We start from the raw sequence: 72,089 nt of genomic DNA on the forward strand, positions 1-72,089 counted from the left end.
TTAAGAAGCACAAAGGAAAATCCTGCTCTATAAAAATATATTCTCTAATGTTTAGGTGTACTTGAATTTCAACAAATCAAGGAATCCAGCAAATAGGAATGGATAATTGTTTATTGCATTGAGAAATGAACCAACAGCTTCAGAAAGGAATAGAAAGAGGTGTGTTGCTGTTTACAAGGATGTGTTTCTAATAGTTTTGATGGATTAATAACCTCAGAGTCTAAGAGACCCACCTTATTCATCATCTCGAAAATTAGGTATGCCTATGTCTTGTTTAATTAGCATACCAGACTAATGCACTTTCATTTACAGTATGAATATATGCATGGTAACATCTACAATTTTAGAATAAGCCTAACTACCATGTATGCAGCATAGCTTTTTTACGTTTTTGTGCCCTCTCATTATGTCTTTAAACAGAATACAAACATAGCATTGAATAGGTGTTTTTGAGAGGCAATATGCTCTGTGTCACCTGCAAACATGTATGAGTTATATAGTCATACATACCATGGTAAATATTTTTCAGATTTTCTAAACCCCATAGCAGTCATGTGAAGTTTGGCAGCACACTAATAACAAAACATGATCTCAATCAATCAAAAAAATGCCAGGGGGAGGGTGGGGAGAGTAAGTCTTTATCTGGAGCCAGAAATATGTCATTTAAGGTGTCAGGCAGACCTTACTGGTGTGAACATTCCACAGATGGGGAGCCACAACTGAAAAGGCCCTCTCCTTTGTCACCACCCTCTGCGGCTTCCTAAGAGGAGGGACCCAGAGAAGTTCTAATGATGGGTAAAATAATAACAATACAGTAATAATAGTAAGCCTGAAGAACTGGGCACTGGGCACCAATTACATTTAACAGAAGAAACCTTGTCTTTTGACATGCAATAAAATGGAGGGCATAAGTCCTTACAAAATAGGGAAAGATACAAAAATAAGTGGGTTAAGGAAAGGAAAGGCTAGTATTAGAGGTCAAAGGCACAGGAGAATAAGAGATAAACTTTAAAAGCTGTTTGAACAGCAAGGAGGGAGAGGCTCAGATGCTGGGAGGCTGCGATTTCTAGAGAGAAGGGCTGAGCATGAAGGAGAATAAGTGACTCAAGGTTTAGCTATGAGGAAAGTTAGGGAAGAACAAAGACAGCAAGAAGACAAATAAGAGACATGAGCAAACAGGTAAAAAGAAGGCAAAGGGTGTTAAGAGGTTTTAAATCAACTAAAATCTAATAACTTAAACATTATAGAATAAAGAAACAGAAGTTAATGGCAGTTGGAGGATGGATGGCGGCAAACAGATTGAGGTTGAATCCTGACAAGACAGAAGTACTGTTTTGGGGGCACAGAGGGCGGGTGGGTATGGAGGACTCCCTGGTCCTGAATGGGGTAACTGTGCCCCTGAAGGACCAGGTGCGCAGCAAAGGAGTCATTTTGGACTCACAGGTGTCCATGGAGGCGCAGGTCAATTCTGTGTTCAGGGCAGCTGTCTACCAGCTCCAACAGGTACACAGGCTGAGGCCCTACCTGCCCTGCCGGATGGGCAGGTATAAGTTGTTGTTGTTGTTGTTAAACACCTTTTTTTGCTGCTGCTATTATTCTTTAAATGTACCACTTGGAGATTCAAGCCCTCCACCTGGACTTCAGGTCAGACCTGGAAGTGTGGCAACCCTATTTAAAAGGTATTTGCCTTTGGCACCGGCTTTCAGCAGCAGCTTTGAGAAACAACAGCCTTATGGAGTCCAGTAGGGCCTTGCCCTCTTAGGAGCTTGGCATTATGTACAATGTTGACACTATACACAGTTATTAGCTGTTAATGCTTTGGTTTTATTTTGTCATGGTGTTTTCAGCTTCTTTCCTTGTTCTGATAGACCCAGAATAACTGAGATTCATCCATCACTGTTGTCAGATTTTTATATGTATCAGAAAGGGCAGAAAGTGACATGTGACCAGGATATGTGCGAAGGGGTAAAACCTATAAAATCTGTGACTTGCATCCAAACATTTTTTTTACTGATGAAAAATGCAAATTACTTCAGTAGGAAACTATTTTTGTTCTTTGGTAGCTTTTGGAAGGAACAGCAGGACAATTCTGTTAGGCGAAATAATAACAATGATCAATCAAAATCAGCTTGCAAGCCAATATGTTAGGACAGCCAGAGTGAAATTCATAACCACAGGAAACTAATCAAAATCACCAAAATAGCTGGACTATAAATTGCTTTTGCCCTGAATAAGCCACCACTATCTCTCATTGAGTACAATTAAATGTAGGGATCAATTGTGATTTTAATTGTAAGTCTTGGCTCTTTGGTATGATTGTAATGTATAAACATGAACGGAAAAGTCTGGATCATGGGTACCAAAGCAGTGGAAGGAATTCTGGGATGTTTCAGGATGTGTAGGGAAGCCAAGGTAAGAGAGAAAAGGCATTTCCTGATACAAACTGGGTCTATACACAATTAGGCATATTGTTGCATGTTAGAAGAAAACAACAAGGCTTATATTAAGGGATTTATAATGTGCTCATTATAATTGATAGGAATTAGGCATATGCCTTGGTGTCTCCCTTACTGTTCCTGGATGTTAGGAAAGTTTAGATAATCTCTGACTTTATTATTCTGTGTTGTTTTATTTTTAAGTTATGTATTTAAAATCATTTATAAACTGCTTGATATTTTACAAACCTGTTAGCAGTATTCTATAGATCTATATTTTGAAAACAAAAATACAATGTAATACGAATAAAATCAGCAGTGTAAAAGCATATAATAGCAAATAAAACAAATGTTGAGGGATTCAAGCATAAGGGATTCAAATTATATAGATTTAATTATTATCCCTGTATGTAGCATTAGAACATCGAGGAACCACTGTAGACTGTAGAATTTGGGGGAAATGGTAGAATCCTTGAAGCAAAAACCTGTAACAATTGTAACAACTTGCAAGAGCAGGATTGTAAAATTGTTATTTAAGCAAAGTGGCATCAGAATAATGTTAACGGTACTATAGACCCACGGCATTAGTATTGCAACATCACTGCCTCATATAATTTTGCAGAAAACTCTTTTGCAGAACTAGTTCATAGCTCCAGAACGTTTCTCCTTTTTTCCTTTAATTGGCAGACTTAACCAGAGCATAACAAAGGCTCTTTGTGTTACTGCACAGGGGAGCCAAAAAGTTCCTGAAGCAAAGTTTGTTTACAAGAGGACCAAATACAGTACTTACATAAAAGGAGGAATCAGTCTGTGTAATGGAAGATACATTCCTTCAGACTGTAAGGAAGACAAAGCTATTGCATACTAATTGAAGGAAATGTAGGCCATTATAACTGCCTTGTCATTTCTGGGCTCATGTCAATCTAATACCACAATCCTATATTCAAGACTTGTGTTCAAAACCTGGAAAGGTGAATCTGCTGCGCAGATGGTAGCCAGACATGCTGGAATTGTTTCCAGATTGAAGCGCTTCCAGATGATTCCATGCAGCTGGCACCTGTAGCCCACGTGTGATCGTTGCTGGTCCACAGGGCCAGATATATGTGCAAACTAAGCAGGCTGCAGTTTAGGGTCTCAGATTAAGTAGGCTAAGTAGGTTGCAGTTTAGGGTCTCTAAATACAAAAAAATTATGTAATTGGTTAAGAAAACCAATAGACTTATTTATTGCAAGATACACATTTTTGTTAGCTTTTAGTTGCATCCTCAGCTATGTACCAGTTTATATGCAAATATGAAAGTTAATTATTTCTATTTTCATTGTCCTTTCTGTTAAAATAACAGTTTGTTGTTGTTAAGGCTATGGCATCTCTTAAACTTGACATAACTTAGAACTTGCCTTGATCCAGTCCTGCATGGTCTAAATTGACCAGCTGGTTCCATGTGGGTGATGCTGAAATGGCTTCACCTTGACTATATCTATAACAACCTTGGCTTTGAAATTCCATGCTATATTGCATACCTTCCTAGCATTATTTTCTACCCCAATTTGCTGTTGCTACCATTATTGAGAAAGTTTATTTGGAAGCATAGAGACTAGAATCCCAAGCCAGTTGAGAATGATGGCCAGTGCCACAATTCCGAATTGTAGACTGCACCTTTTGTAGGTGCCCTCTTCAGGTAGCAAGACAGAGAGAACATTGCCCAGCGCAGTGTCTTGTGTCCCCACTAGAACCTAATAGTCGCTTCTTCCTTTCATACATCCTGATCCACTCATTCTGTTTCTGATCTTTCAAATCTCATATTCCATTTTACTCACTTACCTTTGTCTTTTCTTTGCTCAGATTAATTCAAAGAATGGGAGACTCTTACACTTCAATATGATAAAATCAACTTTATTGTCACTTTCATATTCTCAGTTATTGTATTTAAACATAATATTGGTCCTGTATATGCTTTGCAGAATTTGGTGCATATGCTAAATTAAGCTTCTATTGTAGTGTTTGAAATAACTATCATGTTGCTTGAAGAGATTGGACCCACCACATAATATACATTTATGTTTCCTCTTAACTAGTCCTTTCAAAAGCACACACAAAAAAATTCCCATTCAATTTTAGTGTTAATATTGATTTGGGGGGAGATTTGCACATCTCAGGTAGGCTGAAGTTACTTTAATCAAGTCGTTTCGCTATGTTTATCCCTTCTACCCAATTCTGAGAACCAGGTGTTTAGACAAGAGCCTGCCTTCAGATCACTGATGTGAAGAATAATACCTATCATTATCTGGAATCAATAATACTTAATAGTGACCTGCCTTGATTCTTAACATTTATGCTGTTCAATACAAGGAGAGCTGAAGTCAGCCAATTTTGTTCCCTTGTTTACTTTTGCCCCAATTCTTTTTAATGTTTCAAAGCCATGATCACCAGATTGGTTAAGGGGCCTGGAATTTCTAGCAACTGTAACTGTGAGGTGACCCACACAACCATCAACTGTATATTTTGTTACCTGACACTTTACTTTATTTGGTTGCCTCTCACTGGATTTTAAGTACACAGTGTTAGCTTCTATTCTATAACCATTTTTAGAGCACGCTAGCTGTGTGTGTTTATTATCATGCCAGATGGATGAGTCATCCCAAACTGAACTCAGTACCTGTCAGCCTTCCTCCAGATGTTAGTTTAAAAGCCTCTCTGCAACCTAATTCATTTTAAGTACCAGCAGTAGAGTCACATTTTAGTTATAGCTTAAAATATTTATCTGTGCCTAACAAATGTAATCCCTCTTTCCTAATTCCATCTTGTCATACATGCACTGACAGTTTGAGACCATAAAGTTTTGCTTGTAAATAAAATAGGAAGCATTTCAGAAAATGGTACTTTGGAAACCTTAGAAGTTTACCTTCCACCTAAGTTTGGGATCTGGGGTCTCTCCTTTTTATTTCACATATCTCAGACTCTGATTAGCTTGCCTTCAGGAATGGATGCTGCAGCAGCAAATTTGGGCTCAAATAAGTGGGGCTCAGAAGACCCCCACCTGTACCGCCTTGTACTCAGTTTGTGGTTTTAGGCAAGCAATTTATTTTGTCCAGCATGCTGAGCAGCACAGTTAGGTAATTTTAGACCCTGGTTTTACACGTGCTCACCTTGTGATGAACATACACATGAAGAGTACACATCAACATCTATCTCCTGTTCCCACAGTCATTCAATGATTTACAACTGCTTCTACATTCAAGATATGTTGGCCAACACTGATAAAAAAGAATCAAAGAGTCTTGTGATATCTTAAATGCTAACAAATTTCCTATGAAATAAGTTTTCGTGGACTCAAGCACACTTCATCTGATGCCTTTGTTCTCTGTTTTACATTGTAGGTTGAGCCACAGCAGGATGTTCTGTGGTAAATGTGGCTTCCTCAGCCTAGTCCTAGTCCCCTTTAGCCACTAGATTTGAGGGCTGCTCCAATATGTATTCTTATGAGTTTGTGGGTGCTAGACCAGTTTGCTGGAGGCAGTGGCATAGCGTGGGTTGTCAGCACCCGGGGCAAGGCAAGTAATTTGCGCCCCCTAACCCGTGGATTTGCGCCCCCTAACCCGTGGATTTGCGCCCCTAACCCTAAGCCCCAGATGTTGCAGCCGGTGCGGCCCCCCTGCACCCCCCACGCTACGCCACTTGCTGGGGGTAGGGTGGAAGTAGGCTGAATGCAAGACCTCCTGATTCCTGGATCCAGCATGGATTCATTGGGTGAAATAGCCAATGCAGTCTGGGTTGATGGGCCATTCAGAGAAATGAGGAAAGGGGGCTCTGTGCCAGAAGGCAAATGATTGGAGCCCTTCTTTCAGTTTCCTTAGATAGTGAGAAAAACAAAAGTCTGGTTTGAATGCAGATCTTGCTGTGATGTGAGCTAGAGGGGAAAGCTGTGATCTGGTAAGGCAGAGAGAAAGCCATGGCTGGTTTCTGCTTGAATCCAAGGCTATGGAGAAACAAGACTTTTGGAGTGTTAATGCTGTGAACCTCTCCATTGTAGGCTCAGGCTGTATATTTGTGTAAATAAAACATATATAATAAAGACACCGCAATCTCCTCTGCTCCTCATTTCCAAAAGGAAACACAGAACCAGGGTAAAGAGCCTGCAAACCCTGAAATCTTGCACAACTCTGAAATTGAGGTTGTGTGCAACAGTATGTTTCTAATTTGGAGTAAAGAACATTTTCATTATGAGGACACATGGTCATTAATATTGCATAAATGCAGTGATCTTTGATCCAGTAAATACAAAATGTTGTTTCATTACACAAAGGAATATTAAATTTCCCCACATACTGTGTGTAAAGTTAAATAAACTTTTTAAAAAACCATTCTGATCAATGTATAGTACTGACATTGCTGACACATCCATTAAAACCAAGACAGTTTAGGATTTTCCATCTATCCATCCATCTTTACTGTATAGCTGTATGGACAAGCTAAAAAAGCTCATGAGACCGAGCTTTTTTACTTTCCTTAGCCAAAACAAGTGAAGATCCGCACATAGCTGATACCTTTTAAGTGTACCTGGCTGAAATTGCTAGATAGTTTTATAGAAGGAAGGAAGTAAGCTGATTATATTAATTTATTTGAGAGATGTAGCTATTAATTTGTTGCAGCAAATACAGTGTTTGAATTAATTAGTAAACTGTTATTAAAGAAATTCTGGAATAATTATAATTCAGAGAGATGGTAAATTGAAGCAATGCACTTCATAATTACAATTTGGGAAACAATAAAGGAAGCATCACTCAGTTGATTTTAAATTTCACCAGATATGCAATGTTTGATGAGAAAATGTGTAAAATTAACGAGAGAAGTTTCCATTTTTCATTTTCATTTTTATTTATGAGGATACAAAGGTTTTATTACAAATAAGAAATGAAAAACAATAATATCTACTAAAAGTGCCTGTATGTGCTCAAGTTACATTCCCCAAGAATGCTTCAAACAAATACCGTATTTTTCCTTCTATAACACGCAGATTTTTTCTTCTAAAAAGTAAGGGGAAATGTCTGTGCGTGTTATAGAGCGAATGTGTGGTCCCTGGAGCCGAAAAATCATGCAAAAATCAAATCGCGGCGCTGCACGCTGCACGGAGAAGCGAAACCTGAAAAGAGGAAGCGGCTGCTTTCCTGCATTCTGCCTCAGGGTCTTACTGCCCACCCTTCTCTGTTTCGTTGCTGTGTTTGCTGAAACGGAACAAAGAGCAGGGAAAGCCCCTCCCCTCCAGGCAAGCTCCGGTGCTGCTGGGGGAGAGGGAGAGAGAGGGGGGAAGGGAGAGAGAGGGGGGGGAGGGGGAGGGAGAGAGAGAGGGGGGAGGGAGGGAGAGAGAGAGAGAGAGATGGCTGGCTTGGGTGGGGGGAAACTTTTGCCTTTCTTTCCTCCCTCCCGTTAAATCCCTCTCCTGCATTCTTAGCCAGCTGCTTCTCTGCACACCCCTCTAATGTCCCTTCTTTGTTTTTCCTTCGCTCCCCACTTAAAATGTGGTTACAAAGCATGGATCCTCAGAATCTTTGCATTGGGTCACCCCAAATTCACCATCAGATCACATAGCATGTCCATGGCTATAGCCTGCACCAAAAAAATCACGCACCCACTGTTGCCTGGGGCTGCAATGGTGCAAAAATGTGGTTAAAAAGCATGGATCCACAGGGATTCTCAGGATCCTTGCATTGGGTCACCCCAAATTCACCATCAGATCACATAGCATGTCCATGGCTACAGCCTGCACCAAAAAAATCACGCACCCACTGTTGCCTGGGGCTGCAATGGTGCAAAAATGTGGTTACAAAGCATGGATCCACAGGGATTCTCAGGATCTTTGCATTGGGTCACCCCAAATTCACCATCAGATCACATAGCATGTCCATGGCTACAGCCTGCCCCCCCAAAATCACGCACCCACTGTTGCCTGGGGCTGCAATGGTGCAAAAATGTGGTTAAAAAGCATGGATCCACAGGGATTCTCAGGATTTTGGCATTGGGTCACCCCAAATTCACCATCAGATCACATAGCATGTCCATGGCTACAGCCTGCCCCCCCAAAATCACGCACCCACTGTTGCCTGGGGCTGCAATGGTGCAAAAATGTGGTTAAAAAGCATGGATCCACAGGAATTCTCAGGATTTTGGCATTGGGTCACCCCAAATTCACCATCAGATCACATAGCATGTCCATGGCTACAGCCTGCCCCCCCCAAATCACATACCCACTGTTGCCTGGGGCTGCAATGGTGCAAAAACATGGTTACAAACCATGGATCCACATGGATCCTCAGGATCTTTGCATTGGGTCAGCCCAAATTCACCATCAGAGCACATAGCATGTCCATGGCTACAGCCTGCCCCCCCAAAATCACGCACCCACTGTTGCCTGGGGCTGCAATGGTGCAAAAACGTGGTTACAAACCATGGATGCACAGGGATTCTCAGGATTTTTGCATTGGGTCAGCCCAAATTCACCATCAGATCACATGTCTGTGGCCACAGCATGAAGCACAAAAATGATACATCCACTGTTTCATTCAGAATGTTTTTTCCCTTGTTTTCCTCCTCTAAAAACGATGTGCGTGTTATGGTCAGGTGCGTGTTATAGAGCGAAAAATACGGTACTTCTGTTGACAAAGAGTTCCCTAAAGCCAAGCAATACTAAGTCACCAAACAGGAATGTATGACAACTGAGATATCATTTATATACTGCCTCATATGAAAAAGAATGCAAAAATTCTGACACACCTCTAGCAGCAAAGCGCTGGCAAAATAACTTGTCAAACCAGATAGAGATTGGGGGGAGAAAGGATAGCTTGGCTTTACTTCAGAGAAGTGCTATAAGGTGATAACTACGGTATTTTAGGATCTAAAAATGCCAAAATGGAACAACATTTAAATATCTACTTTCCTGACACATATGTCATAGCATATCTAATCTGTAATTCCTCAGTTATACCAAGGTAGGATGAATCGTTGGTCCTTTTGTTTCACTAAACACGGGCACAATGTTTTTATGAATATACAATATGCAAGCTTAAATAGGCCATCATTTATTCATAGTATATCATTAGCATATGCTCACCTGGAAACTAGGTTGAGAGGTGAGGTAAAAATTTATATTAAATAATATTGTTTGTTTTCTATGAATCAGTGTCTGCGTTAACAAGAAGGAAGTTTTGCCTTAATAACATACCAGCCTGCTGTTAATTAGACACCATATTTCAACATAGTTTTTACTTCTCATAGAATCATAGGGTTGGGAGAGATCCTGGAGGTCATGCAGCTCAACCTGCTACTCAGTGCAGGATCCAAAATGCAGGATGTAACTACAGCAGCCTTGACAGATGCTTGTCTAATCTAGCTTCTGTTTAAATACCGCTGGCAGAGTAAGTCCACCACCCCTTGAAGATGTCTGATCCATTGTTGAACTCCCCTTACCAAAGAAAGTTTCCCCTAATATTTAGCTGAAATACGCTTCTGTGCAGTTTGGACCCTTGGTTCTAGTCCTAGTTGTAAACAACAGAGAACAAATCTCTTCCATCTTCTTTAGCAAACCCATCGCCTCCCAAGTTGCAAGGGTTAGTGTTTTCCATTGTGACAGTGCTGGGAAGCAAAGTGACATGAAGATATCCATGTCAAAATCTGTAACCTCAATTATAAGAACTATTGTTGAAGAATGGGAGACTGGGAGATTCATCTAAAAAGCAGTGCTGAAACGCTAAAATGTTATTGTTATATGTTTGTATGGTGATAGTACTGCTGTTATGACCCACCTTGGATAAAGGTTAGGGATAAGACCCAAACCCATGACCAGATAGTGGGTCCCAACCAGTGCTAGAGTAATGTTTTCATAGTTAACCTTGGTCAATCCTTTCTTTTATGAATGAGTTACATTTCCATTTTAAAATAAATGTACCCAGCAGCTATTACATAATATATATTGTGTGGTTTGTGGCATTTCCCTCAGTTCCTGATTTACTGTTTGGAGGACCAGCTTCCAGTTGTGGTTACTTGCTAAATTACCTAATTCTGTTTTGTTTTTGGAATAAGTATTCTGTTCTAGTGAAATTATAGCATTAGTCCATAATCTAGAGTGTCCTGGTACAGTCTTTCCTATTTATTTTATAGGGCAAATATATGTGCACATAACTGGACATGATTGTTGGAATGGGATACTTCTATTCTTGTAGGAAAGGGAAGTAGAGATTCATTGGCTAGTGAGGTTCTCCATCATTTCATTAAAATATAACCTTGGTAAAAAGGTAATGGACCCCTGGACAGTTGAGTCCAGTCAAAGGCGACTATGGGGTGCGATGCTCATCTTGCTTCAGGCCGAGGGAAGCTTTTGTCCACAGACAATTTTCCGGGTCATGCTGGTATGCTTTTGAACTGCTAGGTTGGCAGAAGCTGGGACAAAGCAACAGGAGCTCACCCTTGCACGGATTCGAACCTCTGACCTTCTGATTGGCAAGCCCAAGAGGCTCAGTGGTTTAGGCCACAGCTCCACCCACGTCCCAGAATATAACCTGCTATTATATGATTCACAGTTGACAGGAGTCTCCTTATTAAGCAAACTCACTATGTTTCTCTTTACCAATGTAATTCTCAGGACTAATTCTCATTTTCCCTTTTATATTTGCATAAGTGAATCTGGGAACAACCCTCAAAACAGCCTTTGGGTGTTTTGAAAAATTATATTTCCAAAAACACTTGGAAAGCACACCATGGCAGGAGCCATCAGTACCTGCTATGGTGCCCATGAAATGTCAATATCCCCTCAAAATCCCCTTTTTTTGTCTTCCTGCTCATTTCCTGTTTGCACTGGCTCAGCTTCTCCCACATTGAACACCCCCCTCTGAAATATGCTTGTTGATGGAGTGGCATGCCAACATCATTTTGTGTTCTTGTCTCTTTTTCTGCTCTTTTAAATAGGGCAGCCATTACTCCTGTTCTCACAGCAGTCATTTTGTGTTATCCCACTGTAGCCATTTCCCCCCCAATGACATATCCCCACAAAAGCCATTTTGTAACTGGCACTCATGGCACTTTTTCAAAATTCCAGGTGTGTCCCTAGGTCCAGAAAGGTTGGCAACCCCTGCACTAGGGCATAACCCATTGCTGTGTAAACACAGGATTACAATTGACAGCTGCTTTAACTGGAGATGGTCTTATAATCTTCTGATGTTTCAAGGACCAGCAAGCTTTTATCTTGTCAGGCAGATGAGTCTTCATATGGTGAACACTGCTTAGGGCTTTTAAACTGCTGAGCGTGTTTTAATATCTGTTGAGCTGGTTTTTATATTGCTTGGTTTTATATGGTTGTTTTATTAGGGAAGTGGTAGTTTCATTGTTGTAAGATGCTCTGAATAATGCAAATACACGAGAAAGGAGAGATATAAATCAAGAAAGAAAGAAAGAAAGAAAGAAAGAAAGAAAGAAAGAAAGAAAGAAAGAAAGACTGTATGTGCTTCAGTTGCATAAGCTGCAGGGCGGTATCTGGGAGAGGTTTGTTATACTTGCAACTAATAACACTATGCATTAGAGCCTGGACTGCTAAGTAGCCAATGCATCTGCTTGGAACTCAGTATGCAGCCTGTTTTGGAGCACAGTGTTATACACATGGTGATGACACACAGCTCTGTTTTTCTCTAACATCTGAACCAGGAGGTGTTGAGCAAGTTCTGAACCACTGCCTGAACTCAGTAATGGGCTGGATAAAAGCCAATAAACTCAAGCTGAAGTTTAGCAAAATGGAGGCCCTGTGGGTGAGTGACTGCCAGGTCTGGGAAAATGGTCTGTTGCCTGCTTTGGATGGGGTTTCACTCCCTCTGAAAGAACAGATGCATAGCTTAGGGGAACTCCTTGGGGGGGGTACTACTCAGGTGTCTTCAATGTCTTTGAATGTCTTTTGTCAGCTTTGGCTGGTGTGCCAGCTACAATTGCTCCTGGACAGGGATTGCTTGGATACTGTGGTGCATGCATTAGAAACTAGATTAATTAATAGACTTGATTATTGTAATACACTTTATTTGGGGTTGCCCTTGAATTTGGTCTGGAAGCTGCAGCTTGTAGGAGCATAGCAGGGGCAGGGGCCCTGCGTGCAAAATTCTTGGGGTGCAAAATTTCAAAAAAAAAAGGAAAGAAAGAAGTCATAATAAATAATTATAATAATTAGTAATTATATCTTTTAGGAGACATCTGAAGGCAGCACTGTATAGGGAAGCTTTTAAGGTTTAATGTTTTACTATGTTTTTATATATGCTCAAAGCCACCCAGAGTGGCTGGGGCAACCCAGTCAGATGGGTAGGGCATAAATACCGTAATTTATCATCATCATCATCATCAATTAATTAATTAAATACAAATTAGTGTGCCTTCCCCCTTGCACAGAAAATCTCCCAATGTTTGCATGGGCAGACTGAAGAGTGAATTTGGGCAACAGCTGGTTGCTAGGGTGCCCTCTACATGGGCTTTAGAAATATACCTGCTCTCTGCCACGCTCGGTGCTCACTGGGCACTACGCCTGCCACTCATGTAGGTTGCCAAGCTATTGCCCGTTTGTTCCGTCTACTGGCAGGTGGTGGAGAGCATACTTGCCTTGCCCAGGCACTGGCAACCCATGCTACACCACTTGCAGCTTGTGCAGAAAACTGCTGTGTGATTGTTCTCCAGGGCAACCTACTAGCAACATGCAACACGTGTGTTGAAAATATTGTATCGGCTGCCAATTTGCTAATGGGCTAGATTCAAGGCATTAAAGATTTCTATTTCAATCCAAGCCTGCAGATATGGGAGAAACAAGACCATTTTGGGGTGTTCATGCTGTGAACTCCTCCACCGTAGGCTCACATTGTATACCTGTGTTAATAAACCATACACAGTGGTACCACTGGTTATGAACTTAATTCATTCTGGAGGTCCGTTCTTAACCTGAAACCGTTCTTAACCTGAGGTACCACTTTAGCTAATGAGGCGTCCTGCTGCTGCCGCAGCACCACTAACACGCGATTTTTGTTCTCATCCTGGGGCAAAGTTCTTAACCCGAGGTACCACTTCCGGGTTAGCAGAGTCTGTAACTCGAGGTGTTTGTAATCTGAGGTACCACTGTATAATAAAGACATCACAGTCTCTGCTGTACCTCATTCCAAAAAGCAGCACAAAGCTGGGTAAGCATCTGGAGCCCTGGAATCTTGCGCTGCTTGGAGATTGGTGTGGCTGCTACAATATATTCCAGGATCAGAGACAGGCATTTTTGTGCTGGAAGTACCAAACAGCTTCTACAGACTAAACCAGCTCAAAATTAAGTCCTCCTGATTTCCAGGGGAATCAGAGATGTGCTTTCTGACCACCTGACCAGTAGCACATGAATGCCCATTTGTGTTGTTGCACACATCCCCTTCCCAAAGCGTTTGGATATTAACAAAGACTCATTTGAAATGAATAGAGTTAATTTAGGAATATAGACATTTACAATGAATAAAATACCACCCCCCTCCGAATAACACACCCACCGTCAACATTCATACTAGCGAAATCTGGCGTGTCCTCGTGAGGCGCAAAGCGGTTGTGAAATGCAGCTGTCAGGAGAGCCTCCAGCAGCTGGGCTACCATATTTATTCGCACACACCAGGTCCACGATTCGCAATTGCTTTTCCATAGGCACAAGGGCTGTGGCGACGGGTATTGTTATTTTGGGAGGACGGTGAGGTTATTGTGCTTTTCGGGTACGGTGCAAGTCCCTCAGCGAGGGAGGAGCAGGAGGCTAAGCCTGACGTGCGCTGCCTGCGTGGCTTGAATAATAGGAACATTGTTTGAGGGAGAGGGATAATGAAGGCGCTTCTGGCAGGCGGGAGAGGGAGAAACTGGAGAAAGGAGGCAATCTGGTCGGGCCGGAGACAACAGGAAGGGGGAGGGAAGGACTGTGCAAACGGCTCCGGCAGCCCCCCCCCCCCCCGCTCCGTCGCCTCCCCATACCCAGGGCTGGCGTCGGAGAGGAGGAGTCGCCGTCTGCGCCGGGGCGCAGTGTATGTGTGTGTCGTGAGGGGGGGGAGAAGAGAGTCCTGGAGGCGGGGCAAGAGCTGAGCAGCCGGAACGCAGCTGCCGCCTCCTCCTCGTCGTCGTTGTCGTCGCCGCCGCAGCGGCTTGTAAACAGATCCGGGGCCTCCACGTGACCGCCTCAAGTACCTGTGTGAGGGGACTGTATTGACTTGCCTCTCGTATTGTCTCCGGCAGGCAAGCAGCAGCAGCAAGAAGAGCCGCCGCCACCGCCGCCGCCGGGCTCATGACAACAAAGCCGAGCGGGAGAGCGCGAGGGGAGCGCGCGCCGCGGCGGCAGCAGCAGCAGCAGCTGCAGTCGCTGACGACTCTCTGGCGCCTTCTTAGCCTATCCCCCTCGTCGTCCCTTCCCCTCGCATCCCACCCGGCCCCGCCAGTAGCGCATCCTTCCCTTCACGTTCCCTCCCTCCCTGCCCGCCGCCGCTAAAATGGCTGAGGCTGCTGGGCAGTGACTTGAGCGCCCTCCCGGTTTGGTGGTCGTGAGGAAGCAAGGGAGCCGGGCGGCGGCGGGCAGCGGCTGCCCCCCCGGCCACCATGAGCACCTTCGCCTTGGAGGAGACCCTGGAGGCGGACTGGGTGGCCGTGAGGCCTCACGCCTTCCACGAACGGGAGAAGCACAAGTTCGTCTTCATCGTGGCCTGGAATGAGATCGAGGGCAAGTTCGCCATCACCTGCCACAACCGGACGGCGCAGAGGCAGCGCAGCGGCTCCAGGGAGATCCGCCGCGGGGGGAGCCCCGGCCTCGAGCACCAGCGAGCCGCCGCCGCCGCCTCTTCCTCCAAGGTGCCCGGGAGCCCCACCGTCCGCAGGAGCAGCCCGGCCTGGAGCAGCGCCGAGCCTGGCCAAGCCAGGAGCTCGCCGGTTTCTCCCGCCCGGGCCGAGCCGTTGCCTAGGAGCCCCGGCAGCCGAGTGGCGGAGGCACCGCCGCCGCAGAGGAGCCCGGCCCGGGCGCGGAGCAGCCCTGCCCGGAGGCCTCAGCCTGCTGCGAAGGCGCCGCTCAGCCCCGCGGCCTGCGCGGCCGAGGACATCGAGGTGCTGGAGCTGGGGAAAGACGAGCCTGCGGGAGGCGCCGCTTTCCTGCTGCCGTCCCCGCTCGCCGGGCCTGCGGTCGCCCCGCAGCCGCCTTCCGCGGCCGCCTCGGAGACCGAGGCGCCGTTGGGCGAGGAGTGCAGCTGGGCCGGCCTCTTCTCTTTCCAGGACCTGCGGGCCGTGCACCAGCAGCTGTGCTCGGTGAGCTCCGAGCTGGAGCCCTGCTTGCCGGTCCTTCCCGAGGAGCCGTCGGGCATGTGGACGGTCCTCTTCGGAGCTCCGGAGATGTCGGAGGAGGAGATGGACGCTTTGTGCTGCCGGCTGCAGGTCTACCTGGGCCACTGCCTGGACACCTGCGGGTGGAAGATCCTCTCCCAGGTGCTCTTCACCGAAACGGACGACCCGGAGGAGTATTACGAGAGCCTGAGCGAGCTGCGGCAAAAGGGTTACGAGGAAGTGCTGCAGCGGGCCCGCAAGCGCATCCAGGAGGTGAGGAAGGTCCCCAGTGCTGATAAAATAGAAACCCCTTCAGCCCGATCCTGAGCATGCTTAGTTCCCCTGAGTCCCATGCAACTTACTCTCAGTATAAGCTTTCCTTCGATTTCTGCCTCCAACTCTGCTGCTGACCTGACTATATTTTCATGTAAAGTCTTTATTGGGGGAAATAAGACTTCGGAGAAGGGCAGAAAGATGCTAAAGGCTGAATCCAGTGCATTATATATCTATCTATATCTATAGCCAGTCACATGTGCTTCCAAGTAAACTTCCAGAGGATCTGGCTTTCTGTATCTAAGGCCCTTTTTGTATCTTTCCAAAACTGGTGTATTCTTATACAGTACTTACTGGTATCTTGACTTTTTAAGGAGGAGTCATATGTTTTTATTTTAACTGGCTGGGTCAGTGGGGTGGGTGGGTACTGGACTTGTTTACTCTGGTACTTGGATATGTTTGCCAGTTATTCTGCTAGCTAGACACTATTCCTAATACAAGGAAATGGATTGTAATAAAATCAGTCAGAACTAAATTGTCCTGTCAGATTTACATCTAAGATCAGCATCAGTGTGAGTCAATATCTTCTATTCACCTTGTGCTTTCTTGATTTATAGTTGGTGGTCGATACATCAAACAATACTTAGTATTTTTTTTAATTGGGCAAAAATTACATGCATCATTTTGCAACAGATACTGATTTTTTTATATAATTCCATTTAGGATGAAATCATATTATTAGTGAACTTAATGAGGAAGATAATTAGTGAATGATGTTTCCAACATTGTCAATTTTGAACCAGAGGGCCAACATTTTGCCCACAGTATTTCGACTCTGAGTTTGATCTTTGTTATCCTATTGTGTGAATACCTCACGAGTCTGTCTAGTTGTGCTTTTCATGAAGATACATATTTACAGTATTTGGAATAAGAGGTTGGGTAAAGACCAAAAATAGTCTCACTCATTTCCCAAGTAACTAATTGCTCTTGTTTGCCGAACATGCTTGTCAAGTGAAACTTTGCAGCATGATGTGAAAGCCATGCTTGGCTTGAATTAAGTGTGATTCTAGAGCCCATTGGCTTGGCTGCTTCAGAGTTCTCCTGATGCTTATATGCCTTTTATTGTATGGTGGCATTTGTAGGAAATGCTGGTTGTGGTTATTTTTAGGAAAGGTGCGATTTGATTCATTTAATTTTTGTTAATAATCTGCATTGATTGAAGGCTGCTAACTTTAGTGAAAATCTGTTGTATTGGTGATTTGGTGTTAATTGGTGTTCATTTTACATTTAGTTGACCTGGAAATGCTGCTGCCAGGGTATGAATAGTAATGAATAGTTACTAGCTTAGGTTAAAATTCAGTGCCTTTTGTGTTTCCTCTTTCTTTTTTGGTTTTTAGGGCCATATACAACTGTTCAGCTTCTCAAAACAGAGTTGCCACAGGTATATTCTTTTGGCATGAATACATGCAAAACTTCACTTCTGCCTTTTTTAAAAAAAAGGATGGTGGAAGACACCTGGTTGCCTAAGTGCCTAAAAACTTTGATACATACTGAAAGCTAGGTAAGAGTAATTGTTACCACCCATAGTAACAAGCAAACGACTTCAGTAAAATTTCAGTTCCTCTACTGTAGTTCTGTGGGACAAATACTTTATGGAGAAAGAGAAAATGTGAGGCAGATACATGAATAGGTGAGATGCTAAGAACCAAAGGCAAATGTGTGGAACCTTCCAAAATAATGTGAATTAACCTGTAGTGTAAAAAAAGGTAAAGGACCCTGGGTCGGTTAAGTCCAGTCAAATGTGACTATGGGGTTGCATGCGGCGCTCATCTCGCTTTCAGGCTGAGAGAGCCGATGTTTGTCCACAGACAGCTTTCCAGGTCATGTGGTCAGCATGACTAAACCGCTTCTGGCACAACAGAACACTGTGACGGGAACCAGAGCGCACCAAAACGCTGTTTACCTTCCCGCTGCATCAGTACCTGTTTATCTACCTGCACGGCGTGCTTTCGAACTGATAGGTTGGCAAGAGCTGGGACAGAGCAGTGCGGGGATTTGAACCACCGACCTTCTGATCAGCAAGCCCAAGAGGCTCAGTGGTTTAGACCACAGTGCCACCCACCACAACCTGTAGTGTAGACATGATCCAACTGGGTAGGATATTGTGTTTAATTGCAGGGCAGCTCTCTTGTCTCTTGGTGACTCAATTAATTTAATCCAGTGAATATTAATCCATATCTGGTGTCAGTATCTCTGTTAGTGTATGTATGTGGTGTAAATTGACCCATCTTTAATTAAAATGTCCTTCATATTTAAGAAAGAAGATCATTTAGGTAGCTCTCTGTCCTTTGGCTCTCAGGTTTCTACTGTCTGTTACACGCTTGATAGTGGCTTTCTTTGAAACAAGAAGCTTATATCTCATTTGGCTAAGTTATTCCATGATAATGGAACAATAGATGACAGCCATTTAATATTAATGTGTAATTCTGATGCAGTGCGTTTCCATACTTCAGGATGAGACTCTGTTCTCTTCCTGAAATATGAACCTAACCAAGCTCACATATATTTTCTTCCATGTTACTTTTGCCACCTGCACTTTGAAAGTACGGTAGCTTTCAAAAGACTAGAGATGCAGATAGAGATACTGGATTCTGGCATTTGTGTGATTAAAAAGCTAGGAGAACTTTCAGGAAAATGTGGCCTTGGTTTCAAAGGGAAACTATAAAAGTTGACATTGTTCATAAAATGATATATTGTGAACTGCCCTGTGATCTTTTGATGAAGGTCATTGTACAAATTTAATAAATAATAATGAAGATAATATTTTATTAGCATAAAACAATGAAGAACATTACAGAAAACAAAGATTCAAAAATGTGTTATTAGACTTATGCTAAAACTCTTTCTAACCGACAGATTCTACTGTATGTATGACTCAACTTGTTTGAACAAAATTCTTATTGTTTTAGAGTGCTAACACTGCCAGTCTTTTGTTCAGTTGGTTAATATATCATTTAGTTTAACTCTGCAACATTTAAAACTTGCTCTGATCAGTACTGTACTAGATTTATTTGCTAAATTCTAAATCTTTCTAAATTACCGTATGCAATGCTTTTTAATGAGGCAGTGCATTAGAATCCAGGTTGGAAAGCTCAAAATTATAAACAAATAAAATATGAGAACTTCACCGTAAATGTTCTTCAAGGCATGAAAATAAAAGAATGGCTATGATTTGTGCTAAAAGGAAGTATAGTAATTTTAAAAAAGGCCAATCACACAAAGGGAGCGGAATTCTGGTCTCTCTTCCCACACAGGAGATTTATGTTTAAAAAGAAAACATAATTTGCTTAAATTCTTCACTATGAAGTCAAACCACTGGAAAATCACAGTGCCCTCTGTGGCTGCAGAGACTGGTAACTCATAACTGCTGCCTCCCACATGGTTTTCACTGTGTTCACAGTGGCCTCTTTGGGGCACAAGCCTGGGCAGTGTGTCTGGAGAGGTCTTTGGCTGCCTGGATGACAAGTCCTCCTTCTTGGCCTTGCTGATGTGGTCCAAAGGAAAGCACAGCAATACATTTGCCACCAGCTTTACTGCTGGAGTTGCTGGAAGGAGGAATACAAGACGCCATCCAACTGTATTCTACTCCAGATTTGTGTAGGGTTTATTCCTTAGTCTTTTTTTTTTCTCTCCCAAAAATGTCGCACAAGGATCAGTTACAGATTTTTCATTGGGGTTTACTCCCAAAGCCTTTGTCATGAATGCGCAAGGCAGCAGAGGTTAAGGATCAGAGTTTTCCTTCCCCTACCTTCCCAGGTTGACGAGCCCCATCTTCCCCTACTATACATGCCCAAGGGATCAAGATGGACAGCTCAGTAGCCAAGTGATTTCCTCTACCTGTGATTTTTACAGTTCAAGCCCATACATGTCTACTCAGCAGTAAGTCCCATTGTTCTCAATAGGTATAAATTTGTATACTATTGTAGATCAAGGTGCTTTTAAAAAAACCTAGTAAATGTAACTCCGGGCTTTTCACCCTTATCTATCCTTCTGCAGCTTTAATCACAATGTAATAAGTAAGTGAGGAGCAGTCATTTTATTTTATATAACAACTGTAATGCTTTATCTTTATTAAAATACTTTATTAGAGGATCAATAATTTGAATGGGCATTAATGACTGCATTTGTACTTTAGAAGAGATAAAACTTCTGCTCAATTAAGCCCAGAGTAATCTAGAATCCGAATTGGTAAAGACTGTGGCATGTGTTGTGTGTGGGCGGTAGGCCTTAAAATGCTTTGCTTACTTCTTATCTTCATCTGAAATGTTTTAAACTGAGCTTAGGTTGTAATAGTCTACCACTCCAACGTATCTGTCATAAATTCTCACTTCTGTGTAAGTTAAAAGAGTAGTTTTTTTCAGAAGCAATGAAACTTCCATGTGCATCATGTGGGGTGCTACTGCCATGTGATTCTCCATGCTCTCATATCATGTTACTGGTGGCTTTTAGTACAGATGTGGAGACTCTCAGTGCTATGGTGGCATTCCACATATTGAGTACTTCAAAATGTTATCCAGAACTCACTAATGGGGTTGGCATTTTTGGTGGCATCTTCATAGTTGTCATAACGTATGCACTATGGCTTAGATATCTTTCAAAATTAATGAAGGTTACCTCTTACCATTTGTTTTGACATCTATATGGAATCACAGTATTCAAAAGGAGCAAACTGCTAATTACCACATAGAGAAAAATAATAGGGGATGCTTATTCTTATTGTACTTTGCATGTGAGCTTCCCAGACACATAAGAATAGCTTCTGTTAGAAGATGTGTTAGGCTATGGGTGCCTAGATCTGATAAAGCAAGCCTGTTCTCACAAAACATCTGTGTTGGGTTTAGAACGGTATACTTCTAAGAAGATGAAGAGATTTATTAATAGTTGATGTAATAATAATAATTATTATTATAAATAAGGCGCACGGGTGGCGCTGTGGGTTAAACCACTGAGCCTAGGACTTGCGGATCAGAAGGTCAGTGGTTCAAATCCTTGCGACGGGGTGAGCTCCCGTTGTTCAGTCCCTGCTCCTGCCAACCTAGCAGTTCGAAAGCACGTCAAAGTGCAAGTAGATAAATAGGTACCGCTCTGGCGGGAAGGTAAACGGCGTTTCCGTGCACTGCTCTGGTTCTCCAGAAGCGGCTTAGTCATGCTGGCCACATGACCCGGAAGCTGTACGCCGGCTCCCTCGGCCAATAAAGCAAGATGAGCACCACAACCCTAGAGTCGTTCGCAACTGGACCTAATGGTCAGGGGTCCTTTTATCTTTACAACAACAACAACAACAACAACAACAACAACAACAACAACAACAACTAAATAAATAAATAAAAATTTGTTATTTATACCCCGCCCATCTGGCTGGGTTTCTATAGTTCTTGCACTTTGTGTCCTTTTAATCTAAATAATTGTCTTGCTATAAAGTGTTACTGCTTGAACCCTTTTCTGGGATAAACATAGATTCTCTTTTAATAGCATTCCATAATTTTTCATTCCAATGATTATTGAGTTTTTCCAATATGTCGTCAGCCGCTGCTGACACAAGAGCCTAGATTTAGGCTCTGGCTTGTTACAGCTGCTCCCATGACATGGAGAGTCATCCTTCATGTGTGCACGTGTCAGTGGTTATGGGCCTAGTGGCAGGTCCGTGCAGAGGAGCAGGGCAGCTGGATACACTTGCCTTGGTCCTCAGATGGCTAAGCTGGTCAGGGAACACTGCCAGGGACTGGCTGCTTTTTTGTTTGAGTTTATAGCTTTATTCTAACTAGACTCCCGTCCTGGGCCTCAGACAAGTGCTGCACAGGCCTGCCTAGTGGTGGTAGTGAGGGTAGTGACTTTGGCCAGAAAATAGTATTGTAGGCTAGGGATTAATGTTGCTCACCCAGTTTTACTCTAAAATTTCTTTATTACAGTATGTATGGCCTTCCATTTCTAACAGCTACATGTCTTCTTGTAGATAAGTGACTTTATTTCTTTAAAGAAATAATGAACTGTCATTCAAACAAAACAAAATGCCCCAATATTATGTACAATTTCAGCCTTGGGCATCCTGACCCTATTAGCTGCATTTTTTCCTTTTATTGTTGACAACGTTGGCTTAGTAAAATACTAAGGTTTCTGACTGCAGCTTTTTCTTAATTGAGCATCCATAACACTAACTATGAAAGTAAACTCCTCACAGAGGAGTGGCATTTTTAAAAATACAGTAAAAGAGTAATTCTTTGAGCTAGTAATCTTTTTTGGGATTTTCTTTTGCAAGCAGGGCTGTTGAAATCCATTTGTAAGTTTGGAATTGTAAACAGTAAGTTTTTGGATATGTGTTTTTGTGGGAAAATGTTTAAGAATGCCACCTAATATTTGTTACAAGATAAAAATTTGTGCAAAGTCAATGCCTTTTTATCCAGGATGAAATGTACTCTGAAGAGACGCATGTCTATCAGTCACCCTTGCAAGTTTTCTGTGCCTTGGACAGTGGCTGATCAGATAGCAGCATGTTAGGTTCAGTGTCACTCATGGCACCAGCACCAGCTCTATGCTTAGAATCGTACCGTTGGAAGGGACCACAAGGGTCATCTAATCCAACCCCATGCAATGCAGGAATCTTTTGCAACATGGAGCTTGAATCCACGACCCTGAGATTAAGCATGCTACTAGGCTCTACCACCTGAGCTATCTCAGGAACGCCATTGGTAGGAACAACTTTGCATGTTGCATGACGGTTGCTCATTGAGCTTGCTAAGATATAGGAGGAATAACTGGAGGAGGAATAACTGGAACATCCTGGTCACTGTTGTTGGTCATGGTGTAGATCTCCTTTGGGACCTGCATAGAACAGGGTGTAAAATTCATCCTGTAGCTGTGGGGGAGATTGTGAAGAACAAAGGGAGAGACAGGGAGAATGAGCAATAGACTTCAGCCGGCGCTCATCGTTCCTGAATCTAGATACTCAGTGGCTGTACGTGGGTGGGAGCAGAGGGAGTGGTGCCACCTGTATGTTTAGACAGCACTTATGCCTCAGGCTCCCCTCTCTCATGTGGGAAGGAGAGGAATGCAGTGACTGTGTGTGTGTGTGTGTGTGTGTGTGTGTGTGTGTTTATCTATATATCTCTGTATCTACAGTGTGTCCATCCCTTGGGGGTTGCAGTGGAATCCAGAACATGCATGCAGTTGTTCCTCTAAAGCCAAACTGCTGATGAGTATTTGGCCAGCAGTGGTGATGGTTGGGGACAGAGTGCCTGGCCTTTGCCAACTGGGAGCTTAACTGTATGGGAATAAGTGCTTCTCCTCTGCTTGAAAGACACTGCTTCCTGCTGTTGATAGTAGGGAGCAGCATTAGAGCAGTACATTTCAGACAAGATTTGATATTCATATACAGCGGTACCTCGGGTTACATACGCTTCAGGTTACAGACTCCGCTAACCTAGAAATATTACCTCGGGTTAAGAACTTTGCTTCAGGATGAGAACAGAAATCGTGTAGTGGCGGTGCAGCGGCAGCAGGAGGCCCCATTAACTAAAGTGGTGCTTCAGGTTAAGAACAGACCTCCAGAACGAATTAAGTTCTTAACCCGAGGTACCACTGTATTGCAAAAGGGGTAGGTAGGAGACAAGGGAGAGAATACTGAAGTTATACTTCTGCTTAGCCTGGCAGTTCTAGTTGTGGAGTGGGGTGTTGGCTGTTTGTGTTGAGAGTCCTGAGGCAGGAGTACTTCTCAGGGTTCTAGGTAGAGAAGTGTTAATAATGTCCCAGAATATTCTGAGGACAGTTTTATGCAAAGTTCTCCTTTGCAGCTCTAAATAGTGTAACACAGGGACAGAGAGTTGTACTCCGTGTCATATGTCTTATTTGAATTATGGTCTTCCTGTTGGGGGTTTGGTGTGCTGTGATTTGGTGCTAACATTATATCCCATGTTTGGTGGTCCTCAATATAGTGGGGATTTTTAATACCCCCCTCATTGGAAATCAAAGGGAGGGAAATTTCTTTCATCATATCCAGCTGTGCTGTCAGAAGTGGGATAGCTCTGATCTGGAGGGTTATGGGGTATGGTTTAAGTGTGTACATCCCTTGCTTTATTTAGTTTATGGTCTCACAGTTTTAGTTACCATATACAGTAGTACCTTGGTTTACAAACTTAATCTTTTCCGGAAGTCTGTTCTTAAACCAAAGCGTTTTTAAACCAAGGTTTGCTTTCCCATAGCAGCAGGGGGCTCAATTTATAAATGGAACACACCCAACAGCAAGCAGAACATGTTCTGCTTCTAAGGCAAAGTTCACAAACCAAAACACCTACTTCCAGGTTTGCAGCGTTTTTAATCTAAGTTGTTCATAAACTAAGCTGTTCTTCAACCAAGGTACCACTGTATGTCTACTTTTTGCTACTGGTGAAAAATAATTGATATTTACAAATAGTAATATAATAGAGTATTTGAGAGCATAGTATAATCTACATTCTGTCTCCCTAGGCAAGGTAGTCAAATCAAGTAGCAAATATGTTAACAGTGGGTAATAGTAGGGTTGGAACGTGTAAAATCCAGGTTAAAATAGTGTGGCCTCTGACATGTCTCTGTTCCTCTGCCTTGATTTTTGTGAGGGTAGAAAGCCACTCTTAAGTTCCATGGAGGGATGGATGGGATAAAAAGTAATGAATAATGTCTCAGGAGTGTTGCTGCCATGTGGGTCAGACAGATGTCATATTAAACAAAATGTGTGCTGGTCTGACAAATTTGCCTTGCATATTTTAGAGAAGTTCTTTATGCCTCGTCTTTCGTTTTAAAACTTGGCACTGCAGCATATAATAGCCTAGGGCCATAACTTGCTGGTGTAACAATTTACTTTATTCAGTGGGTACAACTGTGGAGGGTTTGGCTACACAGCACACTTTTGCCTAATTCCCACTCCCTTGTCCCAGTTTCCTTCTACCTTTACACCACATTGCAAGCTGTTTATAAACTCTACTTAATTTCACAAGTAGTATGTCATAAGATGCTGGGTACTTCTGCTTCGGGGAGGAGCTAAAATACAAAAGCGCTGCTGTGTGAGCAGAGCTAGCCAGGCAGTTTTATTGAGATTTCTTTGAAGAATATAAAATAAATATTGTGCAAATAATAAATGCAAGTATCTTCTTGCATCTTGTATCTTGGAATATATATTCTATTCCATCAGATGCTTATCTTGGCATCATTTAGCTTAATGACTGTCCGGAAAAGATTTCCACTGTAAGCATTTATGAAAGTTCTTTAAGTTCTGTATATTGATTACATATTGTAAAACCATTAAAAAGCAGCCAGGGGCATGGATATTGTTTTCCCCTTATACCTACACTTTACTTTTAAATAAGTAACATCAAGGCATAGCCTTATAGAGTTTTTATACTTCAATTGGTAGATAAAACAGCATGAGAAGTTGTATTCCAGTTTTGTCTTGATATGAACTATGCAGTTCTTAGAATGGGCAGTTAAACTCTCTGGTCAGCTGTTTCCTGTTCAGGGTTTTAGAATATGGTTTGCGCTATTCATTGTTGTTTGAGTCACTTGATTAAAAGATAAGAACAAGGATATGGAGGAACAAACATAAAGAGCTCTTGTCCTTTGACTGAGCAGGATTTTGGGCATACTTTGCATTCAAGGACCTAACACTTCAGGTTTTGGTACCATGAGATGGGGGTAAGCGGTACAGTATATACTTGCTTACATAGTGTTGGAGAATATCTGCTGTAGTACATCTCCTGATTCAGAGGCCTGGATGCAAAGTCTACTGAGCTGGGTAGACCTGGCCTCTGAAAAACAGGGGCTGCATACATACCATACATTTAAAGCCGCCTGCCCCTCCAAAAGAAATCCTGGTAGCTGTGATATACCACTAACAGTTCACAGAACTACAGTTCCTGGGATTCTTGGAAAGTTGGGAAATGTGCTTTCAATGTTCTTTCAATTTTCTTCCTGATTATAATCTAAAAGTATGATCCACCTCTTCATGAGCACAGCTGCAGGTGCACAAAAAGGCAACATGGGACTTAGTGGAACCCAGTTCCCTGCTTCTTCCCCTCCCCCACATTGCAATCTGCCAAGCCATGACTGGGAATGGGAGGCTTCTGTCCGCCTCCCACAGCTCCTTGCCTGATACAAATTACTCATGTTTAGTGTACTTCGTGTGGCAAATCTGTCCACACCCACAAGGTGATGGGAGTGCGAACAGCGCGCTCTGTTAAGATTTGTGGCAGCCCCCCTGTGCATGGGCAGCTGTACCTTCTTGGGAGTAGATTGTGCTATGTATTTTTATATTTTACTGCTTGTTTAGCAGTGAGATATTTCAACGTCTTAAATATTTACAGACAAATTATACATCTTCAAGCTCTGGACAGTTTAGAAAAACAAATTGGCTTTCTTAGTTTCTACTTCTCTATCAAACTAGGTTTCCTACTTTAGGAAGATTTCATCATAAAATTGTAGAGAACATGGAAATGATGCAGAACAGATATTATATACTTCTACATAAAATTAGTTTTCACAGGTTTCTAAAGCAGGATGGATTATTATTATTATAACAACAGAAAGAACAAAAAACATAGTGCAGTGTAGAAATGGTATAAATGGTATAAAAGGTAAAGGGACCCCTGACCTTTAGGTCCAGTCGCAAACGACTCTGGGGTTGCGGCGCTCATTTCGCTTTACTGGCCGAGGGAGCCGGCGTAGAGCTTCTGGGTCATGTGGTCAGCATGGCTAAGCTGTTTCTGGCAAACCAGAGCAGCGTACGGAAACACCGTTTACCTTCCCGCCGGAGTGGTATCTATTAATCTACTTGCACTTTGACGTGCTTTCGAACTGCTAGGTTGGCAGGAGCAGGGACTGAGCAACCCATGTCCCTAATGGTATGTCTTTTGCTAAATGACAAAAAAAAAACTTAAAGATAGAATTGTAAGTAATATATGGGTATAACATTCCAAAGGAAGCCAGTGTAATTTACACTGGGATAAATTATGCTGGTGTAACTTACCCCTATTTCAGAAACCATTTAGGAGTGAAGCTACTGCTGGCTGAGCCAGCCCAAGCCTGGCAGAGGGGAACAAAGCCTTTAAAGTAAAATATGACTTACTCTACCCTTTTTGCCATTGTAACTTCCACTGGGTTGCTGGGTCACGACTGAGTGGAAAGTGTTTGGAATAGGAGTAAGTCTCCCCTTGTGCCACCAGACCCCTTTTAGGGGGCTTATGCCAGCTTATTTTTTGACTTGGACAGGATGAGGTACTTCAGGCGCTGTAGCCCAGACTGAGCCCAGCCAGAGATTTGCTTGTTTCAGACTCCTCTTATTCTGTTAGACCATGATTTCGAATGCCTTCCTAATGCTGTGTACTTCCTACATGCTTGAAGTAAAAATTGGAGATCAAATATTTTAGATTGCAATCCTAACCACACTTATCTAGCCTCATTGAATTCAGTCTGGCTTACTTTTAAGTTAACCCTTTTTTAGTTTTATAAATTTATGCAAAAGAGAGAAAGTAGGATTAAGTGATGCTGGTGCTATTCACCAAGGTATCAGAATACAAAACTTTAAAACATTAGTCATTATATCTGGTTGCATTTTGATAGCAGGAAAATGTGTTTATGCTTTGATGTATTATTATTTCTCTTTACCTAGCTCCTAGAGAAACACAAGAATACAGAAAGCATGGTAGAGCTGCTTGAACTATATCAAATGGAAGATGAAGCATATAGCATTCTTGCTGAAGCAACTACAGAACTTTATCAGTACTTACTGCAGCCATTCCGAGATATGAGGGAGCTTGCAATGCTCAGAAGACAGCAGATAAAGGTACACATTAACATAAATCTTATAATTTAAATTCATTTATTTTGAAAAATAATGAAGAAGATAATGTGAATATAAATCTTAAAAGGTGTTACATGTGTTTATGCATAATCTGTTTTTGTCTTTTAGAAATTTTGGTCATTTTCAAATCACCTTGTGATGGTTCTGTTTGAAATTCTTGAAAGTTTGAGTTCCATATTTACTTGTATGTTCTGCCTGTCTTATCTATCTGATCTATAATTAGGGCATGGATTTGGAGAGTTTGGAATTTTTTTAATTTGGAATTCCATATTTTTATGGCTTTTATTGATTGATCTAAATTCTGTGCTGCTTTCCTGTTAAAATATCCAGAGTGACTTAGAATAAAAATGGGCCCAGTTAAAACAATAAAAACAGTACAGGTGGCAGCAGCCATATGCAGCAGAATAGAGATCTAATAAAAGTCAGGTGGACATCTGAAAATGGCAGAACCATAGGCCAGTGACTAGAAGTCTTGAAGAATAAAAAGCCACTGACATGCTATGTAAAAAAATAGTTGTGTTTGGGTGCCAAATCACAATGGGTCCAGATAGTTAATGGTGCTCATAAAAACTAAAATTGATCCTCTACCACAGAGGTTTCCAAACTTTTCATGTTGGTGACACACTTTTTAGACATGCATCATTTCGTGACACATTAATTCAGTTTTACTAGCAAACCAGAGGTTAAACTAACCCCTTTCCAGTCCCCGGAGTAGTGCGGGAAGCGTTCGCGTGACACACCTACACACTGCAGCCGACACACTAATGTGTTGCAACACAGTTTGGAAAGCTCTGCTCTACCACCTGTGGAATCCCCAAATATCCCCCAAAGGGAAAACTTGTGACTGGCTGATAGTTGTTGATATTTATAGTCGTTACAATAGTCTGCATCGAAGGAGAGCTTTTGATGTTAGAGTTGATGTAATGACTGCCTCTCACAAGATGGCAGGGACCACTCTTCTTATAATGAAGCATTAACCACCTGAGGTGTTACTGAAGTGCTTTGTCCTAATGTCATTCTGAGTGTACCCCTGAGCACCTTGACACAAGAAGCTTCATGCTGTAGGTTCTGTTTAGAGCAAAGACTTATGCAAGGCAGGGCAAGGGACTGAGCAGTGAAGTATCTCCCCCCCCCCTTCTCATTTGAGTTAGGTTTACCTTCATTGCCTCAGATATGAGAACTCTTGATATATGCAAATGTTTCACTCTGCACCTGACTGCTTTTGCATACAGCCACTACAGGCAAACGCCTCTAAGGACATAAGAACAGGATCAGGCCATTGGCCCATCTCATACAACATCCTGTTTTCACAGTGGTCAACTAGATGCCTATGGAAAGCCCACAAGCAGGGTCTGAGTGTCGATTCCACTTCAGCAGAGCCTGTTCTTCGTTCTTCAAAATGCTTGCCTATTTTATCTTTCAAAAAGTTTCCCTGGGACATATGGAACACACCTCTAGCTCTACCTTTCAACTATGGGTTTTGAGTCTTTAGCACAGGGATAGCCAAATGTTGGACTACAACTCCCATCATTCCTAATTGCTGGTCACGCTGACTGTGGCTAATGGGGGTAATAGTCCAACAACATCTGGAGGGTACTGTGCTTTAGTAGCTAATCACCTACATCAGAAGTTTTCAACCTTTTTGAGTCTACAGCTCCCTTGACCAACTGCATTCTCTCTGCGGCACCCCTGTGGGACTCAGGAACCCAGTTATTTCACCCCTTGCTTGCAGAGCTGGCAGCCTCTCACTCTTTTTTTGAACACCCTCCCATTTGGAGTGTTCCCTCAGCCTCCTCTCCTCTCCCCTCTCCTTGGGCGTCCTCTGAGCTGCTGCAGCTGCCACCCTGATCTTTGAGCCTCCCCCCCCGCCCCAAAGAGAGGTTCCTCCTCACATTGCCCCACAGGGGCCTGGGATGCACCCCCTGGCCAGCCCCAGAGGCACCATTTGCCTAGTGAGCTTGTAGCCAGGGCTGCTGCAATAAACAGTCGCGCAAGCCTTTGGGAGGCAGAGACGCTGGAGGGCATTAGAAGAGGGAGAGGAGGAAAGAGGGTCAGAGGCTGGTGCTGCCCATGGCACCCCTGACTATCATTCAGGGCACCCCAGGTTGCCATGGCACACTGGTTTAAAACCACTGGCCCTACATGTTTCAAAATATTTTCCTACAGTTGCCTCTCTCTTTGAACAAAGGCTGGAATCATGTAGGAGACACCAGAATCCATTTTAGAAGTTGGATTTAAATTTTAATAGTCATGCAAGCACATTTCATATAGAAAATCCTGAAGCAATACTAAGATCCTTGAAAAGACAGTTCCGTGGATGTACTTTGTGAACCAGCCAATCAAATTTTCCGTAGTGCGAATTCATTTACCAGTGTAATAAAACCTTTGTTAAAGCAAAGATAAGTTCATGTTTCATTTTGCTCTTGTCCTTTGTACAAGGAATAGTTAAAAATCTAGGCACTCTAACATTTTTATAGTGTTCTAAGGATAGGGAGTCCCAGCGCCTGCCAACCTAGCAGTTCGAAAGCACCTCCGGGTGCAAGTAGATAAATAGGGACCGCTTACCAGCGGGAAGGTAAACGGTGTTTCCGTGTGCAGCTCTGGCTCGCCAGATGCAGCTTTGTCACGCTGGCCACGTGACCCAGAAGTGTCTCTGGACAGCGCTGGCCCCTGGCCTCTTGAGTGAGATGGGCGCACAACCCCAGAGTCTGTCAAGACTGGCCCGTACGGGCAGGGGTACCTTTACCTTTACCTAAGGATAAGGGAACACAGGGTATAATTGTGTTTAATGAGTAAGATTGCTTTCCTAATACGCCTTTTTATAAATCTCTTCAAACCAAATCAGTTAGATCATTTAAGGGGTAGAGATTGGGAGATATGCCAAAATATGCTTTTAATATATGAATGGCATGTTATCCATAGTAACATGCTAATCATTTTCATTTGTGAGGAAAAACAGCCCAAGTTAAGCATGCTCTCCCCACAGAAAAGTGATATATTACAATTGCAGACCCATGCAAAAGCTTTTCATTAGAAGTAGGGTGAGATTTTTGTGCAACTGCTCATGTGATACTTGATTTGCAGAGTGCCTCTCAGTACAAATTATGTCTTGGAAATTTCTCCTTCCAGACAGTAGCATTCTGTGGGAGCTTTGATTGCTTGTGAATTCTCAGCAAGAAGCTGCATTGTTCACCTTTCCAAACCTTTATCTCAAGGATGGCTCTCATCCTATTACCTGAGTCCTTCCATTGGTAGACAACAGATGTCCGAATAAATGAGTGTTCTGTGACTGAGCTTGTCACTTCAAAAAGTCCCTTTCTCATATTTTGATCCAATGCAAATTTATGAAGATTTACCTATGCTGTAATGCTTACTCAGATTAGTAGCTAAGAGCAAATAATTTAGGAAACATTTGCTCGTGAGATTTATCTTCCTAAGTTATTTCTAAGCAGTTCCGGAAAGCACATGATCATTCATCTGTCCTTCCCAGTTAAATTATTTCATCTATATCATAATTGTTAAACAGTTTAACTTTTTGAAGTTTTCCATGCAGCCTTTAAGCTTTGATGGTGGATATAAGGGACTGATCTATTTTCAGATATCCATAGAGAATGATTACCTGGGACCTAGAAGAATTGAGAGTCTACAGAAAGAAGATGCAGACTGGCAGCGGAAGGCCCACATGGCTGTGCTTTCTATTCAAGACCTCACTGTTAAATATTTTGAAATAACAGCAAAAGCACAGAAAGGTAATGGAGTTTTACTACTTCATGTTTTCCAATAAAGGCCTTTTAAGAACTAGGAAGTCTTATTTACATGATCCAGGGTCTTATAGCTGCACCTTCTTCCTTTGTCTCAAATCACTGTCATTGCTTTTTTATGAATTGCTAGTAGAGATGGACAAATAAGACTTCATCTGGTTTGTGTCACTTTTCACGTGTATTCATCTGTAGATTAAATCTGCCCTTCCATGTAGATTATAAAAAGCGGTACAGGTTTAGCACATTCTTTTCATTAAGTACTTACAATATGAAGTCTAACATTACATCATTGTTGTTGTTGTTATTATTATTATTATTATTATTATTATTATTATTATTATTATTATATTAAACACACATACTAGTTGTCTGGGATGGCCAGAAAAAATGCATTAACATGGGTCCAGTGTTGCCCATGCTAGCAATGGAACATGATGATTTTGTTTAAGGAAGAAGGAGAGAGAATGAGAGAGATGGTATTGTACCCAGGGAGGCAGCCATATTTTTCCTTGCATTGTAACGGAGAATCTCCCAGGAACATTGTATGGAAAAAGATGGCGGGCTGCCTCCATGGAGACAGTCATGCTGCTTTTGTACAAAGTCCATTGTACAATATGGACAGCGTGGATTGATGCAATGGTTCTTGGCTCTTGAAGCTTAATCATTTTGGAAAAGTGAGAATCTTACAGAGTTTCCTTCCTTCCTCAAAGTCTTCAAAAACATTTACACGATGGTTCATAGTAGTAGGGAAAGGGGCTGGCATAGGCTTTAATAGAGTCATTTCCTTCCTCTTCACCTCTTCTTTCTCCCTTTCCCTCCTAGGATAGTATTTCTATGCATTATAGTGTACTGGCCACTTCTCAGAATGGAAGGCCCTGATATTCATTTATGCATCCTGTTCCAATTCTTTCTTGTGTTCATAGCCTCCCAATTACTCAACTCTTTCTCAGTCTTGAGGTATTGAGATTTCACACTAAATTTGGAGAGATCCCTTAGATTTTTAAAAAACATGCTTGGTTTGTGATTCGATTTGTAAACTGGGTATGTTCGGACTGAAAATTACATTGATGTTGAAAGATCTTTACATTACTGCTGCTATAGACTGCTAACAAAGTGAAGGGATTTTGTAAACTTCTAACATATACGTTAGTCTGTTCCTGTTAATTAATGTTCCTGTGAATTAATTTGTTAATTAATTGTTCTTGTGAATTAATTAACTTGTAGAATGATGCAGTATAAGAAGCAATGTAATAGTTCATTCACAAGTAAACCCTTGTGAAATGTATCCCTGTTCTCAGGATCTGTCAATAAACAGCAAAACAGGTTATCTGAAAATACTTATTCAAAATTTGCTGGATATGTAAAACATTGTGACGTTTCAGTCCTCCATTTTGATTCAAAATGGCATCCAAATGGTGACAAAGTTTGCTGCCCTCAGGACCCCTCGTGCTGTGTTTGGCAATGTTATGTTGAGATGCGTCTGAAACTATACCAAAAAAGTTCAACCAAATTCATGTTTTGGTTCACCATCTTGATTCAGAATGGCATCTGGCGTCCAAACATTGACAAAGAGTGCCACCCTCACCTCAGACACTCTTGTGCCAAGGTGTCCGAATGTATAGAGAACAAATGGACAGACATACAAACCATTTTCCAAAATATATAGTAGCTTTTGGATATACCATACCTTTTCTTTAGGGGGCAGTAAATTAATTTATGTCCATACCTGCCCAACCTTAGTCCCCGTAAAAGTTCTCTGTCTGATTCTGTGTAGGATTATGCCCTTGGCTAAGCAGTAAAGATTTTGTTTTATTTCTTTACACAAACATATGCTTAAGTCCAAGCTTTGTAATGAAATATGAAACATTTCCATATATGACAAATCTGCTTTTTTTTTTAAAAAAACCATTTTTTACAGCTGTATATGATAGAATGCGAGCAGACCAGAAAAAGTTTGGTAAGGCAGCTTGGGCAGCAGCAGTGGAACGAATGGAAAAGCTTCAGTATGCGGTGTCTAAGGAGACTTTGCAGCTTATGAGAGCAAAAGAAATCTGTTTGGAACAGAAGAAACATGCGTTAAAAGAAGAGGTAATTTTTTAGAGTAGTTAGATTTTTAAAATACAAAAATAAATTGGCTTGTTACCTCAAACTGCTTTGAAAACAATATAAAATCCGCTACTACATTGACTTATTGGAGAGACTGAATTTTTTTTTTTTACATAAATGTATTTATCTTTCAAGAATGCAGGAGCTAATTGTGATTTACTTTCTATGAAAATTTGAATGGCAAGATAGCATGAATATTTTCCCCCACTTGGAAGTTATCCTTGTATAGAAAAAAATCACTTCAAAATATGGAGTGCCCCATTTTTTTATTAGATTATTGTGACACTCACCACATTTTCTTTCTTCCTTTTCTTCCCACTGTCTCCATGTTGTCAAAATGCAGCTTATAAGCTCTTGAGTCAGGAGCAATCTTTTTGATTATAAAACTCTGTGAAGTGGCCATACACATTGATGGCATCGTTTAAAACTGTAGTCTCCATTTGCAGCCAGTATAGAAAAATATTGAGCATTTTCTGTTTTTTCCCAGAGCTCCATTTTAAAAGGAATAACATGAACTGATTTGTACAACTGACTCACTGCAAAATCTGACTTACGTCTCTCTCACTTAATTGATTCTGATTCTCTTGAACATTTTGAGGGACATTTATCAAAGAAAGTGCTTATTCATGTTGAAATTTATTACCAGACATAGTAATAAATACTACTTCAGTAATTCATTGGAAGTTTGAAGCACACAAGTTGTTTCAACATGCTTGTTGTTAATTAGTGCATTAGTTATTTTAAATAAATGTGCATGCTATTATATACATAGATTCTCTGGGTGACAAGCTTCAGTATAACCATGGATTAAGGCTGCTGTTAATAGACAGGTCAGATGATAGTAATGTAAAAACTGCTGTTTTAGTTTATATGCTTCAGTATAATCATGGATTAAGGCTGCTGTTAATAGACAGGTCAGATGATAGAAATGTAAAAACTGTTGTTTCAGCTCTATCCCCAGTTCTTTTCCCTGCCTCTGCTTTCCTTTTTACTTTTCCAATACTTGTTGCCTTTCCACCAATGGTTTTAACTGAGGACAGATTGCTGAGGCAGCAAATGTAGGTACGCCAGGCACTCTTCTTTAACTTACACCCATCCTTATTGTGTAATAGTATTTGCTGAAAATAAATTCTAGGGACTTCCAATTCAAAGCCCAACCCTTCAACGTTGCTTCACTGCCCAGAGTCTTCACAAAGATAATGATAGTAAAGGTGTTGCATCAAGTCTGCAAGGTATTCACATTTATTCCTATCTAGACAACCTGCTGGTCAGGTCCCCTTTGTTGCTTCAAGCGAGGGAGGTACTTGTTACAACACAGTTTGGGGATGGAATTGGATAGTAAACCTCGAGCAACAGCATTGCTATGTGTGTGTGTCAAAGTGATCAGGCCTGAAAAACAGATAACTCAGGATATTTCTTTGCACAGGGAATGCAGAGATAGCAGCCTGTGGTCTTCCTTTGCAAGGGAATACAAGGACAAACAACCAGACCAAAAATGAAGGCCCAAAGCTTTATTATTTAAAAATACTTACCCAGTGAGGTGTTCTCTCCCTTGTGAAGATTGACTCTGGAGGAAAAGGGAAATAGAAGTTGGAGTGAAGATACTACCCTACCCAGCACACTAACCCTAAACTCACACACAGAGGATGGAGTACACCCACACCCCAAGGATCTGAGCTAGAGATCCTGTAAGAAAAAAATAGGAAAAACATGAGGACTGTGGATACCTGCTGCCTCTTTGGATTTCTGCAGTTTTAAATCTTCTCTGAATTATAATCCTTTCTTCAAATTGTAATTCATTTCCCAATTGGCTTCTTCCAAGTGGCCTTCTCAGTTCTACTTGATCTTCTCCACCATTGGTTTCTCTGCTCCATATTTCCTTCTCTGGGTTGATATTAAGAGAGAACTGTTTTTATAGTCATGTGTTGTGGCATACAAAAGTTCCTTCCCATAGAATCTATAATTTCAATTGGCTTGTGAAAACATCATTCTTCTCTGCCAAGATCCAGGTTTGAATTGTTTCAATATTGTTCTCTTTGGTTGCATAGGAACATCCTCCATTTGTTCATAGCAAAGTCCACATTGCCGGCTCGCTCATCTGCTAGACTACATCTGTTTCTTTGCTTCTTAGCCCTCTTTAAGGGAAATCATTCTCATAAAAACACATATGTAACTCCTGGTTTCCATGAAGTCACTAAGGCTTGTATTATTTCTTATCAAAGTTGTTACATTCTGTTCTGCAAAGTTCACAAACAAATTTTCAGTCCAACTGGGTTGAAAATGCAACTTTAACTTTCAAAACAATATAATAGAATAAAGAGATAAGATGCATGTTCTTAAAAGCATTATAAGTAATGCTTGAACATAAATTTATCTAACAAACATGTACTTACAAGGTTGCCAAATACACAAGTTGGCCTCTAGTGCTTCTGCTTACTGCGGTTGCCAACTGACTAATACAATGTTTAAAGATACAAGATGCATTTTAATTGTGACAGTCTAGCCAACAAAATGTGCTTGGTCTCCTGATTTCCAGCATCAAAGTTGTGCTGTGGGCCAAGTTCCACTCTCGTCACATCCACTGGCTGCCCTGATTGTTTTAGATTCAATATTGCCCCTAGGGGCTCTGGAAAAGACCATCTAGTTTCCCCTCCAGTCATTTGGCAGCCTCTTTTGCCTTCACTCCATGTTAGCCTATGGACAATACATCAGATCAACTGAGGAAGGTGTAGGGGAGAATGAACTAGGCCTCCGCAGGGAGTCCAAGCTCCTGTCCCACAAGACTGAGCACATTATGGGAACTCAGAACAAACAGGAGGATTTTTTGAGGTCCTGTCCAATAGTTTTGGGTGGGTAGGATGTTTTGTTTTGTTTTTGCATTTTTCATTTGGATTCAGTATTTTCGCCAACTGAGCCTCCCTTCCTGCCTAAAGTGAACTCCTCATTTCACTGTTGGCAGGAAAAATTGCTCTCTTCCTTTTGCCTAAACTCTCTCATTAGAGTGGCCAGGGCATTAACCAGATGTTTGAAGGGCTCTCACAATATATCTCTAAATAACTTAGCTAATTCAGTAATCTGACTTTCTGTTCATCTTTCATTCCATATCTTTGGGTAAAAAGATGTCCTTCTCTACATGGTCTAGAATCTAGGTGGTTCAGTGCCTGAATCACTACAGCATATGAAGCTTAGTATCTCCCTTCACCCCTTAATGTTACTGCTCTTTTTACTAGGTCTGATAATGCCTCTTCATTGGAAATGTGCAAGGTCTATATGGGCTACTCCAACCACTTTTACCAAGCATAAAACCGACAATGGTTTAGCTGAGGCAATGTTTGGGGGAAAGGTACTTTAAAAGGTTATTCCTGCTTCCTGGTTTTCATGGGTAGATAAGTGTTTCCCGTCCTCAAGGGCTGAGCTTTGGCACGTCCCATGGTGGCACTGGAGAACTCCTAGACATTATCCAGAGAATGGATCATTGGATATTTGCTATGAATGCTCCTTCTAAAATAACTCCAGGCCCACCTTGGATCTGCCTCTGTTGGCAGCCTTTACTTGCCTCTTTATATCTGGTCCTGGATATTTTCTCTGGTTCTTGAGCCTCTGGTTTGTGTCATGCCCTATAGAGGGAACTGATGCTTCTCTGACATCTCTTCCTTCTCTGTGTTACACTTTGCAATCTTGCCATAGTGTCCTATATGCTGTCATTTTTTAAAAAAATGTTTTCCAGTGTGCTTTTCTTTTGCTAGATAATTCTGCTTTAACTATTTGTGCTTAAAATTTGGGTCCCTTCTTTGAAAATGGCATACTGAAATAATGTTGACTATTGTTGTAGTTCTATCACTCATAAAAGTTGTTAATAACATAATTAGGGATTTTTTTGTCCCTTGATTGCATTATTTAGCAGTCCCTGCTGGATTTTGGGTCCTAATTTGACAATGCGGATGAAGACTTTTGATGCAAGGAAAGAAAACAAGACTGAGTTTCTATTTTACTTGATACCAAATACATTTAAACTATTTTTTTTTTAACCCATGAACGCAGTTAGTTTCTTCCTTTAAGCACTTGTATATAAATACATGAGAATATGGGTAGTTATAGTGTGAAAGGAACAGTGAAGAGTTTTCTTGGAGGCATACCAGATCCTGTTTTGCAGTTCAGCTGCCAGGCCTTGTCTTTGTGATGACAGCTAGAAATGCCAAATCATCAAGTAGTCTTTGTAGTTCTCTAAATGTGTAAAACAGCATAGGTACCTAGAATAGAATATTAGGACATTGCATTAAGGGCTAAACTGCATGTTCACAGGAAAACATTTTCCACTTACTGTAAAAATAGGGCTTTTTTTGGTAACCCAAAAAATTCTTCAATAGATTTCTCCAAAGCTTAGCTTTCATGTAGTTAGTCAGGTTTGGTTGTGCGACAATATTAGCAAGGGGAAATGAAAATAATTGTGTGGCAGTGTCACTGTTTTACTTGGGAGATTTTCTTTTTGCCATAATTGGTACCAGAGCAGCAGCCTTTGGGGGCTGTGAAGAGCCTGTTCTGTGATGTCATTGCTGCCTGAAATTCAAGTGTCAAGGGAACATCATGTGCATCGGGGCACCTGAATGTGTGCCAGGGAGACTTCCCTCTATACAAATACTGTTGTTCCCATTTCTGCAGTCTGAAAAATTGCCAAAAGTGAGGGTGTATTTCATGGGGCAGAAGAAAAAAAGTGTCCTGTTTTTCTTCAGCCCTTGTTTTATTCCAATAAGCTTTTCGGTGTGAAAATAAATTTCTGTGTGGCTGTCTTTAGTTTTATAAAACAATAGTTACACTTAGCATTTTTACAGCTCACACCAAGGGTTCAGTGTGATTATGTACATTTCGGTCATTCCAAAAGGCTTGCAATATAGGTCAATATTATTAACCTCATATTGGAGATATAAGTCCCTTTGAATAAAGTGGGGAGAGTTAGATGATGCATATGAAGTATTAGTATACTTTTTCATTTAAAATGCCTTTAAATAGTTTTGTTTTATTTTATTGATGGATTGATTTGAATTTATATTCTGCCCTATAACCAGAGGTCTCAGGGTGGTTCGCAGCATAAAATCAAATTATAAAACCACAAAGACGTAATTAAAATAAAAACAACAAACCAATACCCCCCCACATAAAGCTCAATAGCTTCACAATACTTCTTGATAGGAGGTTTTGTAAACGTTTTGTGACAGAGTTAAGATTTAATAGGTCATCTTGTTGTAACTATTATATATTTCCTGTTCAGATGCAGAGTTTACAAGGTGGCACAGAAGCCATAGCCCATTTGGATCAACTTGAATCTGATTATTATGACCTGCAACTTCAGTTGTATGAAGTACAGTTTGAAATTTTGAAGTGTGAAGAACTGCTGCTGACAGCACAACTTGAAAGCATCAAAAGACTTATTTCAGGTGACACATTCATTTTACATGTATATTATTTATAACAATATGCCATAGGCAGCTGTAGTACAAGTTGGTTATTGAGATTATCCTGCGGCTGCAAATTTCCCACTCCAGTTCTTATGCATATTTACTCAGAAGTGAATCTAACTGTATTCAATAGGGCTCACTTTCAGGTAAGCCTGACAGAACTGTAGCCTTAACTGTTTGGCTTTTGATTTCTTTCTCCTTCTGAGGTATCAAAGATTGTCCCAGCTAGAGTCAAAATTTTGGATAAATTGAATTTATTATTGAGGGTGATGAGAGATGTAACTTCTGTGTTGAGTGGAGTTTGCCACCACAATCCTTATATCTGTTTGGGAGAAAATACCTCTGTAGCCTTGGTCTCAGTCACCTCTAATGTAATTTCCATTAGTTGCTCCTGTTTCCTGCTCTGGTCACACTATAGTTGGGATTTTGTGTGGTATTAGATCAGTGTTGGTTGTGTGACTATAACCCTCAAGCCCTTCTGGCTCTGACCCATTCCAATATCATTAAACAACTTATTTCTACATTATTCTGTTTATCACAACTGAAGGTTGATCTAGATTTTATTGCATTGTGTAGTTTGTGTGTGTGCATGTTTAAAATTATTAAAATTGTTAGTATTTTCTAACAGAGAAAAGAGATGAAGTAGTGTATTATGATACCTATGAAAGTATGGAAGCCATGCTCGAAAAAGAAGATATGGCAGCATCTATACACTTGCAAAGAGAAGAGCTACAGAAATTGCAACAGAAAGTCCGCCAGCTAGAAGCAAGGCGTGGGCGCATTTCAGCCAAGAAAGCCTACCTCAGAAATAAAAAGGTAAAACACTAATTCATTCACTACTCAGCAAAGAGTTCCTTGCCTATTTGGCACAGGAACATAGGGGGCTGCCTTAGATCAGACCAGACCATTGGTCGTGTGCGCTTTCTTCTTAGTTGATCAGTTCATATGGGGTGAGGTAGAGGGTTAATGCAGGTAAAAAGGTAATAGGTAAAGGACCCCTGGATGGTTAAGTCCAGTCAAAGGCAACTATGGGGTGTGGCGCTCATCTCAATTCAGGCCGAGGGAGCCGACGTTTGTTCACAGACAGCTTTCTGGGTCATTTGGCCAGCATGACTAAACTGCTTCTGATACAACTGAACACCATGATGGAAGCCAGAGTGCACAGAAACACTGTTTGCCTTCCCACTGCAGCTGTACCTATTTATCTGCTTGCAATGGTGTGCTTTCAAACTGCTAGGTTGGCAGAAGCTTGGAGACAGGGCAATGGGAGCTCACCACCATCAAATGGATTCGAACAGCCAACCTTTGGATCAGCAAATCCAAGAGGCTCAGTGGTTTAGACCACAGCACCACCCGTGTCCCTGCATTCTTGTCAGGGACTTTTAAACCTCTTAGCCCACCCCAGCACTGTAATGACAGTAATTTTTGTTTTGTTTTGGTAATAATGAAAAGTACATTGCACAAAGGGAAGAGTCTTGTCACTTCAGTCTACTGGTGATGTGTGTGTTGCATATTTTGTTGTTTTCCTTTGCTTTGTTGCATATATAAAGTTAGCATAGAGTATCAAGAACAAACTAGGCAAAACTCCTTGTCCCTAATGTGGAGGAACCTATTTCTTTTACATGCAGCAAAGTGTTGTAGGGAAAAAAGGTAATAAAGATTTGGGGGCAGCAGAAGTTAAATGGATAAAACATGAAATTTAGAATAGGAGGCGGATGGGAAAGAAAATACCTGGGAGTAGTAGAAGGGAAGGGAGGCCACTAGCAGCAGGATGTGGGTGTGAAAAATGGTATTTCCAAACGTAGTATTACTGGGAAGCATATTGATTCACAAAATGTTACTTTCAAACATTAGGGCTCAAATTGTGGGGCTGTGGGTGGGAGTGGGGAAAGCCCTTACCATGGTAAAGCCATTTCCTTCAGCATCTCTAGGGTGGCCATCACCTGCAGTTTAAAATAAATGTTTTATTTTAAAATATGTTGAGATGTACACAAAATAATCCTAGTTGTAAGTACTTGCTTTCTTGCCGTAAGCTGCATTATAGAAGTGATACTATTGTTCCCTGAATTGACTGTGAGTTTTAGCTAATATATTGCTGTTTTGATCAGCTGTAAGCAAAGTTATGGACATAATTTAACATCCTTATCTTCCAAAGAATCTAATCATTAGATTTTAAAGTTAAGGGAGTAAATTCTAGATTTTCACACATGAATTGCCTTTTTAATTTTTCACCCACTTTCCTCTGTAAGCTGTGTGCTGTGGACAGAGGAGGGATATTTTGTTCAGCTTTTTTTTTAGGGGGTGCACCATCAAAGTGGTGATTTGGTGTTACTATATACAGTGGGCATGTATCCTGTTCCTACATGCAGCGATCTCAGGTTCATAGGTGGTGTCTGTTTTGCTATGGTTAGAGCTTGTGTGTGTGTATTTATTTGGATGGTGTAGTTCTTTTCATAGTACCTTTATAACAGCTACTTATGTGTAATGTTACCTTCCTGACAATGTCTTGATAGGTTGATATGGGATCATTGTGGAAACAGTTTCCTATTATCCCGGTGCTACCACCTGCTGGCTAAGCACTGGTAGTCTTGGTTTATTGTATCAAGCAACTGTTGGTGTTAGGAAAGCTAGTTTTGAAATAAATTGCTAATAGGAGTTAAATGCTGAAATTGTACACACTGTTTGGCAGAATATTTTAGTACTGATTGAGGTTTTCCTGCAGTAAACTAAATCAGCACAGCAGCCAGTGGATATATGTGTTCTGAAATAAATGCTGTATGTGTCTTTGAATTCACAATAATGGATGTTGCAAACTTGTTAAACTATTAAGCAAACAGGCAGGCACACACACACACACACACACACACACACACACACACACTCTGGATTGTTTCTATAAACTCACTGACACCTTTAAGGCTGTCAAGCTGAGGCTACAGATTCCACAAACACAGACCCACTTTACAAAAAGATACAGAAAACTGCACAAGTTTCCAAAGCCACACAATTGCCCATTTGCTCCTAGTTGTGACTTTGCTGTGTTGAAATCTCCTTTGCAACAAACTCACTGAAATGCATAAACTTGGATAAGGTTTCACACTCTTTTCCAGGGCATGATTAATTGTTATTATGTATTCCCTTTACAAAATCCTTCACGAAGCATATCTAGTTTCTTTCCTATCCTGACTGTGGCTTTCTTTTAGTCTAGATGTTGACTTTTGTGTCCATCTACGCCTTACCAGTGACTGCTTTTCCGGGTTTTCAAAAAACAAACATACAGAAAATACTTAAAGCATATTTTTAAAACAAACCTCACATTTGTTGCTGTGTTTAGACTGAAATTATTTTGTGCTACTCATTTTATACCTTCTTAGCTTGATTACTATTGATCATTTCAATTGAACCAGACAGAGGGCCTTCTTGGTAGTGGCGCCCGCCCTGTGGAATGCCCTCCCTTCAGATGTGAAGGAAATAAGTAGCTATCTTATCTTTAAAAGACATCTGAAGGCAGCCCTGTTTAGGGAAGTTTTTAATATTTAATGCTGTATTGTTTTTAACACTTGATTGAAAGCTGCCCAGAGTGGTTGGGGAAACTCACCCAGATGGGCGGGGTATAAATATATTATTATTATTATTATTATTATTATTATTATTATTATTATTATTATTATTATCTTATACAGTATCTTGTGTATTGACAGGAGATCTGCATTGCAAAACATCATGAAAAATTCTTGCAGCACTTTCAGAGTGAAGAAGAGTCACAGCATACTGCACAGTTTGTGAGTTTTATCTTGGTTAATATTAAAATAAGCTTCCAGCTCAAGGTTTCCCCCCAACTTAAGCAAATTTAAATCCCCCCGCCTTGCTTTTGAATGTTACTGTATACTGAGCAATATACAGTAGGACAGTAATAGGACATTAACACTGCAATCCTATGCACATCTCCTCAGAAGTAGGTCACTTTGAATTCAGTGACACTTGGTCCAAGGTAAGTGGATAAAGAACTGTATCTTAAATGACCAAGAGCTGACAAGAATATTATTTTATTGGTTTCATTTTTCATGTTACTAACCACAATTCTGTTTTTTCAAAATTGCTATATTTTTTATAAAGCTGCGCAATAACATTGTACTCTGGAAGCTCACATATAAAATCATTGTAATAAGATACAATTAAAATACAGCATCAGAAAAATATCAGTTTGTAGCATAATTTATCACCATTGTCATCTTACGCTCTACATTAGTTTATCTGCACTAACTACTATCTACAGATTCCTAAGCAGCATCACTAACATAAATTAGAATCCCAATTTCTTCTAAAAGCATGAAGGAGTCTAAATATGCAGGTTATGCCTCTTTCTAAGTCATGATGCAGCTGAGGGACGTTCACCTATAATTTTGGTATCTGGTGGTATCCTAGTTTGCATCTATGACCGGTCTGGTCCTGCTCTTGTTCCAAAGCAATGAATGCTGTATTTGATAATTACTGCCATTTTAAAAATAAAAATGGCTGCAACCCTACAGCTAGCTAGAAGCTAACTGACAGATGTTATGAAGTATACAGTTTGCCTGTAAACTTGTCGTTTTCACATGCAACCTTGACAAGCCATTTCTGATCTTTTGACATGGAGACCGGAACATGTCCCATACCTGGCAGTTTATGGAGTCAAAGAATACCACAGGGTATCATTCAAACAATTTATTACAATAAAAGGGAATCAGCATGTTCATTAAAAAAGGGGTTGATTGGGATCAATTAATACAGACTGGGGCCAAGGGCCAGTTGCTTTAGAAGAGATGGGGAAATTGTCAAGAAGAAGGAGGCTGGTATATTGTTTTTGGAAGGCTTTGGGAAGGGGTTAGGGCAAGAAGAAAGCAATTGGATGACTTTGGGACATGGTTTGAAATAAGTTCCATTTTTGTAAAGGAGCAGAACTATTAAGGAAGAATAAAAGGGCTTGGCAAAGAGCAGATCACCTCAAGAAAGCAGAAATGCGGGTGGGGAGAAGGAGAAAGAAAGAGAGAGAGAGAGAGAGAGAGAGAGAGAGAGAGAGCAGTAGGATGTCTGGGGACATGAAAAAGGGGAGGGGAGGGATGGAAGGATGGAGGGGCAGGGGAAGAGGGAGAGGGGAAGAAGGTAGATGACTGGAGTCCTGTGGAGGGGGTGGGGAAGAACATGGTCAGCTTGCCAGGAGAGGGGAGAGAGATTTAGTACCTGTCCTTATTTTGCAAAGCTGGACTTCGATGGGTGGTTGGTGTGGAGATCTCTTCTGCACTGGAATGAGAAGAGGCAGAGGGCAGAAAAGAAAAGAAAAGAAAAAAGAAAAGAGAAAGCTGTCCACAAGAAGTGGTGTTGTGTGGAAGTAGTGACGTTTCTTCAGGGGGTTCCAAAGATTTATGGTTCCTAAGGCAAAAAGCAACTCTTTTTACACTTAATATCGAGCTCCTGGTGATTAAAATGAAAACAAAGATTAACAACCCCATTTTCCTGTCTCATCAAAGACAAGCTGTGTATGATGCCTGGATTAAGAGATTTTGGTTTAAAACCTCTAACGAAAGGAAGAAAAAAGTTAACGTTAACTGGGACTAAGCAGTAGTGGGTGAAAGTTATTCCATCCAAATTCGTCCTCCCAGCCTGGTGTTTCTAACCCCCGACTTTCATCTTTTTGTTTTCATTCTTAGAAGAGGGAGCAGTTGCAAGCTGAAGAAGAAAGAAAAAGCTCATGGGTTACTCAGGAACGACAGATAACACTGGACAGACTTCGAACATTTAAACAGGTAAATGGAAGAAGGGAGACATTCTACTGATGCTTCGTAAGTTACACACACATAGACATAGACATAGACATACATATACATATACATATACATATACATATACATATAATGTATATACATATACATATATGATTGTCCACCAATAATAGCGCCTTTGACACAAGTACTTGTTCCAGAGAGCATGCATTAGCTATGGCTTCGTGTTGTTTGTATATGTGATGGCAACCATAAATCATTGCTATATAATGTGTGAAACAAGCCTTCTTAATTATTAAACTATATTCATATTCACAAGAAAATAGAAAAGAACATTGGAATTACTCTTAGGAAAAATTGTGCTATACTTCTCTTCATATTAATTAATTCCCATGTTTATGTTTCTCAATTTACAAGTTAACCTGACAATTTTGAAAGGGTTGAATCATAATTATATGTGAGCAGTTGAGGTTAGCAGTAATAAGTCTCTTGGCCTGCAATCCTAACCCCACTCACCTGGGAGTAAGTTCCATTGAATTCAGTAGGACTTAATTCTGAGTTTACAGGGTTAAAATTGTGCTGTTAGTCACCATGCTTTTGATGCTTGCCTAATTTTTAACTCATTTCCCCCCCCCCTCCTAAGCGCTATCCTGGACAGGTAATACTCAAATCAACCAGACTTCGACTGGCCCATGCAAGAAGAAAAAGTACAGCCAGTTCAACTTCATGTGCTGATAATCGTCTGTCGCTACCTGTAACTACACAGACTGATGTGGTGGGGCAAGAAAAAAGAATACAACCTTTACAAATCCAGGAGTCTAGAAATTTAGGACCACTTGAAGATACTTCACCTCCCTGTGGCGTTATCTCTGAATTTTCTCAAATTCCTTCTCCTCCTGCTCTTCTCAGTAATGAACTTCAGCCCAATATAGTTAATGAGGCCCCATTGCCTCCTCCTCTTCCACCACCACCGCCGCCACCACCTCTGCCCACCAAGGAAGAGTCTACTCAGTGCTCTGAGAAGAGCAGTAGCCCTGTGAAACAACCCAGCACTGAGAAGCCAGCACTGCTGACCACCATAGCACCATCAGCTCATTTCTTTGATAGCAGCCAGTTGGTCAGTGCCAAGAAGAAACTAAAGAAAATGGGAGATATGGAAGGTTTGCAGAGGAGAAGAGGTAACTTCATTTCTCTTGAATGTGATTCAGGGAAAAGAAAAAGCAGTTTTTCTTACCTTGAGTAATAAAATTAAAGGATCCCTACCCCCCAAGAGAGCATGGTGTGTGATTTTTGAACATGACCTCCCCAAATCATGTTTGAAACTGGGGGGGGGGGTCTTTTAATATCATTTTGTGATGTTTCCCAGGGGAGGGGGTGTTGGTGGCAAAAAAGGGAAAAAAAAGTTTTTACACCTGAAGTAGATCTCTGGACTCCAGCTGGTGGAATTAATGAAAACTCTTGATAACTCTGTTGATGGTTTTTATCCAAATTTTGATTTCTGTTTTGCCAACATTGAACAATGGGAAAGGTGGTGTTGGTATATTTTAATTAATAAATGATGACATTTTCAATGCCCTGAGTACAGGGTGTTAGTCCACAGCTCAGAGTACTTATTTTGTACTAGTACCGAAAGTTTTTTTAAAAAAACAAGGTTCCACACCTCTGCCGGTAGGAAGTGGTGTATCTTAGCAGATCTGTGGTTTTTAAATGAAAAGAATAAACATGATACAGTGGATCTTAAAAATTAAAGGCACAGTCCAACCCATTCCCTAGGTGGACATGCATGTGTGGGCAGGTAGACCAGGAGGTGTCCAGGTTTGGTCGTTGCCCCTGTACACAAGGGCAGTTGGGTATGTAGAGGGATTGGGTTGGCTCTCTAAGGAATACCAGCCTCCCTCAATACCAGCTGCATTGTCCTAACATAGAAAGTTGAGCCAGATACTTGCCGGACATTTTGTGAGAACCAAAGACAACAGTGGGGGCTCATCTCTTGATGCAGTAGCTTCATTTCACCTTTTGAACTTCATAATCCTCCAATTGTTTTGATCTTCTTTCTTATGGGCTTGATTATTGTGATCTGAAAATACAGTGGTGCCCCGCAAGACGAACGCCTCGCAAGACGAAAAACCCGCTAGACGAAAGGGTTTTCTGTTTTGGAGGCGCTTCGCAAAACGAATTCCCCTATGGGGTTGCTTCACAAGACGAAAAAAATCTTGCATCCCCCCGCGGGTTTTTTTCGCTTTTTTCGCCCTTTTCTTAAGCCGCTAAGCCGCTTATCAGCTGTTCCGTTGATAAGCCGCTTAACAGCTGATCGCTGGAAGCCGCTTGACAGCTGTAGCGCTAATCCGCTAAGCTGTCAATGGGCTTGCTTCGCAAGACGAAAAAACCGCTATACGAAGAGCCTCACGGAACGGATTAATTTCGTCTTGCGAGGCACCACTGTAATGTATTTTTTTTTTCAGAATTGTAGAAACAGTGCATTAGAAATATATAGCAGGGTTTTTTTACCTTCCATGTAGGAGATGTGCTTTGTGGGCTGGGGAACCCAATGGAGTGGAGGTGGAGCCGCAAGGAGGAGGAGAGGAAAAGGAGATTTCAGACATCCTTGGCTTTTGTGAATGTCTTGTTGAAATTTCATACCATAAAATATGAAAAGTTGTCGTGCTTACTGAACTCTACTTTTCTGCAGTGAGTTCCCCAATGGATGAGGTGTTGGCTTCCTTGAAACGTGGTAGCTTCCACCTGAGGAAAGTTGAGCAGAGAAATCTCCCGCCTTTCCCTGATGAAGACGACAGCAATAACATCTTGGCACAGATAAGAAAAGGTGTGAAACTGAAGAAAGTGCAAAAGGACCTTATGAGAGAATCATTCACAATTCTACCTGATGATGACCCTTTGACACGCAGCATCCATGAAGCACTACGGCGAATTAAGGAAGCATCACCAGAGTCTGAAGATGAAGAGGAGAACCTGCCTTGCACAGACTGGGAAAATTAAGGAGTAATGTTTCCTCTTTTGGTATATATCTAGTTTCCTCAAATAGTAGCAGCACCTATAATAGTAGATGCTTGTTAGGAATGTGCCTAAGTTCTCCTACATTTACACAAGAGAAGTGCATGTGTGGCTTAAGATCCGCAGCCATTGTATAAGCTCAAAATAGGCAGATTAATGTATCTGGGTTTATTTCTGCTTTTAGACTAAAACACAAAAAGGCTTTATCCAAAATATTTATTAGCAATAAATCATTTTCAAGTTCAGGCACTTTTCGGTATATTAATATTTCAGTGCAGAGCACTGCTGTGCATAAATAGATTAATTTTATTTATTTTTATTTATTAAATTTCTGTACTACCCTTCACCTGAGCAACACAGGGCAGTTTACAATAAAAATAAATAAAATTAATCAATCAGTTTACAATATAAAAACACAAAAATACATATACCATAGTAACAAGAAAAAACAATATGCCCCACAGTTTAAAAGGCCAAATATTGTTTAAGTAGCCAAAGGCCTGGAAAAAGAGGAATGTTTTAGCCTGGCACCTAAAGATGAGCAGCGAGCCATAGTAGAAAAGGCCTGCTCTCGTGTTGCCACCCTCCTGAACTTTCACAGAGGAGACGAGGATGTTAGTACATTTAGGAAATCCCAGAACTATATTCATTAAGGTAGGATTGAGGCGGGGGGGAGCATATGGGAAAATAAAGTTGGAACTTCTCACAAGGTATTTCTCTGAAGGAAACTTTCTTTGTCAGAATGGGTATACAGTGGTACCTCTGGATACGAACGGGATCCGTTCCGGAGCCCCGTTCACATCCAGAAGCAAACGTAACTAGCGACGGCACATCTGCGCATGCGCGCATTGCTTTTCGCCGCTTCTGCGCATGCGCGTGACTTCCAGGTTGCCGCGGAGCGCAACTCAGACACGCTCAACATGAAGCATATTCAACCCAAGGCATGACTGTAGTTTCCTTACTTCTGACTGACAGATGCCTCTGCTGCTTCCATTTTTACCAAAGTGTGTCTTAGCTAGTACTCCTAAAGTTATATGACGTGGCCTCCTCTCTAGTCATTGATTTGGGAGGAGTTTTCCTAATTCAGAGATCTGTTGCCCATTTTTTTCTGGGTTGTTGAGCTGGCTGGCTAGGGGTGTTATATTCCATTGTTTTAATCGGAGAGGAGAGATGCACACTATATTCCTCCCTAACTCTTCTAAAACATCTAAATTACAGTTTGGTGATATGGAATTTTGGAATATATTGATGCTAGTGCTTATTTGAACAAAAGCTCTAGACATTTTTTTTTTTTTAGAAAAGCAAGATCTTTTCCCATTTATAGCATCTTTCTTAAATGGTGATACGTTTTCAGGATGTTGGAAATTTGGAAAGGCAGTATTTGCATGCAAACCTTGACTGTTTGAATCAACAGCATGAACAAAGTGGAAAAGATTGTGATCATGGAGAGGGTTAAGACAGTGAAAAATTGTGTGAAAACCTTAATCTGATTTCTGGGTTGCAGGTGGAAACATATGTTGCATTAGTGGAATGTAAGATTTGTCTCATCACGGTTGTTACCAATTTGACAGAGGTGACCCTACTGGATTAATGTGTGAATTGGCATGCCAATAACTAATTGCAATATATTTAATCAAAATTAAGGTCACTTCCAAAGTCTGCAAGGCAAGTTTTCCCATAAAGGGGAAATCAATTTAAAGGATGAAATTATTAATTTACTCTGTAAATCAATCTGCAGTGGAAAAATCTCTATAAAAAGTAAAGCATACATAAATTAAAGCAACAAATGTTCCACTCATCCACAGATCTTCATGTACAGTAGTTAGACCAGGCATAGGCAAACTCAGCCCTCCAGATGTTTTGGGACTACAACTCCATCATCCCTGAGCACTGGTCCTGTTAGCTAGGGATGATGGGAGTTGTAGTCCCAAAACATCTGGAGGGCCGAGTTTGCCTATGCCTGAGTTAAACGATGCTGCCTTACAGTGAGTCAGCTCATGAGTCCCTCTAGCCCAGTACAGGTGACTTAGACTGGCAGCAACTCTTCTCAGGTTCTCAGGAGATTCTCTGCCAGCCCTGGTATATAACTGGAGTATTGACATTGAGTTTTTACACTAGCACTCGTGTTGTGGGCAGAGGAGGAAAGGGTCCTCTTGATTCAGTATTCCAAGCAGGTGATGTGGGGAGGGAAAGACTAATCATATTAATGAGCTGTTGGGAGGGCTAAGACTCTCCTTGTCTTCTAATAATTTTGTTTCTGTCATATCTTCAGCTAGAGCAGCCTGTCGCAGAATGTGGCCTGCAGACTCAGATGCCAAGGAGGAATAGGTGCTTGAAAAGCACATTTTGATGCGGCCTCTAAAGGAATAGAATTTGATTTAAAAAACAACTTTACAGTTTGTCCTTCAGCTGTTTTTTGTTTGTTTAAACAGGTGGTGAGGATTCCACAGAATAATGATTTTCCTTTCACTTCTGAACATCCATAGTCAACAGTTTGATCACCACCTTCAGTCTGGGAAAGGCGTCATCTGACAAACAATTTGATATGTGCAGAAGAGCTTAAAATGCATTTTTTAAAATTATGGTACAAAATTCTGATGGGATCAAAAACTACCTTATTAGATGTGTATTTTGCAGAACACTGAGGAGAACGAACCATTCAAGATATTTCTGGTTCTTCACTCACTTTTTACAGTCGTGTGAAACACTAAATCAGCACCTATTGCAGCAGAGCTTTTCCCCAGCATAATTTACCAGGACAGGTATGCAATCTGACCTTTGGTTCACTGAAGACTTCACTGTTTAATCAACAAATTGCTACTTTCACATCAGCTTCTATTACAGCAACAGGAAGTCTCCTAAAGGTCTTTATTTCTCACTATATTTGTCATGTAGGAAGTGGATTTCAGAGATATAATGCATTTTAACTATTCATTGTACAAAATACAAGTTATTTTGAAAATGGGAACAAATGGCTCTACAGAATAACAGGAAGCCCCCTAAGAGTGGAATACATATACTTAAGAATGTATTGTTTACAGCCTAGTACATTTAAAATGGCATATAGCAAAACCCTTTAGAAGGCCATGTATACTGTGTACATCTTGTATTTTTAAATTAGAATTTCCCATGCTCGTATAAATAGAAACATTTTAATTGCAGGACTGAGTGATAGATAATAAAGTTACATAAAATTTTATTTATAGAAGCAATATTTTGTAATGAGAATACTTAAAATTATTTTTGTCTATTAGTTTGACTGTTCTTTGATTACTCTAAGGAACCTTTATTTAAAGAAAATTCAAAACTGAAATCCAGTTTTACTGTTAAGTTGTGGAAGTTATAATTTTTTTCCAGTTTTCATTCTTCCTATCATTGTTAAAATATTTGAATTATGTAACAGCCTGCTTATTTGAAAAACACTTCATTTTTAACCCTGGTTGTATAATGGTCTAAAGGAGGCACAGCCTTTGGTACAGTGAATATCTAAAGCAACGTAATCCCAAACAGCATGACTAATAGCTGCAGGCAGCTCATTTTTTAATAACAGAGTACTGTATGGAATAGTATTTCTGCACCAGGGCTAATCTTACCCTTATTAAAATGCTCTCTAGTGAAAATTTCTGCTTGTAGGAGAATCTTGTGCTTGACAAACTATGATCCCTTATGATAGGAAATATCCATTTTAAAATGATTTACTATATTCACTTCCCTGTTGTAAGTAGATGCATATTGGATGGAATGGATTTAGTAAGCCCACTCACCTTTCATAGTAAGAGGTTAAATGTCTTGCTCCTTTTCCTTTTAAAAATACTTGGGAGTACCCTGAATACTTGACAATACATGTAACAGTCCAGCTCAACTCTTGGAAATATTTGGGTGTGCAAAAGTGACTACCTAGGCCAGTAATAATGAGAAATATTTTATCGGGATACCTGCCATTCTTTCTTTTTCTTTTTTTTTTTAAAAAAAAGCTTATTGCCTTATATAGTCTGAAATGCTGTCCTTTCCCAAAGGTAAGCTTGAGAATAGCATGAGTTCAATTATTGTGAGAACGCCTTCTGTTGGGGAGACAAAGAACTGTATTAGGAACTGAACATTAATTTTCTGAAAAACAAGACAACCCATTTCCTTTCCAAGTTACTGCATATTAACCAAAATCGCATTATGCACTGTGTGGTTACAGTCACAGGTAATGCAAGATTTGGTGGTGGCAATAATTAAATAGCTGCAAAATATAACTGTTGACCTTTAGCATAAACCATAATATATGTAGTTGGTGTGCCTTTGCCATTTAGTCACCTCCATTTAGTCACACTCCAGATTTCCACTGTATAATATATTGTGTTTGAAATTTTAGTTGTAGCCCAAAACACGAACTTCTAAAAATTAGGATGAGATGGATCATGTAAAGCTTTACACAATCAGTTGCAGCAGGAGCTTTGAATGGCAAATTTTGCTAGGCAATTCACGTAATCAAGGAGACATAACTTATTGAAAATTGAGAGTAACACTCCTTACGCTAACACTCTTTTGCAACTATAAATTTTAAATTCATATGGAAAGTTTATAAAGCTCTCAAGATGATTGTGAAATGTTCAGGCTGTATATATGGAATCTTTACCTTGAAAGCTCCAGTTTGTTTTTGTTTTTTTTAAAAAAAAACTATTTCTGACAGTTTACTTAATGCAAAAAAATAAAACCGGCTTTTAGCGCTATAAAAATGGCTGTTTCAGAGGAACATATTTTATACATACTTGGCTGCTGTACAGTGGAACCTCGGGTTGCGAATGTGATCCGTGTGGGAGGCACATTTGCAACCCACAGCGCCGCGTCTGCACACGCGCAGATTGTGTTTCTGCGCATGCGCAAGCGCCGAAACCCAGAAGTAACCCGTTCTGGTACTTCTGGGTTCGGCGCGGTGCGTAACCCTAAAACGCATAACCTGAAGCGTCTGTAACCCGAGGTACCACTGTACTGTGGCTGATCTCCTATCCAGAGTTTTCCTTTAGACCGAGTATAGTTTTCCCCCATAATCTGTTAGGAAGAAGAGATGAATCTGGGTGCCAGTAGTGCCTGGATAGCATTTTACACAAATTTGTCAAGTTAAGGCCTTGTCCATCTTATCTATGTGCAATTCCTTATAATTATATTCTCACATGTTTTGCTTTTGCTTTTAATTAATAGTGATTCCTAATTTTATTTCTTGAAGCCATTGCATACCAGCTGAGAACTCAGAGTACTCTAGTCTAGTACATTTATTGCAGCAGACTTAGCAAATATATGGGCATTTAAGAAAAATTATTGATGAATGCTGCTTGAACTGGCATTCACACCTAAATCTATGCAGCTGACAAGTATGCATGAAAATATGCATTCCAGTATTTCGTATGCTGTAGACTGACTGCGGTACATGGTTGTACTGCAGCCGTTGTTCTCATTTTATTGTCCACAATGCATTCTGTCAAGAAATGTAGTGATCTACCTGGATGCCCCTGAACTGGTGGTAGACTAGCTCAAGGAACTATAAATGCCAGGAGGTGATGAGTCGTGTGTTTGGCAGTTTGGCAGCAAGGGGGCCAAGGTGTTTTATTTCCACTAGAAAAACAAATTATGCTGAACAGCAGCATGATCCCATAAGTCTTTAATTTTAGTTGCTTGGTTTATTTGTACACTGACTATATTCTTTAGTATAGATAGTTTTGCTTCTTATTTCAACCATTTTCTTGTAAAGCTTTTCAGAGTAGAGCAGCTTATATTATAAAATTGGTAACCACAAAAACAAATTAACATCACTAAATTATGTCTTGCTGGTGCATTCCAAGTTTTTGCTTTTGAGTTGTGTTTCATGTAGACACTGTCTTCAGAGAATCATGTGCATTTTTGTCACAGTCTAGTGAAAAGGGGGGAAACTTTCACTCAAAGTCAATGTTCTCTTTTTATTTGCACTGACTTTAAAGAGTGAACTGTAAAACTATTTGGATTTATGAGCATTCTTTTATTTTCGCTGTAATGCTTTTGTCATTTGGTGTTACTCATAACGAACCCAGAAGCATGAAACAAGGTATATTTAGTGTTGATGAACTGTTAACAAGCAAATAAGCTTATTGAAAAGGAGGCATAAGAGATGCTTGTTGCAAGAGATGTAAGCACCTTATTGAGAGGATGTGGAATTTTAAAATGCTACTAGAGTCAAGTGTCAATAGTTGTGTGCTATCAACATTGACCCTAATCTATTAGCAATCTATTCATGGAAGCAGATGGCAGCACCAACCACCATGAAAGGGGACATCCAGATTCAATATGGTGTCCTGCTCTTCTGACTGCTTCGATCATGCCTTAGGCAGGCTGATGCTCTGTGGTGAAGCAGCAGCCACTCAGCCTTTTGCTGCACTCTCATTTCCCTGGATCGGGGCCAAGTGTTCTTTAGTAGGGAAAAGCACATTGTTTTGTTACTGTGTGTGATGGTTTGAAAAAGAAAGCACTAGCGGTTTTATGCTATAACTCATTTGAAAGCTTCCAACAAAAAATAATGTATATTAATTGCTACATGAAATCTTACGTAATTAAAATCTAATTTGGGCCATGGTGAACGTTCTATTTTGCAAGGCTGTTTTCGAAGGTTTTGCACAACCTTTTCTGCTATTTAAGACCATTTCCTGGGAATTCCTAGCTTTGAGCATAAAAATTAACAGCAAGCAGATAAACATAAGAAGAGCCTGCTGGATCAGGCCAATGTCGCATCTATGCCAACATCCTGTTCTCACAGTGGCCAACCAGTTGCCCATGGCAGCAAGACCTGAGCACAGGCAGCATGGCAGCAAGACCTGAGCACAGCAGCAGTCTGGCCACTACTGGACGTGGAACATGGTCAGTGTGGCTAGCAGCCTGTTATACCTGGCCTTTATTGGCCTATGTACTCTCTAGACCTGGGCATCAGAATTTTATTTATTCTGTTTTCTAGTATGGGTGTTCACACTATCTGTGATTAAGAGTCCAATTCAGAAAATACTTTCTTTGTGGCTTTATTCCCAGGAGGAGCTGAAGAGTGGGCTGCAGATTAGAGTGGTCCCTCCCCACCATTAATTGTAGGTAAAACAGAACCTCTGGTCACTCGGCTTGAACATGTGAGGTCTAAAAGAGGGGGGGGCAGGGGTATACATGGTGGGCTCACCCCCTCCAATACCTTGCCAGGTTGAGTGGGGAGCTTCTAAGCCTGTTCAACATGCCAATAAGCATCCTCATGGTTGAGATTGGGCTCCTGGTTGCAGAGAGATTTTGGGGCACTTTGAGACTTCCTTCAGGACTTGATGCTAAACATGCAAATGGCTGAAGTGGAAGCAGGACTAGTATATTTGTCCCCAGCCTCCTACACATCTTTTGCCCTCATATGTTTGGGCTGAATATCTGAAAAGGGCTAACTAAGCCACAATCACTAGTGGCATTCATAAATAAATAAATTTTAGCCAACGGGAGAAAGCCTTTTGTATGCAGCACCATAAAAACAATGTTTCATTTTTTAAAAAAGCTGTCATTAACATCAAGGGCCGGTTTGAATGTAACACTAAGCCATAGCTTTATGTTACAGAGCTGCAAACCTTGGACTTACACTCCTATATATTCACTGTCTAGTTTAAACAAATCACTGTTTGTTGGTAGGTCTGAAGTAGTGGTTAGTTTTAAAGTATGGTTTGTTGAAACAAACCAGGATTAAACTCTTAAGCAGGCTTGTTCACGTGACACTGGCTAAACCGTGGTTTAGTATTATATCTGAGCCAGGCACAAAGTGCCTTCTTTCCAAATGTACCAGGCATTATCTTGAATTTGGAAATGGCAGCAGTGGCGTGAGTTGAAAGGGAAGCACCCTTCCCTGTAGGAAAAAGGATTGCAAGCCCAGCTAAGACGTTACTGATCAACAACAATCTCCTGCAGTGAAGGGGCATGTCAACCTGACTTCACATTGGATATAATCCTGGAAGTCGTCTCATTCCCTGAACAGCCCCAAGCTTGTATGATTTGGCATGCGGTGCTGCGAAGGGCGCTTAGCTGGTATGAGCATAGAATAGTTGGCTGCGTTGCACATAGTCGAGTGGTGGCTAACCTGTGGTCCTCTAGGTGTTGCTGGATTACATCTCCCATCAACTCCCGTGAACATGGACAATTGTTAGGTATGACAGGAGTTGTAGTCAAACTGTTTTCTCCACTCCATTGTCCTATTCCCCACTCCTCCTTTGGAAATGTGAGTTTATTACTTTCAGAGCTGATTCAGATATATAGACAGTTCTATGGCAGATTACAAGTGAGAATGTTTTCTGCAGATTGAAAGCTAGGAGATAGGGAGGCCCCTAGACTAATGTGTTTGTTCTTTATATGTGGGGAGTTTTTAAAAAAATCTTACAGGAAGCACTCATCCTCATGTACTCAGAAATCATACAGTCTAGGAATGACTATCACATGCGGTGTCTACACACTTGATGCAGAACTTCAACCTCAACAAGGCAGGACATTAGAACTAGGACCAGATCTTGCATGGCTCTTTTTAAAAGGTGAAAGCATCCACAAGGTTCCCATATAGGGGTTGGACTGTGATGCATTTTTTGTAACCCTTTCCCTGCTGCTCTATTTTGCTGGTTTGAATTGCCCCCTGAAACTGTATGTTTCCTCAGTGAAGTAAATGACAATTTCAAAGGAAGAGGAGATTTAAATAGGGGAAATAATAACTTAGGAATGAGATAAAAACAAAGCAGCATTATGGCCCAAATTAATTCTCTCCCTTACTGATTGCTTTTAAACCCCCCCCCCCCTTTTTGTTTTTTAAAAAAACAAACCTCAGGGGAGCCTGTCATGGAACTCCCACTACCACATCTTAACTTTGGGTCTTTAGTCTTACATTTGTTTGGCTACAGCCCACTTGTTGTTTGTCATTTTATGAGTTGCCAAGAGCAGAGCTGTGTTAACATATTTGCTGAAATGTAGAAGGCTGTTGATTATGTTGCATGGATAAAGCTTGTTGAACATTAATGGAACGCCTCATTTTTGAACAGCTAAAAAATTAAAAAGAAAACCAATTCACCATTCACTAACTTAGTGCAAAAAGAATGAAAATCGGTGTGCTGTGCTGCACTTCTTTAAAACAATTGTATTTAATGGACATTTGTAAATGGACATTGCATTTCTGAAATGCTCCAGCAAACTTGCAATATCTTTATAATGCTCAGTGTTCCAAAGTATTAAGCACGAAGTATAAACAAAAAGAGCATTGTTAGCAATATTTTGAAAACTAAAAGTTTTAACTGTTTGCCCTTTTGCTTTTTCCCCTTTAAGTGCAGCCTTCTTGCAACTTTATTGTACTGCTTTGTACTTCATGTTTTTTACTATCATGGCTTCGAAATTCAAACCTATACCCAAAGTCCTGAATGACTTGTCTCGTGTACATGAAATGTAACAACATACTTAAAAATTTTGGTGCTTAAAAGTTGTTCCTTTTTTTTCTTTAATAAAGGATATTTATTTGAATACAGTTTCCTTCACATTCATGTAAAGGACTTGTGGAGCTCTGAAGCAGACATGCTAGTATAATATTGTACAGTTATGTTAGGCATAAGCAATCCCTATCAACTTTCTGTACATTCTTATACTGATGTGTCAGAAGATAATTTTTTCATTGCAATCGAAGGATCACAGGTAGTTCTGACCCTCTCATTCCATCATGCAAGATTCCCTTAATGAGACGTAAAACTTTTAAAACAAAAGTTTTCATTTTGGATAAATTAAAAATGGTGGGCAACCACTACAGATAGGAACCACACTTGAGTCCCATTCACACTGCATGCAGAGTTGATGGGGAGAGCAGCAAATGTGTTGCAGCCACTCCTGTGCCATCAAGGAAAAATAATGTGGCTATAGGGGAGTAGCAGGGGTTGTGTGTGCTTGTTGAGGACTCATCAGGACACCATGGGACCCCTGAAGTCTGGTTCCAGTCCTGGATAGTCCCCTTTGGAGGCAGCTGGCTGACCAGGGATGCTGCAACCTTGTGTGTTGTGGGCCTCTTTGTTGGCAATGAGGCAAGTCTGAAGGTTGAGGAGAAAGTATGTCCCTGGAACCCTTCTCTTCATTGCAGCGGCAGAAAGCTCTGCTGCTCTCACTCCACTGATGGTACTCTGGCAGGGAATGAAAAGGACCACTCTGGGGGAAGTCTTGGATCTGCATGATTCCAATCCCTGCCCCCCAGTCCCCTGACATGCCTCAGACAAACTACGTCAATGGGAGAAATAATAAAAAGACCAAGTTCAAAAAGAAGAGGGGAAAGCGCATTCCAGCTTTTGTGGCTCATGTGAACCTGATCAGGCTTAAGAAGTGGTGGCTCCTCGGTCATACAATGTCCCTAGGATTACTCTTGGTAAGTCTGTTCTTTCCCCCCAAGTGTAAGTGTAAATTGGTACATCTGATTTAACACAAGAGAATACATTTGTTAGTCTGCACATTCAAGTGCACAGGTGCCACTTCACAGATTATTTTCCAGATTTGTAAGATACTGTTTACAACAAGAGCAAACATAAGTCAAGACACCAATATGTATTTTGATTTCTTTATTCCAAGGCTATGTCTTCAGAGCTTGAGAACACTGCTATGATCAGATGTACAGAACTAGTAGTCTCTCAGCAATGCTTCCTTTTTCCCTGGTAGCAAAACCAAATTTCAAGCTCTTTTTGTGCTGTTGAGACCAAACTTAAGAACCATTAACAAGCCCTGCAGATTGCTATGAGTTCCAGTGTGTAATTAATCAGATCCTGTGCAACAGGTTAGTTGACCACCCACCCACCCGGACTACTCATACGAAAGACCTGCTTGCTACAAAGTTGCTATGAAGTATTAAACTGGCAGTATTCTATGTGAGTCTCCCTAACCATTACCCCCTTCTCTCTGCCAGGATCAGAAAATCTATTGGAAATTGTCCAATAATACTGCCATTTTGGCCCAAAAATCTAAGAACCAGTACAGTATGGAAATGAATTTTTCTACTTACTTATGTTTTCCAAAAGGAACCTTGATTTTGTAGGGAGCTGGCTTGCAACAAAGGATGGGAAAAGCTAATTTGCTGTCTAGTTCCATACATGTTTTGTTGAATTAATTCTGAATTAATTGAAGCTGTTCAAGTGTAGGTGTCCTTCAAACCACATCCTTATTAACTTTAATGAATTATATTATTATCTATTCTCATGTAAGAATTTTAAAGAGTTATTTTGGCTTGGCTTCCTATGAGCAGAATTTTGTTCCCAGGTGGTTCTCATGGAAGGAGTGCATGGTGCCTCCAAAGCAGCCGCTTGTGTTCCAGGTGGGGGATGAACAGTGGCGGCTGCTGCCTTCTTTCTTCTTCTTGCTATTGGCTCTTGTGCCCAGGGCAGGGTTTGCCTTTTGCCACAAGGCAGGAAGTTGAAATGGAGCTCAAGGTGGAGGCCCTGCCTCCTGCAGATGATATGTAGGTGACTGCTTCTCAAGCCCAGACATTGAGTGTGCAGCCTTTTCCAAAGAAGCTGGCCTCTTGCACCAGAGGGGAGAATAATAATAATAATAATAATAATAATAATAATAATAATAATTTATTATTTGTACCCCGCCCATCTGACTGGGTTTCCCCTTTGTAGCTGGGAGAGTGAGGGCCTGGGCCAGTTGGAAAAGGCCTTGGAAGGGAGCAGGCCCTGCAGTCCTCACCACAACCAATGGAGAACAGGCTGGGAGGTGGCTTGGGGGGGGTGATGATGGTGGTGAGGAAAGGGGCATCCTGGCAATTCACTGGATTGCCATCCCTTCTATTTATCAAAGGGCAACTCTGGATCCAACCTTACATTTACAATCGGATCTCACAAAGCAGCAAGGAGGAAATTGGCCACGGTAAACTCCAGATTGCCTGTCAATTGGTTTCTTGGAGACCTGACCAATCAATCAATCAATCAATCAATCAATCAATCAATCAATCAATCGGACTTTCTGTTATGCTCCATCTTGCTTACTAAGGCTCCATATATGTGCAAGATTGTGCTGTAGTTGAGGTACTGTTGGGATGGAACCAGACTTGGTCATGATTACAGTAGACCCATAGAAACCAATTGGACTTAAGTTACTCATGACTAATAATTCCCATTGATTTCAAAGCATCTGACATCAGTCACATTTGTTTCAATTAATCTACTTGAATCCAGACTAGGTGTTGGGGGAATATTCTGGAATAGAGTTATGAGAAAGAGGCTCCAATAACCAACTTCCAGACGGGGATGTACTTATAAAACCTTTTTATGTCAAAGTCAGAATTTCACAACATGACACTCTAATTCAAAATCCAGTAGCACCTGAAGGATTAAGGTAAATGCTGCCATCCATTGAACAGTTTGTAATACTTAAAAAGAGCTGAAGAAGAAAAAATTGAGTAAAGTACATTCTCCAGAACAGCAATTGTATTTCAAAATAAAAACTGTATTTGTTGGGTTTTAAAAGAATGGTGGTTTTTTTTAAAACAAGTCTCCATAATTGTCATATGACAAGTACACAGGGTAATTGTTCTCCTATGTAATTTCTTATTTGTTTGTTTGTCCACAGTACCCAACATTTTCTGGCATATATATTCCCACAGTTTCTCTTAAGATAGATACAATATGTAATACCAGTCTCTGGGGAAAACATGACTTTGTCCATTATGCCAATTATTACCTTAATAATACAGAAGTGTAGTGGCTAAAGTAGGTATGATCACCTAATTAGGAATTTCAGAATACAATTTCTAGAATACAATTTCTAAACACCCACCTACCGTAAATGAACATTAAAATATTCTTAACAATAGGATTTTATTTATATGTGCACTTAATTCCACTTATCCCATATACATATTGGATGACTTTTGGGAGTTCAATGGTGCAGCCCTCATAGATTTTATTTTTACAAACAAAAGAACCCAAAGTCAAGCATCTTAATATACATGAGAAAAGAAATTCTCAAATATTGATTTCCAATTTTCAAATTTAATTTCAATAGGAAAATATTAAAAATGTGCACATTTAAATTTTTCCATGTACTGTATATACATGTGTGTGTATGTGTACATATACAAATAAATTTCTTGTACCACACATATACACAGCATTTCAGTGGAAATATTTTGTAAACTATTTTCCCACATGTAAATGTCATTGTATTAAAAATTTTGATCTCATTAAAAATAATGTTACATTTTTTGCCATCAAATTTCTGTTCTAACTTGTTATAATTAATAACACTCATGAACATACTTCATTCCTCCTACAATTACACCAATTTTATACTTTTCTGAAGGTGTTTCCAATTGACACTCATATAGCAAGAGAATCAGGTACAAACTTCTCCAGGTAAATTAAAATCAGGTAATCACTACTGTCCTGGACCTGATAAAGTTACACATCTTTAACATCTAGCTATAAAAAAAAAAAAACACCATAGAAAGCTTTTACCTATGATACCTATGAATGCAATGAACAAATATTTTCTCCAGTAATAAATAAAATAAGTGGCAGAATACTCTAAAATATGGATGAAACTCAAATGATGTGTATAGTACATACAGTATAATACATGATAATTTACTGTTAGCTAAACAGTAATCCTGACATTTCAGGAGACACCTGTTAAATTACAGATAAAGAAAATGGCATTTTATAAATTAACCCACCATGTATTTCTCCCACTTTGAATACAAATTAGAATGCGTGTATTATACAGTATATACATACAGTACACACATAAAAAACCCGACTTATATTATCTAGTTTTGAATAGCAGTCCTTAAGTGGAAAAAAAAATCTATTGTACAGAGTTTATATTCAAGCTGGATTTTGCATTTAACATTCAAATTAATTTGGGTGTAAAGAAAAGGTCAGTGCATCTTTGTGTTTGATTTTTCCCCCCATTCATTTTAAAAATCCTCTCCAATATTAGACAATTTACAGCAAGATTGTCCCATAATGCAACTCCCATTCAGTAAGCAGACATTTGACACTTGGCTTACCTTTCATTTTTTCCCCTTTAAAATAAAAAAATATATATAAAGAAATACATGTTTGGCAAAAGTCTTTGTAAATCACATCAAAACAACTTAAAAACATGTTCACTGAGGATAACTGAATTCAATTCCTGTTTTGAAATTCAGAATATTGCCTGGTGTGGTTCTGATAAACATGTGATGTGAAGGTTCAAAGAGGAGGGGAAAAGATCTCCAATTTCCTGTGGTTATACAGTTTCTTTGAATGAGCAAGGTAAACACCCTGGCAATTGCTGTATATCCACAATATATCTATAACAAGCTGCACTGATTACTCTGAAGAAGTTTTGGTTAAAAGAATTATTATAACATATGTTGGTAACAGTGAATATTAAACATATGTGGTATTAATAAATAAGACTAGATGGATACTTATCTGTATATAGCAAACTTGAAAATACTTTTCAGGGACTCACCTGTCTTCATAGATAGGCTTCAAAATGGAACACAGAACTTCTACATACATGAACTTAAATAGAGAAAAGTAAACCATACACTGGACAATATTAGTGAACACCAGAGTGAACATTGTAAATAAATACAGTATCTTCCAGTATAAAAAAGGGAAGAACTCTATACAAGCAGTTACTCACTAGGTATGAATTAAAGATGCAACTCTCTCTCACTCCTGGCAAGAATTAATTAGTAATGCACTATTTCTTAACAGTGCAAAATATCCTGAGAAATTATTAAGATTACAACAAAAGAGAGGGCTGTCATCGCAAAGTTCTTGCACAAAACACAGCAATTGAGTGTCTTAACCAACAAAATAAAAACAAAATAAGACAGATCATCTACAATGTGTCTAACACTAAAAGGGATGCCATATGGGGCACTTCTCATTATTTCACTGGCTAATAATAGAAAAGGATTGCATTCAATTACTGTTAATATCTTTCGAGTTATCTATGGCCAATTATATACAAGGAGGTAATTTGTAGTTCAAGTTATTATTTTTCCCCAACTAGCTACAAGCTGAATTCTAAAATTTTACACTGAAATATATTGTTGAAAATTTAAAACAGGCCCTCCTGGAGGAGCGTTTTCCTAATTTTGTGCAACTTTGATGCAGAGCCCAACAAAGTCCTATGAAGAGAGACAGTGCATCTTTAAGAAGGTTGGCACTGAAATCCCGTTTTCTTTAGCTGCATTCTATTAGCTTGGCCAGGTTATCTCGTAGTTCTGTTAGTTCAAAGATTTTGCCATCAAGAATTTCTAAAAGTGTTTTCAAGTTATTGCGAAAAGCTTCTTGTTCATTCTGACTTTTCTCCAGACGCTGCTCTAGGTCAGACAGTTGTCCTTCTAGGTCCTTGTTTCGAACTTCCACTTCCTTAAAAAAAGAAGAAGAAGCAATATATGTCATTTGTAAATGCAGTATTATCTTTATCAGTTTTCTATACAGTTAACATGGAGCTGGAATGATCATCAGGCTCAACAGGGTTATCTCTTACTCACAAATAGGGAGTGAGGCTCACATTCCTAAATGGAGGTATCTACGTAGGATAGCATCTTCATCAGGGCTGTCCAACTTTTCATACCAAGTGGGCTGCAACAGAACTTTGACCCAGAAGCTGTAGGCCCCACACTGCTTTGTTGGTTGGGGGGCAGAGGCGAGGCCAAAATTTGAAACACAGAGACCCTGGCAGGGTCCTAGAGCCCTCCCACCCCCTCCCCAAAGCTGGGAAAGAGCTAACTAGCCTTTGGGATGGAGGAAGGAGGAGTCTAGGACCCCATCAGAGTGCTCACAAAAATGGCCTTGAGGGCCGCATGCTATATACCATGATTAGCATGGACAGAAGTGTGCTTTCGCTGCTGCCTCACATACAATTAGGAAGGGAAAGGAGGATAGATAGAGATGCATGGACTAGCCTACACAATATGATTTAGCATCTTAGTAAATATATATTTTAGTCATTTAAGCATCATTTAATTACAAATGGATTTAAAAGGAAAACTTTGTTTTTGGCAGTGTCAGGAGCCAGGTCATTGTTAACAGGATTTTAAATTACAGATAGGTAGCCGTGTTGGTCTGCCATAGTCAAAACAAAAAAAAAAAATTTCCTTCCAGTAGCACCTTAAAGACCAACTAAGTTAGTTCTTGGTATGAGCTTTCGTGTGCATGCTATCTGAAGAAGTGTGCATGCACACGAAAGCTCATACCAAGAACTAACTTAGTTGGTCTTTAAGGTGCTACTGGAAGGAAAGGATTTTAAATGGTAGTTAAGAATTCCCCCCCCCCCACTTACAGATAACTCACATCTTTCACAAGCGTTCAGTTCTGTGAGTCCACGCATATATGCAAAAATGTGTAAAGCCAGAAGCCCCTGAAACCAGCCCCACCCAAGTTGTAAGGCTGCCTACCTGGCTGTGGGAGGGTGGAAGAGCTCTGCCAGTGTGCAAGAGCGCCTTCCTAAAGTTAGCGCTGGCCTGGCTTTGGGAAGGCAGTGCAAGGGCTCCGGGATGCTGCCAAAGTGCTCACACCGCCTTCCCAAAGCCATGTAAGTCCACAACCACAGCTTTGCATGGCGGGGTGTGGGTGTGGATTTCCTCTGCTCCTTATTTATTTATCCTTCCCCAGGCCCCACACAAAGCTGTGTTCACATAAATAAAATAAGCATAAGATACGAGTTACCTGTAGGAAAGAACATGTAACCACGTAAAATTGTTTTGCAAAGGATTCTTTTGTTGTACTCATTTAAGATTCTTTTTTAAGTTTGTCAAGGGCATAGATTCCACTGAATGGTCATACATGTCAAATGAAAATGCACTGTGCAGCATTTGGCTAATAACAGACCATGACATCATTTGAGTGTGTATATAATCTTGCTGCTATCTCCAAGTAACCTGACCAGTCAGTTTTGAGAACACAGAATCTACAGGCAATCAAGATCTAAAACATACGCTCATTTGAAGAGATAAAGACATCTAGGCCTGCAGCAATTTGTTAAGGAATGCCGCTTCAAAAGCTATGAACGCTAAAATTCCCAGCATAAGTTGCAACAGATATGTAAGAGGAAGTGTTTGTGTTCTAGCAGAAATTACTCCTACCTGCTTATCAAAGTTTGCTTGTTTGCCATTCAATAGAAATATAAAATGCAGTCCAAATTTCCAGATACTAATTTCAGCATTTTTACCTGCTCAGGAAAGCATCAGCATAAGGCTTTATTTTGGCCCTCCAGATGTTGATGGACTCCAACTCCCATTAGCTTCAGCCAGCATGGCTAATGGTCAGGGATGATGGCGGTCAGAGCGCAACTATGTTCAAATGCGCACATGTTCCCCAACCCTCCCTGTTCTAGACAGCCCTCTTCTGCTTCTTCCCAAGAAAATACACTGCCATGTTCCCGACCATCAAATATCCCCAAGTAACTCAAGGGGCAACATATTGCATCTGAGCATTCTGTTGACCTGTCTGCATGAGATGGGAGGATTATCTTCGAACAGCTTGTGCTCGTGGGCTTGCAATGCTTTGCTGATCTTGGAGTGATCTGGAAATTCAACTCTAAGGGCCTTTCTTTGGAAAAGAGGCATAAAGCTCTGACAGGATCCTAGAGCCCTCCCACCTCCTCCCCAAAGCTGGGAAAGTGCCAACTAGGAAGGAGGCAGGGGGACTCCAGAAGCCTGTCAGAGCCCTCACACCTCCTTCTCAAAGCCCAGCACCTTTGCTTACCCAGCTTTGGGAAGGCAAAGTGAGGGCTGTACAGGGACATCAAATGTTGCTGAAAGCCGCCAAAATAGGGCCACACATTGGACCACCCTGGAACTCTAGGAATACTTACCGGTATGTAACCTTTTATTAAGAAAAGGAAGTCTGAAAGGGAATTCACATACCCACACCAGAGCACACTTCTTTTATTTGTTTGCTCCCCCCTTGAAAGATGTACAGTCCTTCTCTTCAGCACTAGGACACTCATCCTCATGATCTGTTTGTTTGTTTAACGTGAACGGGCTTTCCCTGCACAGTGACAAAGCTTCCCTTCTTCCATCACACTTGTACAATGTTCACACAAACACTGCAGGAACGCAGTTAGCCCCATCAAAGAAGTAAGGAGGCGGGGGCTATTCTGCACCCCCAAACTGTCTGTCTGTACAAGTCTTCAAGATCCAAAATTATCCAACTTCTTTCCCCTTTTTTATTGTTACCTACAAGCAGATACAACCCTATTCGCCCTGTAACTTACTTGTAACTTCTGAGTTAAAGAGTCCCTCTGCGCCTGAAGCTCTCTGGCATTGTCAATTTCTTGTCTCAATTTTTCTATTTCCTAAAGGGGATAAAACAGCATATTATCCAAAGTCAACCTAACTTTCATCCTGGACAAATCCTCCTCATCCAATCAGGACATACAAGACAGGGTTGCCAATGCTGCAGAACCCATTGGTACTTCTCACAGGTACTTATGCAGTGAAACTAGAATTGGAGAGTGGGCCAAACTGTATCACCCTGAGAGCCATCTGGCCAGCCCTAGAGCTTTGAACTTCAGCATGCTTCTCAAAACATGCACAGTTCCCAGTAGGAAGCATCATTTGTGCTTCAGGTTCATAAGCATAGAAATCTGCTAATGATTATGCAGCAATAGCTGAAATTGAGTCATAAGAATCGGCTGCCAGAGAGCCAGTTTCTCAGGGCTAAAGACACCAGGGAGGGAACGCTGCAAAGAACAAAGTTGAAATTTCAGTTACAAGGGACTGTGAACAACTGTCTATTTTATAGCAAGAAGAAAGCCAGAGGAATTGTAATGAAATATATGCAACAATTCATGACGAAGTCTAAAACAACACTGGAATCATTTAGTCAGGCTAGATACTAATAACGTTGGCTTAGAGCCTAACTTGCCTTCTGTGAAGAGAATGATTTCAAGAATTAAAGTAGACATCTGTGGAAGTAGTGAACAACTCAACACTTCTTTGTGCAATAAAAGTCTACCAGTTAGGTGACTAGGAAGAAACTTCCCCGAAGGCATGCTATTTCGGAACTGCAGTGAGATATCTTGAACTGTCCTCTGAAACATCTGGCGCCAATTACTGACAGCGAAATAATAGCGTGCTTCTAGGACTAGAGAAGTGATATAAAAAGCAATCCCTACCTATTATTCACTCTTTGGGGAAGTGAGTGTGCTTTGCCAAAGGCAACAAAGACGCTTTTTGAACTTCCCACCAATGCATGGCCTCATACTGCAGGGGTCAGTCTGCCGATCATCATCACTAGAGGAAGTACTTTTAATTCTAATACACCTGACTCTTCAGGCACTTTGAACCAGTATATAAAAGCCATCTTTTAGAAATGAGTTATGGCCTGTTTGTCAGCCTGCTTTCCCACTTCTAGGAAGGACAGAGGAAAGCTACTGACTTTTGAAAGAAATGTGTGTTTTGGTGGGGAAGCAACCCATATTTATCTAAATGGTTTTCCCTGTGCAAAGAATTTTGCATCTCATTCTAGATGTTAGTCAACAGAATAAAAAAACAACAAATTAGACAACTTATTTTTGTAACCCGTATTTTGATACAAGCTAATGCAATACTATGAATGGTGTATGAGATAAATAATCAGGGCTATTAAAAAGTCAATTAACAAATGCAAGCAAGTACCTCTTCCTTTTTCTTCAACGTTGCCTCTAATTCTTGTATTGTCTGGTTTAATTCTGTTTTATGTGTGTGGACCGCACTTGCTTGACTACTAACACACTCCAGCTCAGTCACCTGTAAAAATAAATACAAATGATAAATATACAATTATAGGACCATATGGGACATTTCTGCTTTACTAAGCATCTGTATCACAGCATTAACACTTATTGAAATGGTTTCATTAGCTTTGCACAGTATTTTATGAAATGATGGTGGAGCACTGTTTAAGTTCTGTGCCTGATGCTAGTGCTTCTAAAAGTGGCAAAGTTTGAATCAAATAATGGGTTGGTTGGGAATTAAAGTGATAAATATAAACCTAAGAATGGCTTATTTAATTATGAAGACTGTTCTCCTTCAAACTGCACTCTTCTAGTTGACACTATATAGTAGAATGATGTGTAACTAGTTTGCTAAAATGATTCACACAAAGCTTTTAACCCCATACTACTTCTTCTTCTTCTTCTTCTTCTTCTTCTTCTTCTTCTTCTTCTTCTTCTTCTTCTTCTTCTTCTTCTTCTTCTTCTTCTTCTTCTTTAGATACCACCTGTAATGGTTCTAGGGGTTGCTCGTGCGTAAATCGACGCCACACCTGGCTGGGTTACCTGGGTGAACCCTTTCTGTCCGGACAGCCACTCACCCGTGGCTGTCTCAATCGCTGGCAGACTCCGTCAGTGGGCGTTTCTTGAACTTCTTCCAGCAAAGAAGCTCTTTGACGCCTAGTCTCCTCCTACTCTCCCTGCGTGGAAGCCTTCTGCGCAGGGAGGGTGTGGGCAGCGGAGGACCCGTGCTCTCCCCGCTGGTCTCCGGTGAGGAGTCATGGAGCCACCTTGCCAATTCCCCCATCTGCCCCCCTTCTCCACTGGTGCTACGCTGAATTCCTTCCCCAGAAGCTGGGCTGCTTCTCGCCCTCCCGGGACGTTCTCCTGAACCCCTCTGGAGCCCTCCCTCTCCCTCTGGCTCTGATGGCAGTTCCCTGACACCGCCCTATACTTTAGTAATTCATAAACCTTTACCACCCAAAGACTTACCCAAAATTCTAATTAACCTCTGTATTTTTCCACCAGCACTGTACAACAAAACCAATGGACGCTTAAAACAATGTGATTTAAACATCAATTCTACAGACCATGTGCATGTTGTCACTCAGGTGCTTGCAGAAAACATTAACAGAATTGAAGTATGCTTAACTTTCTCTAGATTGCGTCGGGCATTGTCGGCCAGAAAGTGTCAAAGAAGGACAGAAGTTTCTTTATGTATGCGACAACAGCAGCAAGAATACTTATTGCAAAGTATTGGAAGACACAAGACTTGCCCACACTGGAAGAGTGGCAGGCGCAATTGATGGACTATATGGAATCGGCTGAAATGACCGGCAGAATCCGAGACTTGGGAGAAGAAACAATGGAAGAGGACTGGAAGAAGTTTAAGGACTATTTACAAAAACAATATAAGTTGTATGAATGTTAAGTATTTGCACGATTTAGAAAACTTCAGTTCCAGCAAATAGATTTTGTAAAATAGAAAATTAAGTTATAAGTAAGAAAAGGTCGAAATTTAAAGCAACACTATGTTTAAATTTAAGGTATGAGTAATTGATAAAAATTATCTTAAATTTAGAAGTATAATATTTGGAAAACAAAAAAAATTCCTTCCAGTAGCACCTTAAAGACCAACTAAGTCAGTTCTTGGTATGAGCTTTCGTGTGCATGCACACTTCTTCTTCAGTGTATCTAAAGAAGTGTGCATGCACACGAAAGCTCATACCAAGAACTGACTTAGTTGGTCTTTAAGGTGCTACTGGAAGGAATTTTTTTCTGTTTTGACTATGGCAGACCAACACGGCTACCTATCTGTAACTGGAATATTTGGAAAGTATAAAATAAGGTATGAAACAAGGTAATAATTTGCTGATATTTTTATTATAAATAATGCAGGGTAAAGGAGATGTGAGGAAGTCCAGTTAGTTATATAAAAAAATTGTATTGAATGGTTGGTTTTATTCTTTTGTTTTTTCTTTTTTTATTATTTTTTACTTCTTTCTTTCTATATTGTTTTTTGGTGTATCTGTTCTGGCTTTTTTGTGTATGTATATTGTTTATTATGTATTTGAAAATTTAATAAAATATTTATATATAAAAAAAAATAGATTGCGCCATTCAGTGGGACCTAACTGTACAATTAAATACTAATGTAGCACTAAGTTCAACAACTCATAAGCATGCTTAACTTTCTCTGGATTATGCCCAATGCTAATTTTTATTTAACGGCAGCCAAATCCTCTGAATGTGACTTGAGGGCATTAAAACATAAGCACAAAGGAAAAACTCTGCTGGATAAGAGGGCTCATCTAATCCGGCACTGTTTTGACCAGCCAAAGGCCTGCAGAAAACCCACTAGCAGGCCATGAAAGAAACACACCTCCTCCATTGATTATTGCCAACATCTAGTATTCAGAGGCATACTGCTTTTAACTTCAAAGGTCTCATTTAACTATCATCATTCCACATAATAGCAAGCTCAGGTGTTTGAGCGCCTATCATTTTGGAAGCAAAATGGGGCCACTCAAATACAAGGCTGTAATTTCTGCATGCTTTGTGGACTCCCTAGGTACTCAGAAGTATAGAGGTTTGTAAAGAAAGAGAAAACGGAAATTAATAAAAACAGCTCAACCACAACATGTGAGCTCACAGAAGGCGGTGGGGAGTTGAACCTTTAAAAAAGAAGAGGGAAACTAGAAGTCAGGCAGACTGTATCCCTTTTCATAGAGAAGAAACTCTCTGTGATTAAAGCAAAGCAGGGTCATGCCACCAAATTGACCTCCCTGGGATGCAAGCCTGGGCAGGGTGTATGGAGATCCTGGGCTGCCCAGACGACAAGATCCTTCTCTTGGTCTCACTGAAGTGGAGCAAAGGAAAGCACAGCAATATGTTTGGTACCAGCTGGGCCTAAGGAGTTGTTGGAAGGAGGCGTACAAGGCACTATTCAACTACTTTCTTGACCATTGGACCCACTATTGGTCTCATCCACTCAACCCGCCAGAGCCTGTCTTTACATGCAGATGAAGTTTCTAATTCATTACGCAAATTATGAAATTTTCCCACAGCAGACAGCAAGGTGAATAACAGTATATGATGGAAAATGAACTGCAGCAGAATGGAAACAGTGCTGCATATGACAGATACGGGGCTTAAGAGAAAATGATGCCTATCTCACATTCCTATAGAAAAATTAGTTGGCTGGCATGTAATTCTGGCCTGAGATGTAGAAAGTGAGTTTTCCGTGACATAGCTACTATAAAAATCCTGTAACTAGCAACTCCAGGACTTTTTTTTTAGGGTAGAAGCAATAATTGTTCAACCCGGACAAAGAGGTCCAGCGCTGAGGGCCTTCTGGCGGTTTCCTTGCTGCAAGAAGTGAGGCTACAGGGAACCAGGCAGAGGGCCTTCTCGGTAGTGGTGCCTGCCCTATGGAACGCCCTCCCAGCAGATGTCAAGGCAATAAGAAACGAACTTACTTTTTAAAGACACCTGAAGGCAGCCCTGTTTAGGGAAGTTTTTAATGTTTGATGCTGTATTGTGTTTTTAATATTTTGTTGGAAGCCACCCAGAGTGGCTGGGGAAACCCAGCCAGATGGGGGTAATAATAATAATAATAATAATAATAATAATAATAATAATAATTTCACCTTCCCACCTTCAACCCAGACCAGCTCAAATAAGCCATGATGGGCAGGGGTTGCCGGGGGGCGGGGGACATATTATAGGCTAAAGAGCTGCAAGCACCTTGTCCATATTTTCAGGCCTCATCCGCTGAAACCAATCCCACAGGATTGGGCAATATGTTTTGGTGGACAGCTCCCTGGCTCTATAATAATGGTGGCACTAAACTTAGCATGAAAACAAGTACTTTTATCCTCAAAGGCCTGTCAAACTCATCACAGCAGGCCTTCCATGGTTCCAACACTATTCCCTGGGACAGATGTCAACATTCCTCTCACCACATGGAACAGTTCTGCTGGCCAACTACTCAACTATGCAGTGCAGTCAGCACACTAAGCCTTCTTTGCACACAAAAGGCCCGACTGTGAACTCAAATATAAGTCCCATCAGTTTCATACTGGGTCTTTGGACATCATGCTAAACCAGGGATTCTGGTTTGTTGCTCCTGCCTATGCTATGGGAGTAGTGAAGCCAGAGACATCTTCATGCTCACAGAAAACCATTAATTAGGATCTACTGCCAATGTATTGGTCCTGATCATCTGATAATTACAATGGTTTATTGACAGCACACATGACTCTAACTGGATTTAGGCCCTATTGTCATAAACCAAATTACTCTTTGGCTTCTAGCAATAAGCTGTTAAAAGATGCTGGTGTGCTTACTATGTT

The 72,089-nt window shown here is 40.8% G+C and overlaps 2 protein-coding genes and 1 long non-coding RNA gene across 10 annotated transcripts in view; 1 reads left to right on the top strand and 2 right to left on the bottom strand.

Moving 5' to 3' along the window:
- Positions 1 to 14,142: 14,142 nt before the first annotated feature.
- Positions 14,143 to 57,522, top strand: JMY (junction mediating and regulatory protein, p53 cofactor). Of its 5 annotated transcripts, none has more exons than XR_014556363.1 (12): positions 14,143 to 16,031; positions 27,724 to 27,897; positions 31,514 to 31,664; positions 33,595 to 33,764; positions 39,049 to 39,214; positions 39,864 to 40,051; positions 42,937 to 43,017; positions 44,923 to 45,018; positions 45,638 to 46,172; positions 47,684 to 47,994; positions 50,279 to 50,334; positions 50,439 to 57,522. XR_014556363.1 is itself a non-coding variant. In XM_083703449.1 (11 exons), the coding sequence occupies exons 1-10, from the start codon at positions 15,048 to 15,050 to the stop codon at positions 47,989 to 47,991; spliced, it is 2,853 nt and encodes a 950-aa protein (XP_083559575.1). In that variant the 5' UTR covers positions 14,143 to 15,047; the 3' UTR covers positions 47,992 to 47,994; positions 50,279 to 57,522. The 5 variants fall into 5 exon arrangements, 3 of the variants coding, with proteins under 3 accessions (XP_083559575.1, XP_083559574.1, XP_083559573.1); XR_014556364.1 differs by lacking the exon at positions 50,279 to 50,334 and having other exon boundaries at positions 14,144 to 16,031; positions 47,684 to 48,012; positions 50,439 to 54,765; positions 54,820 to 57,522; XM_083703449.1 differs by having other exon boundaries at positions 50,279 to 57,522.
- Positions 33,933 to 38,034, bottom strand: LOC310827592. The gene is made up of 4 exons (XR_014556450.1): positions 37,919 to 38,034; positions 35,510 to 36,019; positions 35,315 to 35,349; positions 33,933 to 34,170 (listed from the first exon to the last, which is right to left on the bottom strand). It is a non-coding gene; the product is annotated as an uncharacterized lncRNA (long non-coding RNA).
- Positions 57,523 to 60,279: 2,757 nt separating the features above from the next.
- Positions 60,280 to 72,089, bottom strand: part of HOMER1 (homer scaffold protein 1) — a 79,146-nt gene continuing 67,336 nt past the window's right edge. For all 4 annotated transcript variants that reach the window (XM_083703637.1, XM_083703636.1, XM_083703638.1 and 1 more), the window contains 3 exons: positions 67,661 to 67,771; positions 66,256 to 66,336; positions 60,280 to 63,404 (listed from right to left, as the gene is read on the bottom strand). In XM_083703637.1, coding sequence (XP_083559763.1) covers positions 63,216 to 63,404; positions 66,256 to 66,336; positions 67,661 to 67,771 — 381 coding nt within the window. In that variant the 3' untranslated portion in view covers positions 60,280 to 63,215. The remainder of the gene's footprint in view (positions 63,405 to 66,255; positions 66,337 to 67,660; positions 67,772 to 72,089) is intronic.

The sequence above is a fragment of the Podarcis gaigeae genome (genome assembly GCF_964106915.1).
Source record: "Podarcis gaigeae genome assembly, chromosome: 11".
In the NCBI taxonomy this organism is placed as follows: domain Eukaryota; kingdom Metazoa; phylum Chordata; class Lepidosauria; order Squamata; family Lacertidae; genus Podarcis; species Podarcis gaigeae.

Excerpts from the sequence above, each read along its gene's own strand:
- JMY (XM_083703449.1), top strand. The coding sequence starts at position 15,048 with ATGAGCACCTTCGCCTTGGAGGAGACCCTGGAGGCGGACTGGGTGGCC. Across the intron at positions 39,215-39,863 it reads CATCAAAAGACTTATTTCAG|AGAAAAGAGATGAAGTAGTG; the intron begins GTGACACATTCA and ends ATTTTCTAACAG. Across the intron at positions 45,019-45,637 it reads GACTTCGAACATTTAAACAG|CGCTATCCTGGACAGGTAAT; the intron begins GTAAATGGAAGA and ends CCCCCTCCTAAG.